Source organism: Hyperolius riggenbachi, chromosome 1, assembly GCF_040937935.1.
Source record: "Hyperolius riggenbachi isolate aHypRig1 chromosome 1, aHypRig1.pri, whole genome shotgun sequence".
In the NCBI taxonomy this organism is placed as follows: Eukaryota; Metazoa; Chordata; class Amphibia; order Anura; family Hyperoliidae; genus Hyperolius; species Hyperolius riggenbachi.
In genome coordinates this window covers 485,883,461-485,955,549 of record NC_090646.1, presented here as the reverse complement: position 1 = coordinate 485,955,549, position 72,089 = coordinate 485,883,461, and the positions used below count along the sequence as shown (strand labels likewise).

General features: G+C 45.7%; 1 protein-coding gene across 2 annotated transcripts; it reads left to right on the top strand.

The window, feature by feature from the left end:
• The first annotated feature begins 19,263 nt into the window (after positions 1 to 19,263).
• REM2 (RRAD and GEM like GTPase 2) lies at positions 19,264 to 46,744 on the top strand. 2 transcript variants are annotated; one of them, XM_068271549.1, is made up of 5 exons: positions 19,264 to 19,327; positions 28,066 to 28,392; positions 28,470 to 28,543; positions 28,937 to 29,144; positions 43,987 to 46,744. In XM_068271549.1, exons 2-5 carry the CDS (start codon positions 28,074 to 28,076, stop codon positions 44,262 to 44,264), a joined length of 879 nt encoding a protein of 292 aa, XP_068127650.1. In that variant the 5' UTR covers positions 19,264 to 19,327; positions 28,066 to 28,073; the 3' UTR covers positions 44,265 to 46,744. The 2 variants fall into 2 exon arrangements, with proteins under 2 accessions (XP_068127650.1, XP_068127651.1); XM_068271550.1 differs by lacking the exon at positions 19,264 to 19,327 and adding an exon at positions 20,230 to 20,312.
• Positions 46,745 to 72,089: the final 25,345 nt, after the last annotated feature.

The following is a 72,089-nucleotide window of genomic DNA, read 5'->3' as shown; positions in this document are numbered from 1 at the left end:
ATTCCCGCTAGTGCAGGAACATTAACACATAAATTTTTATGCATTACTGGTTCAATGCGTGAATTTTTATGCATTGAACCAGTAATGCATAAAAATGTATGTGTTAATGTTCCTGCACTAGCGGGAATGCGTAAAAATGTACGGAATGCGGCCCGCCGACCTCCGAGGTCGGCAAGCTGCCAGCGGGGGACTGGAGCAGCAGTGAGTGACTACGAGGGCACAGGATGGCTGCATGGGGCTGGTAGAAGCCCCAGGTAAGTGAAACTCATTTTTTTATTTTGCTTGGACCTTCCCTTTAAGGAATGCTCTATAAACTACATGAAAGGAACACAATAATGCAATGAGTAAAAATGTATTTCTCTCATCATACTCCTGCACAGCTCACCTGAGATTACCATTGAGTCCCTCCCCTATGGAAACAAATGCAAATTAAATCAATCAATCGATCCGCCCTTGGTCTCACCCTATATAGCCAGTCCCCTCCTTCCCATCATCAGTTCTTCATTTGTTTCCACTCACCCATGGACTAGTGCAGTGTTTTATTGTTTTAGACACCGTAGGGGAGCGTGCTATAGCACCTATGGTGGAGATAGGGCTTTTTTTCCCCATGAGAGAGCAGTCTATGCTTGTGTGGGCAGGACGGATGGAGGTGTTGGAACGCCTGGGGAGGCAGAAAAACACTACCTGTCGGCGCTGAAAGCTCTGGAGGAGAGCCGGGGGTGTCCTCTCTCATGGCCGCCTGTTCAAAAGTCTAGGTGCGGCGTCTTCCTGGCCGAGGCTGGAGGTCACATGGGCGCGTTCCATAATCCGGAAGGAAAGCGGAATGAGACGCGCGGAAGCTCCGCCCACTGCAGTACGAGTGGTGGTTCAGCCGGAAGGTTTTCTTTGACCTCGGGAGGCGGGGCTGAGAGCGGAGATCAGCTTTTAAGCTGCGGGGTACACGTGGACGCTGACACGCTGTCGGTGCGGACATGGAACAAGCGGAGGCCACCGCAGACAGCAGAGTACCAGCTGCGGATGAGACAACTCAGCAGACTCAGGTACAAGACAGTTCTGATCCCTGCACAGGTTACAATGAATGGTTTGGCAGGGTGGAACTGACAGAGATTGTTTGTGTTTTTTCTCTTACAGAAGCATGCAAAGTCAGCTCAGAAAACAAACAAGTGCTCTAAATGTGGAGATGTTTTACCACCTACTTGTTCTAGATCCTCATGTGACAAGTGTAGGCATAAGGGGGATTCTAGCACAGATACTAATGTGGTAATGATAGATTTAATGAGGTCAATGAAGAGAGAATTGACAACCACATTTGCAGCCTTCAGAGCTGCTTTCCCCACGCAGCCACAGCCTCAGGTGCAGGTACAGCCCCAGGCCCTCCCCCCACCCCAGGCAGTAGTGGTCAGCACTGATTCAGTACCAATACAGGGTCGGACACAGGCTGAGGAGCAACCACTGGTACACGGTCCGCAGCAACCGTCACAGGTGTTGCCTACGGTTTTTGGGCTAGTTGAGCCTGACTCTCCCAATGAATCTTTTGAGGAGGGTTCGGGGGAATCGTTGGAGGATGGGGAGGCTAGAGATTCAGAGGGCCAGACAGCCTCCACATCTAAAATGGCCAGGTATCTGTTTAGTGTGGAGGATACAGCAGAGCTTTTAAAGGCTGTATACGAGTCCGAGAATATCCAGGACTCTACTCCAGCCACATCAGTTCAGGATGATATTTACAGGGGACTGGAGGAAACTGGTACCAGAACGTTTCCGGTGCACAAATCTATTAAAAGTGTGATATCAGCTCAGTGGAAACAGCCTGAAAAAAGATTATTCATACCAAAGTCGTTTAAGAGAAGGTTTCCCTTTAAGCAGGAGGATCAGGATGTATGGGGAAAGTGCCCTAAATTAGATGCACCATTAGCCCAGTACTCTAAATCAGCAGACTTATCCTTTGAGGACGCGGGCAGTTTAAAGGATGCAATGGATCGTAAGGCAGAAATTCTTCTGAAAAGGGCATGGCAGGCAGCGGCCTTTGGGTTTAAACCCGCCATTGCAGCCATCTGCCTGACGCGCAATTTGGAAAAGTGGATGCGGGGGTTAAAGGCACACTTAGTGGCAGGTACCCCACATGAAAAGATCTTGGAATCCCTACCAGTCATGTCCAGGACAGTAGCTTTTTTGGCTGACGGGGCCACTGAATCTTTAAGGTCCACAGCCAAATCAACTGCTCTCATAAACTCCGCTAGGCGCGCAGTGTGGTTGAACACGTGGGAGGGCGATGTATCCTCCAAACATCGGTTATGCGCTATGGAGTTTGAGGGGCAGTTATTGTTTGGCAAGGACTTAACTGACATACTTGAGAGGTCCTCAGATAAAGCCAAAAAGTTCCCAGACAAAAGGAAAAGAGGTACAAATAGGTCCTTTCAGGGGAAACGTTATTTTCCCAGACGAGATGGAGGCAGACAGAGCTCGCAGCAACCACAGCACCAAAGAACAAGGAGATGGACTTATAATGCAGGCAGGGGAAAGTCTACCTTCCTGTTCAATAAGCCACAGCCAGCCTCTGCAAAGCCTGACAAATGACAGAGACTTACAGGTGGGGGGAAGGCTTCTTTATTTTTTTCAAGCCTGGCAGAAGATAACAGGTAACAGTTTTATTTTAGAGTTAATAAGGAATGGATACAAAATAGAATTCCGGGCCCAGCCCCCCAGAAATTTTGTAATTACAGGAACTCCCAGGGACCCAGAAAGGGCGGTAGCTATTCAATCCTCTGTGATAAAGTTGTTACAACAGAGAGTAATTCAGAGGGTTCCGGTTCAGGAATTTTGCAAGGGGTTTTATTCCCGAGTATTTGTAATTCAAAAACCGTCAGGGAAGTACAGAATGATCCTCAACTTGAAACCCCTGAACCCTTACATTCTGGAGAAAAGATTTCGGATGGAGAGCGTCGCATCGATCCGCAATTTGATTTGGCCAGAAGCGTTCATGGCCACCTTGGATTTGGAGGACGCTTACCTCCACATCCCTATCCATCCGCAATTTCAGAAGTTTCTGAGATTCGCGGTAATTATAGGGGACGCGGTATGCCATTATCAATATCGCGCCCTACCATTCGGAATATCCTCCGCTCCGAGAATATTTACGAAGGTGGTAGCGGAAGCCGTCGGTCATCTCCATCTTCAGATTGTAAGGGTCCTGCCATACCTAGACGACTTTTTAGTTCTGGCAAATACAGAACAAGCGTTAAAAGAAAGTTTACAGCTCTGCATCCAAACCCTGGAGACGCTAGGATGGATAGTCAGCAGAGAGAAGTCATGCTTACAACCCACTCAAACAGCTCTATTCCTGGGGTTAATATGGGACTCAAGACAGGAAAAGATTCTGCTACCAGAGTCAAATGTAGACAAGTTGATGACAATGGTGAGAGACTACGAATTAGCCCCGACAGTTTCCTTACGACAGACAATGACCCTGTTAGGTCACATGACGGCAGTAATCCCGGCGGTAGAATGGGCGCAAGCTCATATGCGGGAATTACAGTCATGGCTACTACAGACATGGGACAAACAGAAGGCCTCCTTGGACAATCACTTTGTCCCCCCACAGCCAGTATTACAATCACTCCATTGGTGGTTGGATGCAGACCGGCTAGCCAGGGGTCGTCCCTGGATGCAAAGAGATCCAGTAAAAGTTTATACGGATGCCAGCGCATGGGGTTGGGGAGCCCACTGTCAGGGGCATCAGGTGCAGGGGCAGTGGTCTCCGCAGCTCAGTCAGAAGTCATCAAATTTCAGAGAGCTGATGGCTGTCAAATTGGCACTACAGTCGTTTCAACCTCAGTTACACAACAGAGAAGTAACGTTGTTTTCAGACAATATGGTCACAGTTTCCTATATCAGAAAGCAGGGGGGAACCAGAGTACAGAGTCTCAGAGAGTTAACCATGGAGATCTTAGTCTGGGCAGAGGAACAGGTGACGTCACTGACGGCAACTCACATACAGGGGACCCAGAACCGTTGGGCAGATGCGCTCAGCAGGTCAACCCTGACGGAGGCAGAGTGGCAACTGAATCAGGAAGTGTTCGATCAGATAGTAGCCCAGTGGGGCAGACCAATATTGGATCTGTTTGCCACTCCACAGAACGCAAAGACAACAGATTTCTGTTCCCTACATCCTTCCTCTTCAACAGACCGGTTGGACGCACTAACAGTAGAATGGCCGACAGGCCTATTGTACGCCTTTCCTCCGTTCAACCTGATCCCAAGAGCCCTCAACAAGTTGAGACACTCACGTTCAGAGGTGATATTCATAGCACCCTGGTGGCCGAGAATGGCCTGGTTCCCGTTTCTACAGACCCTAAGGATAAGGGGCCCTTGGCACTTAGGAGCCAGGCCAGACTTATTGATGCAGAACAGTCAGCTACATCCAGACCCGGGGTTTTTCCAGCTCACAGCCTGGATCCTGAAAGGCAGACTTTGAGTGGTTTAGGATTTTCACAGAGGGTTATTAACACTCTGTTAAGATGTAGAAAAGAAAACACACGAAGAATTTATTCCAAGGTATGGAAGGTTTTTTGTTCTTGGAAGGAGAAAAATAGTGTCAGATCAAATGACACGAGGTTTATTTTAGAATTTTTACAGGATGGCGTGGACATGGGGTTGGCAGTCAGCACCCTCAGAGTCCAGGTGTCAGCATTATCAGTTTTTTTGGACAGGCAGTTGTCCACTGAGTTGCATATAAAGAACTTTCTAAAGGCGGTGGCCAGATCACAACCTATACCAGTAAAAGTGGTACCTCCCTGGAGCCTATCACTGGTTCTTGATTTCCTGATGTCAGATGTTTTTCAACCAGCAGATACAATCCCTATTAAGCTGCTAACATTAAAGGTAGCCTTCTTAGTCGCCATTACAACAGCAAGGAGAGTGGGAGACATACAGTCCTTATCGATAAAAGATCCTTATATGATAATCCACCCAGACAGAATAGTCTTCCGGCCAGACCCAACATACCTACCAAAGGTAGTCACAGGGTTCCATAGAGCTCAGGAAATTATTTTACCATCTTTTTCCACAGATCCTAAGAATGATAAAGAAAGGAGGTTGGCAAATCTAGACGTAAGACAGGCGATTATTACCTACTTACAGAGGACACGGCAGTGGAGAAGGTCCAGCCATCTGTTTGTTTTATTTTCAGGTAGCCGTAAGGGGTTACAGGCTTCAAGAAGTTCCATAGCCAGATGGATCAGGGAAGTTATAGCTTTAGCTTATAAGGAGTCAGGTAGCGATATACCCACAAACATAAGAGCACACTCTACGAGGTCCTTGGCAGCCTCCTGGGCAGAAAGATCAGGAGCAACATTAGACCAGATATGCAAGGCAGCTACATGGTCGGGACATTCGACATTTGTGAAGCACTATCGTGTGGAGTTGCTATCCAGCCAGGATCAGGCATTTGGACGCAAGGTGCTTCAGGCAGTCATCCCACCCTAAGGTAAAGAGTTCTCGCTGGTCTCAGGTGAGCTGTCCTGGAGTATGATGAGAGAAAGGCCGTCCTACTTACCGGTAGTAGTGTTTCGGCGAATACTCCAGGACAGCTGCCTTAGTACCCAGCCCTAATTTTGCGTATGTCAGAGAAATAAATAATTAAAGACAGAATGGGTTGAGCTAGATACTCTTCTATTGAACTGATGATGGGAAGGAGGGGACTGGCTATATAGGGTGAGACCAAGGGCGGATCGATTGATTGATTTAATTTGCATTTGTTTCCATAGGGGAGGGACTCAATGGTAATCTCAGGTGAGCTGTCCTGGAGTATTTGCCGAAACACTACTACCGGTAAGTAGGACGGCCTATCGGATCCACTTTAAGTGACCTAAAAAAAGGGCTTCACTTATCTGGGGCTTCTACCAGCCCGCTGCAGCCATCCTGTGCCCACGCAGCCACTCACCGATGCTCCGGTCTCCTACCGCGGGTTAGTTTTTTTTTCCGACTTGGAGTCAGTGGGCCACTGCGCCTGCACAGCCCTTGCCACGCCTATCCTTACACGTGTTCCTGTCCGCGATGGCGTCCTGCGTCGGATGCGATTGCGGACGGGAATGCGTGCAAGGATACGCATGGCCAGGGCTGCGCAGGCGCAGTGACTAATCCTCGGCAGAGGACCGGAGCATTGGTGAGTGGCTGCGTGGGCACAGGAACGGCTGCAGGAGGCTGGTAGAAGCCCCAGGTAAGTGAAACCCTTTTTTTTTTTTTTGGGGGGGGTCACTTAAGTATGCCTTTAAAGTGAATGTTTACCAATTTAAAAATAAAAAAAGTCAGATACTCACCTAAGGAGAGGGAAGGCTCGGTCCTAATGAGCCTTCCCTCTCCTCTCCCGGTGCCCGGTCCCACGCAGGATCCCCCGTAGCAGTATTCGACCAGTTCGGTCAAATACTGCCACTTCCGCAGCCGAAGGGAGCACTCGGGCTCCCGAAGACGGGCCGCTCCATACTACGCATGCGCGAGCGCCCTCTATGACGCACTCGCGCGTGCGTAGTATGGAGCGGCCCGTCTTCGGAAGCACGAGTGCTCCCGAAGACCTCCGAAGTCCCTGCGGCGGCGGACGCGAACGGGGGAGCCAGCGCAGCACCGAGGGCACCGGGAGAGGAGAGGGAAGGCTCATTAGGACCGAGCCTTCCCTCTCCTTAGGTGAGTATCTGACTTTTTTATTTTTAAATTGGTAAACATTGGATTTAACCAGTTCCTGTCTGAGCCACCTCTGCATGCTCCCGTACATGCACTACTCCTGTACATGCATGTGTGTCTCCAATTCCCACACCCCTGCAATTCCCACACCCCTGCAAAAGTAGAGAGTGCTTGGCAGTCCTGTAGGGAAGTTTTAACCCTTACCTAGTTTATTAGCCCCATTAATCACTTATGCCACTTCTGCTTGTCCTTACGATCCAATGCACACCTTTAATGACTGCAGCCTGATGGATACGTTCACTATGGCAATAGTTCAGAGCTCAATGCTGTACACATGCATCGTTCTACCCTTGCCTAGTGATGCATCTGTACCGTCCCCCCCACTCAACTCTTACCCTAGCAATCGGATACGATTACTACACATGTGGCGGCTGGAGATAGCAGCTTTTAAAGGGAACCTAAACTGAGATGGATATGGATGTTTCCTTTTAAACAATACCAGTTGCCTGGCAGTCCTGCTGATCTCTTGGCTGCAATAGTGGCTAAATCACAGACCTGAAACAAGCAGTGGCGGCGCCAGGGGGTGCAAGGGGGTGCTCAAGCACCCCCTAGAATTGTCCAAGCACCCCCAAAGCACCCCCTGACGTGAACTGACTTCAGGCGTCTAAGAGACGCCGAGTCAGTTCACAGCGGCAGCCTGGAGCAGCAGGCAGGGCTAAGGTAAGATGGCCGCCCGAAGCCCTGCTCTGCAGACTTGGAGTCTGCAGTGCAGGGCTTCGGGCGGCCATTTTACTCGTAGCCCTGCTCGCCGGGTAATGCAGGCAGGAAGTCACTGAAGGAAGAGGATCATGGGAGCTGCGCGCCACAGGGAAGTCGGGAGAGGAGGAGGAGGTCGGAACAGGAGGTCTTCTGACTAGGTGAGTAAATGGGTTTTTCTTTTTCAGGTGGTGCTGCTGATTGTGGTCAGAACTGCTGAGCATTGTGCATATTTGGGTCAGAACTGCTGAGCATTGTGCATGTTGGGGTCAGAACTGCTGAGCATTGTGCATATTGTGGTCAGAACTGCTGAGCATTGTGCATATTGGGGTCAGTTCTGCTGTGCATTGTGCATATTGTGGTGGTCAGATCTGCTGAGGATTGTACATATTGGGGTCATATCTGATAAGGATTGTGCATATTGGGGTCATATCTGATAACGGTTGTGCATATTGGGGTCATATCTGATAACGGTTGTGCATATTGGGGTCATATCTGATAATGGTTGTGCATATTGGGGTCATATCTGATAACAGTTGTGCATATTGGGGTCATATCTGATAACGGTTGTGCATATTGGGGTCATATCTGATAACGGTTGTGCATATTGGGGTCAGATCTGATAACGGTTGTGCATATTGGGGTCAGATCTGATAACGGTTGTGCATATTGGGGTCAGATCTGATATTGATTGTGCATATTCCGGTCATATCTGATACTGATTGTGCATATTGGGGTCATATCTGATAACGATTGTGCATATTGGGGTCATATCTGATAACGGTTGTGCATATTGGGGTCATATCTGATAACGATTGTGCATATTGGGGTCATTGAACGTGTTTTTTGTTCAAATCTGCTCACATTACGTGTATTTTCTGGGGAAACGGTCACCAAAACTTGGGCCCTCTGTCTTTGCGTTGCACTTTTAAAGGGAACCCGAGGTGAGAATATATCTCCTTTTAAGCAATACCAGCTGCCTGGCTGCCGTGTTGGTCCTCTGCCTCTAATTTTTTCAACCATAGACCCTGAACAAGCATGCAGCAGGTCAGGGGTTTCTGACATTATTGTCAGAACTGACAAGATTAGCTGCATGCTTGTTTCTGGTGTAATTCAGTTCACTACTGCAGCCAAATAGATCAGCAGGGCTGCCAGGCAACTAGAATTGTTTAAAAGGAAATAAATATGGCAGCCACCATATCACCCTCACCCTGGGTTCACGTTAAATTACAGTTAGCCCCGCCCTTATCCGGTCATGACCACGCCCATTTTTTGCCGCGGCGCAGGTCGTCAGCTCCCCTGGAAATTGGTCCAGCACCTGCACAGCACCCCCTAAAAAAAATTCCTGGAGCCGCCACTGGAAACAAGCATGCAGCTAATCTAGTCTGACTCCAGTCAGTGCACCTAATCTGCATGCTTGTTCAGGGGCTGTGGCTAAAAGTATTAGAGACACAGGATCAGCAGGAGTCAGGAAACTGGTATTATTTTAAAAGGAAAAACCCATATCCTTCTCAGTTTAGGTTCCCTTTAAAACATTAAGATTTAGAACTATATAGAACTATAAAATTTTGAATATGTGATAGTAGGATTAAATAAATATTACACCATTTTTAGCTGATTATGAATGTACATTGTTGGGCAAAGTTTTTATAACACTTAAAGAGACTCTAACAAAATTTTCAGCCCTATTTCTTCTATCCTAAAAGTTCATATACCTGTTCTAATGTGGTCTGGATTACTGCAGCCTTTTCTAGTTGCACTGTCTCTGTAATATATCTAATCATCTTTTCTTTGTCAAGCTTTGTCGACCCAGGGAGGAAGGAGCTGCCTCTGCTGTGATAGGGAGAAGTTATGCACGCCCCCTGCAGGCTCTGTGTGCTTTGTTTACTCTTTACAGACAGAGCTCTCTGAGGAGGAAGGGAGCTGCCTGTCACATGCTGAGAACTGTGAGAAATTCAGACTGGAGTGCAGATAATTCACTATGTAATAAAAACTTGTAGTATACTGTAACATTATATATATATGCTTTTTAGTGTAAGAATTTGAAAGTACAGATTCTCTTTAAGCTAAGTACACACCTGAGATAAAAGTCTTTGGAAAATGAAAGATCACAGACCACCTTCCATGTAGTATTAGAGCATACCTACACAGTCTATTCTATTAAGCTGAGTACACCCATCAGATACAAACCAAAACTGTCGCATAAGTTTATCAGGGAGGTTTGAAAGACCTGTACACATGCAAAAGATCAGTTCCTGCAAAATGCATTCATAGTCTATGGTATCTGGAGATCTCATACACACCTTGTTTAACGGACAGTCATCTGCATATCTCTGCAGATCAGATGATCCATCCGTCCTCCTGCGGTCTGATGTTCAGCCATGATCAGCCCCGGTAACTGGTTCAGTCTCGATCTTTAGTAGCCCCGGACTGATGCGACTGACTGACCCGGGGCTGATCACGGCTGAATGGCAGGACGCCAAGGGACTAAGACATATTTATGGGGCTGGAGGAAGCCTGGGGTAAGTATTGATTCTTGCTATTTTTAGATCTCTGGTTTACTTTAAAGAGACTATAAAGTCTAAAATAAACATTGCAAGTATAGTGTTCTCCTAAAAAGTTATAATGACTTTACTAGAGGGTTTTTTTTCCCCTCAAGCTCCATGTGCTCTGACTTCCGGCACAGAGCCCTACCCCATTAAGGAGGCCACTAATTGTCCAATTTCTAGCGAAAAATCGTTCGAGTGATCAGAAATTCTGATTGGATTGGTTGTAAATAATCTCTGTTGATGGGCACAATCGATTACAAACAATTATAAAAATAGTCCAATTGGATTTTTGTCAAACCAAAATTTGGATTTTCTTGTTGGTTGTGATAGATAAGAAGCAAAGATTGGTTTGTTGATGGTGTAGTGAATGATTTTTCTTCCGATCAGAATTTTCTGATCGCTCAAACAATATTTCACTAGAAATTGGATCATCAGTGGCCACCTTAAGGGCTCTTTCACACTAGAGGCCTTTTTCGGTGTTTTACCGCCATGGCCATAGTTAGCATTTTACCTTTCACACTTAACGCCGCGTTTTTGAACGTTGCGTTTTGAAGCTCCCTGGCGCTTTTTCAGGGCCGACCGCGGCGTTTTGCGTTTCAATGATAGTCAATGTAAAATGCAAACTACAGCTTTTAAAACGTTTCACCGCTGAAAAAAATCCCCAGAATTCAATTAAAAAAAGATGTTTTCAGAGCTGTAAAACGCTTTGAAAACGCTATGGAAAAGCTATGTATTGGCACTGAAAAGCATAAAAATGCCTTCAAAAAGCACCAAAACGGTGACAGCAAAAGGCGGTGTTTTAGCCTTTTCTACTGCAGCCTCTAGTGTGAAAGAGCCTTAAGAGATGTGCTGTGGCATTTCCATGTCATTCTTTGTCTTGAGTACAGTGAACACCATGGCGTTTGGCTGTAAGGGAGTGAGGCTACGTGCCATAAGAGGCAGTCACACACACAGGACTTGGAGGATGGAGAAAAAAACTCTGGTTAAGTCATTATAACTTTTTCGGAGAACACTATACATGTAATGTTTTTCTTTATAGTCTCTTATAGTTGTTGTACTAGTTGTTATATTAAGCCTAGTCTCAGTTTCAGCTGTAAGGCTCGACTACCGCAATGTTCTCTATACAGGCCTTCCAAAGACCTGCACCGCCTGCAATTAGTACAGAATGCTGCTACAAGGCTGATGACTAGCCAACCCTGCCATTGCCACATAACACCAACCCTTCGATCACTCCACTGGCTCCCAATAAAATGGAGAATTCTGTTTAAAGGGCCCCTGAATAGTGGCAAAAAAAATAAAACTGGACTTACGTGGGTCTTCCTCCAGCCCACTATAGCCTGCGAGGTCCTCCGGGATCTTCCTGGCTCCTTCCAGGGTCTTGCTGGCAGCTCCGGTAATGCAGTGATTTCATTTTTCGTGTGCGCCCCCACCGCGTCATCACACTGGTCACCGTAAGAGTCATGCTCATGCGCGGTTCAGTCTTTGGAGAAGGCGCAGGACTTTTACGGCAACGGTGTGATGACGCAACGGGCACATGGCAGGGGAGCGCAGGCTCAACTTTACCCCAAAGTCGCTGCATTACTGGAGCCGCCAGCGAGACCACAGAAGGGGCCAAGAGGATGCCAGGGACCTCGCGGGCTACGGTGGGCTGGAGTAAGCCCCAGGTAAGTCCAGTTCTCTTTTTTTGTTTTACCTCTGCTCAGGGTCCCTTTAAGATTGGCTTATTGACATTCGAATCCTCGCACAATCTGGGCCCTGGATGCCTGAAGGGCTTGTTACAACTGCATCACCCCCCACAATCTTAGAACAAAAGGATCTTATAATGTGGTCACTCAAAGAGTCCACCTCAAGACCTTTGGAGAAGGAGCCTTCTGTCATGTTGCCCCTACACTTTTGAACTCCCTGCCATTCGCAATCAGGAAATCTTTATCCCTGGAAGCATTTAAAGAGTAACTTTCGGGCTTAAATTTAAAAATCATTTCTTTTTTTGTATCTGGTAAACAAGTAATAAGGGTGCTAACCAGGCAATCCAAACGTTAAAAAAATCGCTCTTATTTTTCTTCTCCGTAAAACATAATTCCCCAGTTTCTCTGGCTCTTATTTGGTACACCTGCCACACAAAGGAAGTTGCAGGGCATGCTGGGTTTTATTTTTTCTTCTTTACTTTCCCCTCAGACTTAACTAATGCAGCCTGATTGGCTGAAACCTCTTTCCCTCCTGTTTTCCCCTCTCACACCTCTTCTCCTCTCTCGAAGGCCAATATTTCTCAATGCACTTTCTACTGCAGACCTGGGTGGGAGTGGCTGGAGACTGGAAGGGGGGTGGGTAATGATATACAGACAGAGTAAGGGAGGAAATGATGTCAGGATTGGCTTTGAGACAGACAAAATAGATTTTCTCTCTTTTTTTTTTTTTTACAATAGAAGAATCACTAAAATCAAAATGTGGACAGTATAATACATATATTATGTAAGTAGAGCAAGTATTTATCTACTTCTATATGTGTTTTTTTTTTACCTAAGATAGTATGGCTGACAGCTCCACTTAAAATCCAAACTGAAAACCCACCTGTTTAGTCTGGCATTTATAAACACGCTTTCTTTGTAACACAGTCCAGCCTGTAACCCTGTATCGATCGGAGACATATCTATGCGCTTTGAGTCCAATGGGAGAAAAGCGCTTTATAAATGTTATTGTATTGTAAAGAGAAGACTTTGAGATCTGGGTTAGACAGTTTGAGTTGCAATAAGAAAGCCATTACTAAAATGTCAGAATAAGAAAAAGAGGCTTGCCTGGCCATGAAACCCCACCAATTGACTCCTGAAGACTGGAAAAAAGGTGTTATGGACTGATAAATCAAAATTTGATATATTTAGTTCATCACACAAGATTTTTGTACACCATCGAGAAGGAAGGATAAAAGGATGGTCCTCAGTGTGTGACACCAACTGCCAAACATGGAGGCAGAAGTGTGGTGGTCTGGTGCTGTTTTGCTGGATCCAGGGTTGGTGACCTGTATAGCATGAGAAGCACCCTAAACCAAAGTGGTCACCACAGCATTCTGCAGCACCATGCCCCCTGGTATTTACCTAGTTGGTCAAAGTCAAAGGCATTTATGGGAAATCTGGGGAACCCAGTGAGGCAAAAAAAAGGGTGTGGTTAAATGTACATGAAACTAGCAGCACTATAGCTTAACGTGAACCAGAGACAAAGCACCCTTGTGTATTTTACCATATATATATCAGTGGGAACATTAGAGAAAACACCTAAACTTCTCTCTGTTTCATTCTTCACTGCTCAGCCTGCTTGTTACCAGCCCTGATAAAATCCCCGACTGAGTATTCGGTCTGGCTTTGCTGATGAATCATTATAGCTGAGTCTGTCTTCTCTGATATATTTTCAAGCCCAAGCCTGTCCCCTTCTGGCTCTACTATAATGACTCAGCTATAATGATTCCTGAGCAAAGCCAGACTGAATGCTCAGTCGGGGATTTTATCAGGGCTGATAACAAGCAAGCTGAGCAGTGAAGAATGAAAGAGGGCAGGGTGGTTTCTCTAATGTTCCCACTGATATGTATGGTAAAATACATGAGGGTGCTTCGTCTCTGGTTCACTTTAAAGAGAGAGGGCCTGTCTAGTTATACAAACAGCAATATAAGATATCTTAATAAGAGCCTGGGCTCACTATCACACTGCTCTGCAACACATACGTTTTACACAAATTCTTACCACCTACCTTGCTTTCTGTTGCAGAGCTAACCTCATTTAAATATACAAAATGGGACAGCTCTGCCTTGCACACAAAATACATGGAGCAGTGCTTTGTCAGAACGCAGTGCTGCGCAGTGCACTAGTGTTCCCATCAGACTGTGCTGTACATGTTGCTGAAATCTGTTCAGCAACATGACACTGTGCCTAGCAATTCCTCCCCAAAAATAATCAGTCAAAGGTCCCTAACAAGAAAAAAATAAACTAAAACCACAATCAGGCAGTGTTTTTGCCACACAAAATTCATAAGTAGACAGAGTGCCCCCACATAGAAAAATTAGCATTTCACTTAAAGGAATACTATCGATACCCAAGTGTTCTAAAATGACAGTGAGCAAATAACGTCTTAAGTAGCTGTGTAAACATTTTCCTACTTTTCATGTTAAATATCAGAGGCAAAAGCTGCAATGTATTAAGGGTAGGATTTAGCTACATTGGGACAAATCAATTTCAGAAGGGGTGTCTGCTTCAATGCACAACCAGAGTTGCATATCAGACCACAGAAAGCAAATATCAAACATATCAAACTCTGAAAGCAAAAACAGTATGAAAAGCTGTGACAATTAGTTACATTTCCTCTGCTCTCTTCAGACAGGTCAGTCAGAAACACAGGACACAGGAGCTGCAGCTGTTGGGAGCTCTCTCTCTCTGTCACACACAGAGCTACACATAGAGTTAACTGATCAAGTGTGAGGGGAATTTCCCCTTTCCTCATGGCTCAGTCAGCCTTCAGTTTTGTCAGTAAAGTTTGAAAGTATTTTGATAACAGTAAACAAAGAAGTTGCTACTAAAATATATACACCAGTACATTAGCAGCACTTCCCAAACAATTCCTGTGTCAATTGAAAAAAATATGTGAATCGATAGTATTCCTTTAAATAGGCAGAGTCCCTTCACCTGGCTTCTGTCATGTCCTTGGCTTGCTGGTTTCTGCACTGTGCTGGCAGTTATGCTGTGCTGATGGTGATGCTGAGCTAGTGGTGGTGCTGGGCTAGCTGGCAGTGATGCTGGGCTTGTGGTAGCCTGGCATGCAGGGGTCCCGGTGTGTACCCAATGGCAGTGCCCCAAAATGTTGGGAGACGCCGGAGCAGTGTCCCCACTGTTGCCTTGGCTGTGGCAATATGCAGGTAAGACAAGGTGTACAGCATGCAGGAGTCCCCTGACCTAGCTACTGTCTTGTCCACGGCTGGCTGGTCTCTGTGCTGGTGGTGATGCGGTGGCCTGGCTGGCAGTGATGCTGAGCTGGCAGTAATGCTGGGCTGGTGGTGATGCTAGGCTGGCTGGCTGTAATGCTGAGGCCTGGCTGGTGGTGTTGTGGCCTGACTGGCAGTGATGCTGAGGCCTGGCTGGCGGTGTTGATGTGGCCTGACTGGCAGTGATGCTGAGATGGCAGTAATGATGGGATGGTGGTGATGCTAGGCTGGCTGTGATGCTGAGGCCCGCTGGCGGTGATGATGTGGCTTGACTGGCGGTAATGCTGGGCTGGTGGTGATGCTAGGCTGGCTGTAATGCTGAGGCCTGGCTGGCGGTGTTGATGTGGCCTGACTGGCAGTGATGCTGAGGCCTGGCTGGCGGTGTTGATGTGGCCTGACTGGCAGTGATGCTGAGCTGGCTGGCTGTGATGCTGAGGCCTGGCTGGCGGTGTTGATGTGGCCTGACTGGCAGTGATGCTGAGCTGGCTGGCTGGCTGTGATGCTGAGGCCTGGCTGGCGGTGTTGATGTGGCCTGACTGGCAGTGATGCTGAGCTGGCTGGCTGGCTGTGATGCTGAGGCCTTGCTGGCAGTGTTGATGTGGCCTGACTGGCAGTGATGCTGAGGCCTGACTGGCAGTGATGCTGAGCTGGCTTGCTTGCTGGCTGTGATGCTGAGGCCTGGCTGGCAGTGTTGATGTGGCCTGACTGGCAGTGATGCTGAGCTGGCTTGCTGGCTGTGATGCTGAGGCCTGGCTGGCGGTGTTGATGTGGCCTGATTGGCAGTGATGCTGAGCTGGCTGGCTGGCTGTGATGCTGAGGCCTGGCTGGCGGTGTTGATGTGGCCAGACTGGCAGTGATGCTGAGGCCTTGCTGGCGGTGTTGATGTAGCCTGATTGGCAGTGATGCTGAGCTGGCTGTGATTCTGACTCCTGGCTGGCGGTGTTGATGTAGCCTGATTGGCAGTGATACTGAGCTGGCTGGCTGGCAGTGATGCTGAGGCCTGGCTGGCAGTGTTGATGTGGCCTGGTTGGCAGTGATGCTTGGCTGGCTGGCTGTGATTCTGACTCCTGGCTGGCGGTGTTGATGTGGCCTGACTGGCAGTAATGCTGAGGCCTGGCTAGCGGTGTTGATGTAGCCTGATTGGCAGTGATGCTGAGCTGGCTGGCTGTGATGCTGAGGCCTGGCTTCGGGTGTTGATGTGGCCTGACTGGCAGTGATGCTGAGCTGGCTGGCGGTGTTGATGTAGCCTGATTGGCAGTGATGCTGAGCTGGCTGGCTGTGATGCTGAGGCCTGGCTGGCGGTGTTGATGTGGCCTGACTGGCAGTGATGCTGAGCTGGCTGGCTGGCTGTGATGGTGAGGCCTGGCTGGCGGTATTGATGTGGCCTGACTGGCAGTGATGCTGAGGCCTGGCTGGCGGTGTTGATGTGGCCTGACTGGCAGTGATGCTGAGCTGGCTGGCTGTGATGCTGAGGCCTGGCTGGCGGTGTTGATGTAGCCTGATTGGCAGTGATGCTGAGCTGGCTGTGATTCTGACTCCTGGCTGGCGGTGTTGATGTAGCCTGATTGGCAGTAATACTGAGCTGGCTGGCTGGCAGTGATGCTGAGGCCTGGCTGGCAGTGTTGATGTGGCCTGGTTGGCAGTGATGCTTGGCTGGCTGTGATTCTGACTCCTGGCTGGCGGTGTTGATGTGGCCTGACTGGCAGTAATGCTGAGGCCTGGCTGGCGGTGTTGATGTAGCCTGATTGGCAGTGATGCTGAGCTGGCTGGCTGGCTGGCTGTGATGCTGAGGCCTGGCTGGCGGTGTTAATGTGGCATGACTGGCAGTGATGCTGAGCTGGCTGGCTGTGATGCTGAGGCCTGGCTGGCGGTGTTGAAGTGGCCTGACTGGCAGTGATGCTGAGATGGCAGTAATGATGGGATGGTGGTGATGCTAGGCTGGCTGTGATGCTGAGGCCTGGCTGGCGGTGATGATGTGGCCTGACTGGCGGTGATGATGTGGCCTGACTGGCGGTGATGATGTGGCCTGACTGGCGGTGATGATGTGGCCTGACTGGCAGTAATGCTGAGGCCTGGCTGGCGGTGTTGATGTGGCCTGATTGGCGGTGTTGATGTGGCCTGATTGGCGGTGATGCTGAGGCCTGGCTGGCGGTGATGCTGAGGCCTGGCTGGCGGTGATGCTGAGGCCTGGCTGGCGGTGATGCTGAGGCCTGGCTGGCGGTGATGCTGAGGCCTGGCTGACGGTGATGCTGAGGCCTGGCTGGCGGTGATGCTGAGGCCTGGCTGGCGGTGATGCTGAGGCCTGGCTGGCGGTGATGCTGAGGCCTGGCTGGCGGTGATGCTGAGGCCTGGCTGGCGGTGATGCTGAGGCCTGGCTGGCGGTGATGCTGAGGCCTGGCTGGCGGTGATGCTGAGGCCTGGCTGGCGGTGATGCTGAGGCCTGGCTGGCGGTGATGCTGAGGCCTGGCTGGCGGTGATGCTGAGGCCTGGCTGGCGGTGATGCTGAGGCCTGGCTGGCGGTGATGCTGAGGCCTGGCTGGCGGTGATGCTGAGGCCTGGCTGGCGGTGATGCTGAGGCCTGGCTGGCGGTGATGCTGAGGCCTGGCTGGCGGTGATGCTGAGGCCTGGCTGGCGGTGATGCTGAGGCCTGGCTGGCGGTGATGCTGAGGCCTGGCTGGCGGTGATGCTGAGGCCTGGCTGGCGGTGATGATGCGGCCTGGCTGGCGGTGATGATGCGGCCTGGCTGGCGGTGATGATGCGGCCTGGCTGGCGGTGATGCTGAGCTGGCTGGCTGTGATGGTGTTGCTTGACTGGCAGTGATGCTGAGCTGGCTGGCTGTGATGCTGAGGCCTGCCTGGCGGTGATGCTGAGCTGGCTGGCTGTGATGCTGAGGCCTGCCTGGGCGGTGATGCTGAGCTGGCTGGCTGTGATGCTGAGGCCTGCCTGGGCGGTGATGCTGAGCTGGCTGGCTGTGATGCTGAGGCCTGCCTGGCGGTGATGGTGTGGCTTGACTGGCAGTGATGCTGAGCTGGCTGGCTGGCTGTGATGCTGAGGCTTGACTGGAAGTGATGCTGAGTTGGCGGTAATGCTGGGCTGGGTGTGATGCTAGGCTGGCTGTTTGTGATGCTGAGGCCTGGCTGGCAGTAATGCTGGACTGATGGTGATGCTGTAGCCTGGCTGGCGATGATGCGGTGGCCTGACTGGCAGTGATGCTGGGCTGATGGTGATGCTGTGGCCTGTCAGTAATGTTGGGCAGATGGTGATGCGGTGGCCTGACTGGCAGTGATGCTGTGACCTAGCTCACGGTGGCCTGACTAGTCTGCACGGAAGATCAAGCGCACGGCATGCAGGGTGCAGAGATACACAGATACTTTCCAGTCCGGCCAGGGATCACATGGGGTCTGGCAGTCAGTCAGTGAGGGAGGAGTGAGCCTCACTCCTCCCTAGCTTGGCCTGGAAAGAATTGCACTGGCTACGGATCTATTGACAACATACTCTGAATGTGAAAGTCCACGCTGATGGAACACAAGGGAATGCAGGTGGAAGTCAGGTGAGTTAACCTGCATTTCCCGCTCTCACCTCTTGCACTCTGCACTCTGCAACGCTAGTGTTCTCGATCATCCCTCTCAGTTAAATTACCAAAGGTGGCTACTTTGATGAGGCAAACATTTTAGAGTACATTTTGGTTTATACATAGATCCATGATTCTTGATCTAACTTCAATTGTTTGTGTTCTTTGCTTTCATTTCAAATTTCAAGGAGACACTGAACTGCTTGAATTTCAATTAAAAAATAAATAAATAAAAAAACACCATAAAAAATTGAGTTTTCTAAATGTATTAAAAGGTAGTGTACGTTTTAAAAAGCAGTTCATTGTCCAATCCATTGACATTCCTTTGCTTTCTTCTGTGACAAGCCGAATACCTCTGCTCTGGTTTGGAGAAGCTAGAGCCATAAAGCATATGATTTCTGTATTAACACTCGCATTAAAGTGTGTGGGAAGGCAGCAATTACTTGCAATGTGTGCATTTACAGGACTGCAGGCAGCAGTGCTCAGGTTAATAAAGAAAAGGCCAACCTTTGTGACAGAGCAGCTGGGTCTCCCACTCACAGCCATGGAGCCACCTGCACCCCATGCCACATCTGGTCACTTGGCAGGCGGGGGACCAGGAGCATCATGTGATCTGTGGAAGGGAATCCCGGTGACATCAATGCCTGATTTGCATATATATTATCAGGAGAGGGAGGGTCTCCCCAGCCCATGGTGTGTGTCTAGTGGGGAATATTTAAAGGAACGGGGAGGGACAGAACAGATGGAGCGGAGCATCTGTCACAGAGAGGACCCAAGCAGAAGACAGGGGAGCCACAGGGAGAAGACTAGAGGAGACAGGTAGGTGGCACAGGAGGGTGACGCCAGGGAGCTTGCTGCTTGGCTATAGTCCTGCGATCTCCAGCACAGCGAGTGATCATTAAACCTGCTTATGCTAGGCATGCATAGTTTGACGCTGACAGCATGCTGATTGGAGTAATTCAATGATCAAGAATACTTTTTGTGCAGATGATGTAAGGCTTAATACTGAAGAAACAGGGTGTTGGGGTGAAGCCAGGAAGGGGTTAATAGGCGACATGCTCCTTCTATAATGCGTCCCCGGGAAGCAGATTTGGGTGACACAGGCAGACATTAGCCTTGGGCATAATGGCTGATCACTGATCAGCTTTGCTGGCTTTTGTGGCATGGGGCATTTTCCAGCAACTAGAATGACTGGCAGGGCTGATGATGATGGACAGCTACAGGAATGCTCGATCGATTAGGAGCGGTATATCCCCGAGGCGGGGAACTCATTGATCAAGTGATGGAGGGAAGGGGGAGCTGCTTATAGCCTGCGGTGATGAGGCAGAGAAGAAGTTAATGGTTGCAATTATAGCATGATTTGCTCAAAGCCTGCGCAGTTCATCAATGATTTTGGCATATAAGTTGGGAGCGCGTATTGCTAAGCAGCCTTCACATGGGCTGCCGACCACCCACATCAGATCGATTTAGTAAATGCTTTTGGCAAGTGCTCGTTCATCCACCAGTTAGCGGATTCCCCGGAGGACACCGACCCTGCAATTAGATTGGGCGGCTTTACAGACGCCAGCACGGCTGCAGAGCTCCACATCCAACTCTTGCTAACTTTTGGATGCTTCGTAGCCTATGAGAAGGAGTCCTGCGTGTGCTCGTTACATCGCTGCACAGAGCATGAGCACCTTCGGGAACAACGTGTGGATGGCAGGGCTGATTGCTGCAGAGATCATCGCTGTCACATGCGCACGACACGTTGCCTTGGCATGTGCCCAACTCTAGAATAATGACAGAGAAGAAAAAAACTTCCATGGTTGGTGAAAAAGATGGACCCTTGCACCTCACAAGCAGATACTACTGCCAACACTACTAGTTCCAGTTAAGGTGCCCATTAACGGTAGAATTTTTTCATCAGATGCGATCTTTTGATGTGATCGAATTGTACAGAAACCGTCAAACTTTGTGGCAAAAATCGATGTAAAACGATTCTATGGTTGATTAGAACAGAAGATTTAATTGATCCGAATGTAGGATTTCACGATTGAAACGTAAGAGATAAAATGCCCTATTCAATCCGTTAATGGGAACAATCGATAGTTACCTTTCGATCGCAAAAATCTCATCAACGATTCATGGCGAAAATCTATGTCAAACGATTCTATGGTCAATTATAACAGAAGATTTAATCAATTTAAATGTTGGATTTTATGATTGAATCAGAAGAGAACATGCATTAATCGATCCCTTTATGGGAACAATCGATAGTTATCTTTTCAATTACTTTTGATCGTAAAAACCTTGTCGAAAGATCGTAGCTGTTGAAAAAATTGTAGTGTTGAAGGGTGGCAAGTACAATGTGAATTTATGGATAGATATATAGATCTGCATTAATATCATTTATCTTCTCATAACTGAATTCACTCCCTCCACAGATACCTAGGTACGTATTAATTCTCAGAAGTAGTATACCATTACAGCCTACATTATAATATAAACTATAGCTGCCTGTACCTGTCTTCTGCTTCACTGAAGGCAAGATTTCCCAGGGACAGCTTAACCAGTGACATGCATCAAAATCAATGGAGCTTACATAATAGTGCCTATAGAATGTTTCTTTAACCCAGAGGGTGCTTTACATTAAATAGCCTTTAACTCATAGATCTAGCCTGGAGCATATATAATCTGTGTTTGTCCTGGATACTGATCGGAGATCATCCTGGATTAAAAGCAGGCAGAAGTGTGATTATATAATTCTCTGGAATTGGAGAAAAGTAATTGTGGGGAAGGTGTCGCCCTATAATATCACAGCGGGGCTTGTTTTTGCCAGAACCGAAAATAATAATTGCTTGTAGAATTATTCAGCATTTTTATCACTTAAATTTTGTGAAAAAAGTGATTTTACAAAGACAGGATGAAAGTGTTAGGAATGCATTGCTCTCCGTTCTGCGTACCCCCCGGTTCCCAGCATCTGACAGCTCGCAATCAAACACAAAGGCAGCACATACTGCAACATGGGTGTCGCAGCTAATATGAGACATACCCTGTAACCTGCGTACATCAGTTGTCTATGCAGAATTCACACACACTCAGGTCAGTGGGCAAAACCAGCCTTACCGTGCAAGCAAATGTGTGCAAAATGAAATCAGTTTTCAAAGGAAATCAGGTTAGGAAATGTCTAGCAGCCACTGATGATTAGCGGGATGGTAATTGCCAGCATTCCGCAGGAATCTGAAGTGTACTCTTGTGGCCATCAACCTGCAGCAATAATACTCCATGTATTATTCTCTCAAAATATAGGATGAAAAAGTACATAAGGGGAGTCCAATAGATCAGATAGGCACCCTACTATTTATCACCTAAGCTTCCTTAGTTCATGGCATTTGGAATATTTCATAAGATCATAACACAGAAATACATTTGCAGTTTATATTAAGTTGCAGATGACTCATACTGATGCTTTACATTGTGGGGGTGCAGGATTGTGATCCGAGTGATGCTGGCAAGGGGCTTTTCTCCTTTAAATAAAGCATCAAATAGGATTATATTAGTACATAGTCTTCTTTCTGTTTAGTTGAACAACATGCTCACTGAGGCTTATGTGAGATCTTTTATGAAGCACTAGTTCATCTAAGCTGGTACTAAGATACACATGTTTAAGTAAGTCAATAGGAGGCACTGCCCCTCTGCAGTAAGCAAAGTACAATCTGAAGCATTATGGCGGCTCTAGGCCAGGGGTGTCAAACACAAATACAGAGTGGGGTGAAATTGAACACTAGGACCGAGTCGCGGGCCAACCTAAATGTCTAGGGGGCAACCTCCCTTCCTTATAAAGTTACCTGGTGTCTAATGGCCCCCCTTCCTACCCTATACAGTTCCCTGGTGTCTAGTGCCTCCCCCATATGGATGGACTAGACAACTCCAATGTAGCTCCCCTGGTGGTCCAGAGTGGGCTAAACATAATGCAAAGAGGGGAAACCACTTGTGTGTCAAATTTTATGGCTCTGCAGGCCAGATTTGGCCCACGGGACGGTGTTTAATAGGTATACTCTAGGCCACTGGTTTCCAACCCATGTGCCACAACACATTTATGTGTCGTGGCAGCCCCGGGTATGTGCTGCCATGCTTGTTGTGTCCCCCATGTCCAGCACTGTCTCCCTCCCTGATTCTCCGTTTTGCCTCCTACTCTGCTCCGACTGTAGTAAGAGCAGGGCTACAAGAAAATGGCCACCGGAGTCCGCCTTTGTGGACTTCGGCAGCCATTTTTGTAGCCCTGCTCTAACTATGAGTAGAGGGGGGAGGCAGAGTGGAGCAGCAAGGGGGGAGTCAGAGTGGCGGAACTACTACTGGCACAGAGGAGGGTCAGGGTAGGGGGGGCTAAAGGCAGATGGAGAGTGAAGGAAGTTTACACCCTTTACATATAGGGTTTAACTTTCTATGATCAGAGGGTGGAGGCAGAGCAGCGAGGAGGTAGACAAGGTGGGAAAGTACTAGAAAAAAGGCGAAAGGGGGGGGGGGGTGCTAAAGGCCGATGGTGAGTGAAGGAACTATACACCCTTTACATATTAAAGGGTTTAACTTCCTTAAAGAGAACCCGAGGTGTGTTTAAAGAATGTTATCTGCATACAGAGGCTGGATCTGCCTATACAGCCCAGCCTCTGTTGCTATCCCAAACCCCACTAAGGTCATCCTGCACTCTGCAATCCCTCATAAATCACAGCCGTATTGTGAGGCTGTGTTTACATCTGTAGTGTCAGTCTCAGCTGCTCCCCCGCCTCCTGCATAGCTCCGGTCCCTGCCCCCTTCCCTTCCCTCCAATCAGCAGGGAGGGAAGGGATGCAGGCGGGGACTGGAGTTCTACAGGAGGCGGGGAGAGCAGCAGACTGACACTATAGAGATAAACACAGCCAGCTCTGATAAGCTGTTTGTCAGCAGCGTGGCTGTGATTTATGAGGGATTGCAGAGTGCAGGGGGACCTTAGGGGGGTTTGGGATAGCAACAGAGGCTGGGCTGTATAGGCAGATCGATCCTCTGTATGCAGATAATATTCTTCAAACCCACCTCGGGTTCTCTTTAAGCAGGCATTTTAGACTATCTGACTGACTGATCTGAAAACGCTGAGAAGCATCGCTGCACTAGGCAGCATCAATCACTGTTCCAGCAGCAGCATATTGCCCCTGCAGCCACCTTATTGTGCCAGCAGCACCTTATTAGCCCTGCAGTCCCACCCACCCACCCATTGTGCCAGTAGCAGAATATTTTCCATGTGGCCCCTCATTGCGCCAACACCATAAGCATATTAATTTTCTCTGCAGCCCCCATTGTGCCAGCAGCATCAGCATATTGTCCCTGAAGGCCTCCCCCCTTCCCCCTCATTGTGTCAGCAGCAGTCACACTGTCTCTGGAGCCCTCTTTTATGATTATTTTATTATTATGCATATTTTCCTTTTATATATATATATGTGACGTGTCACAGAGATCTGAATGTTTGGGGCGATGTGTCATGATCTGGCAGAGGTTGGGAACCACTGTTCTAGGCAATATAGCTATAAGAAAATATTGAGGCACTGTCCAAAGTGAATCACTGTGCAAACCTGTTGGTGCACACAGCTCACCTGACAAACCAGCAAACTTCCATTATCGCACATGCAGGCCTCATAGCTCTGGCTCATATGTGGGGCGTTGCTATCACTAAATGCAAAGGGCCCCTGATCTATTCTGGGGTGCCCCAGATGTCCCCCAGGCATAGTCAGTTGTGATGCCTCAATGGTGGGCATGCTGGAAGCTGGGGTGCACAGTCACGTATCTAGGCAAGACAGCGCCCATGGCAAATGCTAAAATTGCGCCCCCCCCTCCCCCCCACACACACACCTACAATCAACAGCATCCTGTCTAACCTTTCTGGATGGTGTAATGGTTAAGGGCTCTGCCTCTGACACAGGAGACCTGGGTTCGAATCTCGGCTCTGCCTGTTCAGTAAGCCAGCACCTATTTAGTAGGAGACCTTTGGCAAGTCTCCCTAACACTGCTACTGCCTATAGAGCGCGTCCTAATGGCTGCAGCTCTGGCGCTTTGAGTCCGCCAGGAGAAAAGCGCGATATAAATGTTATTTGTCTTGTCTAACCCCTTCACGCTATCAGAACACACAAATACCAGAATGCAACAGTCACTATATAAATTGGGCTATCCTGCTGATCCTAAACCATAGACCCTGAACAAGCATGTCGATCAAATGTCTATGACAAATCTGACAAGGTTAGCTGCATGCATGTTTCAGGTGTGTGATTTAGACCCTACTGACCAGAAAGATCAGCAGGTCTGCCAGGCCACTGGTATTGTTTAAAAGGAAATAATTATGGCAGCCACCACTCTCATATGAATTATTATTATTATTGATTTATAAAGCGCCAACATATTGGTGCTATACAAAGTAAGAAACAAACATGGGGTACATAATAATACAGACAATGGTGTACACCAATATACAAGATACATAATTATTGACAAAGATACATAATTAGTGACAAAATACAAACAAATGATACAAAATACAGAATACAAAATATAGAATTGGTAATGACAGTGATAAAAGTAACATGATGAATAAAATGTATAATGATTTCCAAGACACAAAAGGGGGAGAGAGCCCTGCGCTTGCGAGCTTACAATCTAAAGGGAATGGGGGGAACAAGAGAAGTGGTAGTATATGATGAAATATATAAAGGCAGCGTGTTTTAGGATACCTAGTAGGAGTGCAATTTGGACTTAGGACAAAGGGAAGTGGCCTAAGGTAGTGCATATGCTTGTCGGAACAGATGAGTTTTTAGAGAGCATTTAAAGGTAACAAAGGTGCAAAAGCGCGTGCAAAATCTTGTAGACTTGAATGTGAGGAGGTGATTCTAGAGGAGGACAACAGAAGATCATGTGCAGATCTAAGATTGCGATTGGGTTTGTAGCTGGAAGTGTAGTTCACACTGTACCGGAACAGAACATATGCGAAATGGTTTTAAAACATGAACAAAACTTATGAAAACGTATCGAACGGAACGGAGAACAGATCCGTTTTGTCGGACCCGTCCCGGATCAGGTGCAATGTGAACCTGGCCTAACTGGCCAGCACTCTTCCTCCTGTTAGTAATGAATAGCTGGGGGCTACTTGGCTACTCTCCAAGAGGATTCTGGAATGTGGTGCAAGGGGTTTGTGGGAGGCGGTGAGGCTGACCTTCCTCACATCTTCCCACAACTTCACACTTGATTATAACGTCTGAATATCTTCATGCTTAGAGTATTTTGTTGTAGAATTCTCCCCAGGCAGGTACAGATGACCTGTGAGAGGACGCTGTGATGTCACACTTGGCTGAGAACCATATGTTCTAATGATTCAGGAGACCCCTTGTTAGAGATCATGGATGTATAGAATATTAGCAGCTTCACCACTAATTATACCATTAGACAGGCTGCAGGAAGGTTCCTGTGACCTAATTATACATTGAGATCACAAAACTCTCCGGTAAGGTAGGCCACATACATCTCCAGGTCTAAGAATTCCACTGGTCTACATACTATTATTATCTCGAGTTATATTAAGCCGGAAGCAATTTGGATTTTGGGACACTGTCCTTATGCTATTTCAGGAAACATGTACAGAGCAGAATATGGAAACTGCTTTTGTTATCCCTTTTTTATACCAGTTAGCTGCCTACCATACTGATGATATTTTAGCTTCAGTCTTGTGTGAGTCACACACCTGCAACAAACATACAGTTAGTCAGTGAGTCGTGTCAGAGCACCTGAGGGGATCATCCAGGCACCTTCCAACTTCCTTTTAAATCACTTCCAGCCCACTCTTTATTTATTCTAGTTTCTGCATTTCTGAATCTGGAGTCACCACACATGACAGTAGGGGACACATTCCCTTTAAGGCCCAACTCCAAGAAAACTTGGGGGTAGCACAGTAAGGAGTTACAACCTCTCCTGGAGTTTTATTTTTGTCATGAGTCTCCAATTGTAAAAAAAAATTGCATCACTTCCTTTCCGGACAGGAATTTGGGAAATATATCTAAGAGTCACCTACTGTATACAGTAAAAAGTGTTTGTTTGTTTTTTGTTTGTTTTTTAGCACAGTGGGGAAGCACTAGAATTCATGGCTACTTTTTATTGCTGATAATCCAATATATCAGCACACCGTTTTTCAAAAAGTCACGCTCTTTATTGAGCCATAAAGTCCACAAGAATAGCCAGCTGTCCCTATTTCCTGTCTCCAGGATGACAAGTTTTCATGTTAAAGGGAACCTGCAGTAAGAGGGATATGGAAGCTGCCATCTTCAACAATGCCAGTTGCCTGAATTCTGTGCTGATATTCTGCCTCTAATACTTTAAGGCTGGGTTCACAGTGGCCAGTTGCCAAACAAACACGTTTTAATGAATGTGAATGGAGACTGGACATGGAGTTTAATACAAAAGCCTGCATGCAGTGAGTTGGAATAATGTGATCTGTTACAATGCAGTACTGTGAACAGTCCCATAGAATTGTATGGGTAGTGAGCGGACATGCAGAATTATTCTGCAACGCAACTGAGGACTGAGCCAGAATGAGCATGCAGATACAACTATTTGACTCCACTGGCTGCATGCTTGTTGCAGGTGTATGATGCAACAGCTAAAGCTAAAAGCTCAGCATTACAGCCAGGTAACTGGCATTGTTTTATAAGGGAAGAGGGCATCCTTCATATTCCACTCACTCCAGGTTCCCTGTAATAACACAGTTCTATGGAGGTCCCAAGGACAGGAAGCAAGGGAAATGCACCCCAATGAGGACACATCCCGAAAAACAACCCTCCTCCCTCCCAAAAGCTGCACACTACCCAAAACTGACAATTCTCAAGGAATTGGGATTTAATAATAACAACTAGAGAATACTACAAGTAGAGAGTAATGCATACAATGCACAATCCGCTGCCATCCTGTTTCAACAGCAATTAGTGATAGCCATCACCGTATCCATGTTCCTGTCCTCATCAATGATGTTCAGAGTAACAGCTCTCAGCCACAAGACCCAACAATGGGTTTCATCCACTACCAGCTGTCATTCAATTCCTTTGTAAACAGTAGACTTCAGGCAAATGGGATCAAAATTAGTCTTTGGGTGCAGCTATGAGCATGAAGGCAACTTTAGGTGCTCCGAAGTCTGTCTTAGTTCTCACTGAAGACATTTTTTGCTGTTCCCAGTAAAGCGAAAAATATCTTTTAGATGAGGTCCAAATAGGACCCCCCCCCCCCCTCCCCAAAAAAAGACCCCAAACAAACAATAGTTCTGGATTTTTGTCTGTGCTGTTTAAAAATATAATTCCTGCAGTCTGTGTTCCATATTCTTACTCTGCATGTTGCTAGTGATGCTGCAATAGAAAGGGAAAATCCTACCAACCAGCAGTACAGAAAGAAATACAATACATACAGATGTGAAAAGAGGAAAAATAGTTTCCGTAGTTTTGTACTTTAATTCTAATATGAGTCTACAAGACTGTAAAGGTGTCACATATACTTCCCAATGATTTTCTTCTGTTTTCCAGTCACTGCAATGACGCTAAACAAGATTGAGAAGCTGGGGGGCCTTCGGCAACATCGGGGGAGCCTCCCCCTTCCTGCAGACTCCCACAGACGTGGCAGCATGCCCTTGCCTTACAAACACCAGCTGAGGCGTACACAAGCTGTAGACGAGCTTGACTGGCCAAGTGTCCACTCTGGGTCATCTGACTCTGTGAGGTCCTCGGACAGCAACTCAGAGCCTGGAGTCTATAAAGTCATGCTGCTTGGTGACGGTGGGGTGGGAAAGACAACTCTTGCTGGAATTTTTGGAGGTCAGAAGGATACTTTCCCTCATGAGGCCGAGCATCCAGGTGATTTCCAGCTCTAGGGTATGGCTTAGGTCTACATATGTACAATATAAAATTAACCAGGTTTTTGTCACACACAGAGGATATACACGAGATTGATATGATGGTGGATGGAGAGAAGACAACATTAATGGTTTATGATATTTGGGACCAGGTAAACATTTCCAACAATATTATCTTACATAGTTTGCCCATCAAAGCATTTAAATGTTGTTTAGTCATTCTTGAGATTCATACACCTCTGCTACACAACATGGCTAATCTGGTGACACCACTGTTTTTGTTGCAGCTATGTGGTGTCACCTGCCTGCTGATTGGACAGTAAATAAACATGGTCATACTCTCAGGTTCTCTTGTCATCTTCTCCTGTTACCTGCTTCCTCACAGACACCTGCTAAACTGACAGCGGCATGCAATACAGCACAGACCTTTCCATACCAGTGTAGAAAGATAGAATAGATTTCTGGCAGTTGTGCTACAGATATAACTATGGACATCACATGTTAGTTATCATTATAACAGTAACAGTGGTCTTTGTCCTTCCCAGTCAGGTTCACACAGCTGGATGCAGGACAGCTGTCTACAGATGGGAGATGCCTTCCTCCTCATCTTCTCAGTGACAGACAGGAGCAGCTTTCAGCATCTACCTGGTCTTCTTCTGAAAGTCCGCACTGCTCGTCCTCACCGACACATTCCAGTCATCCTTGTTGCAAATAAAGGGGATTTGGCTCGTTCCAGAGAGGTCAGCATGGAAGGTATTGACCGAGTTAAATATTCTAACTCATCCATAAGGAAATAAGTAAAGGGGTATAAGAAAGGGAGTGGGAAAAAAAACACTACATCCAGAGTTTATATTATAACTGCAGCCCTGTGGTAAATTAGTTATCCTTTCAAGAGGACGTGCCACGGTGGTTTTGGTACCATTGTTCAGTGCATCACTTCCATTGCGCTGTTAAAGCACCAGTTTTTTATATATGGCAGTGGTTCTGCTGCCCCGCCCTGAAGCCAAAATGACCTGGACTGTGTGGTCACACTTCTAAGAAGCCAATGGAGGAGGTGAGGGATCGGGCACCAGGACTAAAACCAATGAAAAGAATAAACAACAATGAATGGCATTTTGGGTTAGTTAGGCATATGTTATGAGGTTTAAGGTGGGAGAAGGAAGCTTTATAGAGTAGTATAGTTATAGAGCACTGGGCCCTGGTATGAAATTTGGACCCCCTTCCCCATCAATTTTAACTCCACATCTCCTAACAACATAACTCATCCTCCAACATTTCCTCCTCCACCCTCTATTCCTGAAACATAATCCTCAATATTTCACATTAAAAGCACGTGAAAAATATCACAAAGCCATAAAATATATTTACCCTCTTAGGGCTCTTCCTGGGCTTTGCGGTTGGCAGCAATACACTATTTTCTTGATTCTAAGATAATACGGAGATAGCTACCATGCGCTCCCACATGTAAGAAGTAGTCAGGTGTTCCCCAGATAAAATAATTAAGTAGCCAGGTGTCCCTTAAATATAAAAATGAAATAGTCATGTGCCCACCGGTAAAATAATTAATTAGCCAAGTGACCCCTATGAAAGGAATCAAGTAGACAGATGCCTTCAGATAAAATAAGTAAGTAGACAACTGCAGTCCTCCCTCCCCTTCCTTATCCCTGCATGCTTACAGTGCTACCTACTGTGCATGTTCTGGCCCTGCATAGTAGGTGCTATGTGGGCAAAGAGGTGAAAGAAGTGCAGTTTGGGCTTTCTGCCATTTTTTAAGTGGAAAGATCATTTTTTAACATTAAATTCCAAAAACACGTAAGCACCATTGATAATCGAGCTGCAAGTCCATGTAGGGTACCAGATTTGTATGTCTTCCGATAACCAGATGATCCAACAACAGACAGTCCCCTATTTACAGACGAATTGAATTACAAACATCTCATACATACTTAAATACATACATACATACATAATATACTTAATACATAAAAGCTGTTACATAAAACGTGCTGTACAGTTTTTGTTATTACATATTTTTGTGTATGTCTACATCCAGAGTTGTTGGAAAGGGGATAATTTATCCACACGTACCAGTATATATAATACGTGACTAGGCTTAGTAACAAGGCTTACAATCTCCTAGAACAGTGCCTGTTTGTAAGTAGGGGACTACCTGTACATACTGTACATAGTATCATATCAGAATAATCCTTTATTTGGCCTTTCAGGACCATGGACAGTGATTAATGCCTATTGTACAGATATGTGTCTGATGACCCTTCATGCCCTCTCTATAGTCCCAGCAACATTGTCCATCCCTGGAGGATCTCCCTCAGAACTGCTCTGACTTGCTCCACACACACAGATGATGGATTTCTGATATTTAGCTATAAAAAGTTAGATCTGAATTAAGAAAATATTGCAAAATATAACATTGTTATAACATACATGGCTGAAAAATGCCCACGTTGGGAATTTTAGGCCAATTCTTTACTGCCTGTTTTCAGTGTGCAGGAAAGGATATGGAATACCTGTATGTGGATGTGCATATCGGGGGAAGTTCTCAATAGTTGTTTCTATGCAGTTGGTCATCATGTTTGGTTACCAGGAAGTAGAGCCCTAGATAAGGCTGCAGCATTGTTTCCTACTTCTTGCCACTTGGCCTCTTCAGTACAGTAAAGTTAGGGTGGTGGTCTAAAGAGATGGCAGGCGGCAGACCCTTGGATAGCCACCAGGCCCTAGTTACCAAATAATGGTGCCTAGTGGATGATCCAGCTCTGATCTTAATTACATCATAGGGGGAAAACACCTTGCATTATTATTATTATTATTTCTCTTTTCTATCTGTGTATGACCTCCTAGTTCAGAACATATATCTCTCCATCACATCATGTAGCTAAAACTGCTCAATTCATTAAAGCCCAACACCAGCCACAACTCTTTTACTGTAACAAAGAAATGAACAGCGCTACTTAAAAACAGATGAATGCTTACCTGCAAAAAAGTGCAGACCCCACTCATGGGATACAAATACACAATGAGCACACATACAACCTGTCTACCACTTGGAGGATGTTAGTTTCCACTAACAGCTTGCAATGCAATTTGTTAGGTACTCGTCCCTCCCACTGTCGAAGAAGTCTTTCCTCCATGGGAGGGGACCTAACACTAACTAAAACCTACCTATGCATATGCATAGCCTGGGCGCACTACCAGTAAAATTAAGAATTGCGCAGAAAAAGTGGGATCAGCGCATCACCAGGCCGCCTCTGAATGGCCTCAGCTCAGAGATGCGCTGAGCACCCCCAGGAACTACAAACGCACCTTGAACCCAAACAGAGGCTCTGCATATACACCAAAGAAAAACTAACAAGTGGGAGCAGCTGACCAGAATTAAATCAAACATAGCAAAGAAATGAACAGCGCTACTTAAAAACAGATGAATGCTTACCTGCAAAAAAGTGCAGACCCCACTCATGGGATACAAATACACAATGAGCACACATACAACCTGTCTACCACTTGGAGGATGTTAGTTTCCACTTCTTTTACTGTAAGTTCAATGAGAATTCAAAAGAAACTTTATCTACCATCAGGAGGATATACACATTTATTATTGTATAAGGGCTTGTTCAAACATAGGTTAGACAGGGCCGGCACTTCCATAGGGTAAACTGGGCAATTGCCCCAGGGCCCCAAGTGCAAATGGACTTCTCCCCAGGTCTCCCGCCAACCCAGCATTGCGACTCACCTGTTCTGGCTGGTGCGCTCCTCCATTAGTCTGTGTGATCCTGTCTTTATCCTCGCAGGGACGCCCTCCTCTGTCATTATGTGATAATATGCTGGGTCACGGTGAAGAGGCGATCCCTGCTAGGAAGATGATGGGAGTCTAATGGACAGGTGGGTTGCAGTGCTGCTGAAAAGTCTGCAGGGGCCTCTGAGACAAAAAAAGTGAGGGAGAGAGATCTGGGGGTAAGGGCGGAGGTAGCTGACTCAGGGGCCTTGCCCAGGGTGAATTTGCCCAAGGGACTTTAATGCTGCAGGTTAATTTTTTGCTGAGGTCCTATTGTGAATAGAAACGGTTCTACATAGGCATTAAAGGTAACCTTAACTGTAAATAAAAAATGAGTTTTACTTACCTGGGGCATCTACCAGCCCCCTGCAGCCATCCTGTACCATCGCAGTCACTCATGGCTCCTCTGGTCCCCCGCTGCCAGCTAGTTTCGTTTTTTGCCGACTGGGAGTCGGCCGGCCGCCATGCACACGTTTTTACGCATCCCTGCTGGTGCAGGAAGCTATTGCAGACATCAACAAGTACATTTTTTACGCGTTACAGTTGTAATGTGTAAAATTTTGTACTTGTTGATGTCTGCAATAGCTTCCTGCACCAGCAGGGATGCGTAAAAACGTACGCATGGTCCGAAACGAAACTAGCTGGCAGCGGAGGACCAGAGGAGCCATGAGTGACTGCGAGGGCACAGGATGGCTGCAGGGGGCTGGTAGATGCCCCAGGTAAGTAAAACTCATTTTTTGTTTACAGTTAAGGTTCCCTTTAAGATAAGGCAAGATGCCCGCATTGTGAAGATTCAAAATAGAGGAAAATCTAAAGGAGTGAATGGAGTAATGAAAAAGTCTGCAAAAAGTTACACGGGCATTTTGATGCATTTTACAAGCATAGGTGTGAACAAGACTTTTTACATCTGGCAGGTTTTTAGTACCTGTGTGTGAGCAGGCTGAAAAGGCCTTGTTCAGAGCTTGCTTACACAGAGGCATAGAAAGCCAGGTGTTGAAGGGTTACGCTTTTACAATGTTGCCTGCATTGTGAAGAATGTTTAATGCTTCCTCTTGCTTCTGCAGACCTTTCCACTGCTCTGGAATCATTCACAATGCTGCCATTTTATTATTCTCTCACCTTCTTTCCAATGCTTGGCAAATAAAAGTACTATGAAAAAGTTAAAAGTCTGATACCAAAGTTTAGTTAATCTTCAAATACTTGTTTAGAGTGACTGCTTGAAACAGATACTTAGCGAAAGAGAGAGAAACCACAGAATCCTATTGAGACTTGCCTTGGCGTTGTCTGCTCTCCCACTACCGAGCGTGGACACCTCCACAGCTAGGTTGTGCTACTCTTCTGTGACGAGTGTGGTCATGCAGTGGCTACGCAAGCATGGCCATGCATTTGCAGCAGCACGCAGCCGCCCAGGCTCGTGTGTCTGCTGCATGGGCATGCTGATGCCAGAAGAGGAACGCGGTCCCAGTAAGAGCTAAGATTGGCGACTCTCTGATGTCGGCAATCTTTGGGGGGGGGGGGGGCGTTCTCCTTAGGGGGAAGAGACGGGACAAAGTCTTTCAGCACCCAAGGCTGAGACACCAAAGTGCGCCCCTCCATCCCTCCCACCCTAGCCATTACACAACGTTTGATATTAGACTAAGAGGTGCCCCAGGGCCCCCAACACCTTAATCTCTAGTTATTTGGCTTGCAGTCACTGCCATGTATTCCCTTTTCTTATTTCTCTCTGCTTCATACACAGTAGGGGAATGATAGCTGAGTGAGTTGTGTGTCCCCTCCTACACTGCGCCCTGAGGCTGGAGCCTCTCTTGCCTCTGCCTCAGCCCGGCTAGGGGGGACTGCAGAATGCCAAGGGAAGCCTAAATATGGTCCTGAGGCTTCCCTCTCTTTATCTAAATATCACTCTTTGTACCCAAGCTTCGGCTCGGGTACACTTTAAGATAGACACACCCACACACTGGATTAATATCACCAGAAACAATCTTTAGTGATCGGAACAGGGAGCAGACCGCTTCAAATCCCCCTCACGCAGGGCCGGATTACCGACCAGGCAACAAAAGCAGTCGCTTGGGGCCCCATTCAGAGTCAAAGGGGCCCCATCAGCACATAAACCAGCCCTTGCCATCCTGTCAGCGGTGGCTGGATGGTATAATGGTTAAAGGGACTCTGAGCAGTGCAGTAACTATGGAAAGATGCATATCATTTTAAAGCTCTCTTTCTCCTCTTTCCAATGATATATAAACGGCTGCTCTATGCCTTTTAGTTTTCGATATTTTCGCGATCGAAATTGCGCCCACAGGACGACTTTTCTCCAAAGTCAGCGGTGGCTGGATGGTATAATGGTTAAAGGGACTCTGAGCAGTGCAGTAACTATGGAAAGATGCATATCATTTTAAAGCTCTCTTTCTCCCTTTTCCAATGATATATAAACGGCTGCTCTATGCCTTTTAGTTTTTGATATTCTCGCGATCGAAATCGCGGCCACAGGACGACTTTTCTCCAAAGTCAGCGGTGGCTGGATGGTATAATGGTTAAAGGGACTCTGAGCAGTGCAGTAACTATGGAAAAATGCATATCATTTTAAAGCTCTCTTTCTCCTCTTTCCAATGATATATAAACGGCTGCTCTATGCCTTTTAGTTTTCGATATTTTCGCGATCGAAATCTCGGCCACAGGACGACTTTTCTCCAAAGTCAGCGGTGGCTGGATGGTATAATGGTTAAAGGGACTCTGAGCAGTGCAGTAACTATGGAAAGATGCATATCATTTTAAAGCTCTCTTTCTCCCTTTTCCAATGATATATAAACGGCTGCTCTATGCCTTTTAGTTTTTGATATTCTCGCGATCGAAATCGCGGCCACAGGACGACTTTTCTCCAAAGTCAGCGGTGGCTGGATGGTATAATGGTTAAAGGGACTCTGAGCAGTGCAGTAACTATGGAAAAATGCATATCATTTTAAAGCTCTCTTTCTCCTCTTTCCAATGATATATAAACGGCTGCTCTATGCCTTTTAGTTTTTGATATTTTCGTGATCGAAATCACGGCCACAGGATGACTTTTCTCCAAAGTTGGCAGCTCGATTCAGCACAATGCAATGAAATATAAGGAACCCAGGGGGATATAATTACAAACATCGTGCTGGTAGGTGTGAGGATGTAATGAATTAGTTGTGGGTATGCTTAAAGGCATATCCACAGGCACTGCTTGGAGTCCCTTTAAGGGCTCTGCCGCTGACACAGGAGACCAGGGTTCGAATCTCAGCTCTGCCTGTTCAGTAAGCCAGCACCTATTCAGTAGGAGACCGTAGGGAAGTCTCTCTAACACTGCTACTGCCTATAGGGCGCGTCCTAGTGGCTGCAGCTCTGGCGCTTTGAGTCCACCAGGAGAAAAGCGCGATATAAATGTTATTTGTCTTGTCTTGTCAAATGATGCCGTGCGCTGCTGATTGTCTTCAGAGCCAGGCTCTCCTCCTAGGTCTCCCTCCTGCTACTGTGCGCTCTGCCGCTGCCCACTCCACCCTCCCTTCCCACAGAGAACCACAGCTGCAGCAAAAATGATAGCAGCAGATGGCAAACGCTCACTCACCTATCCATGATCTAAGCGATAGAGATCCCGTCATCTGAAACCCATCTGTCTCTTCTACAGTGCAGCCGCTCGCTCTGAACTTCCTGATTCTCAGATCAGACAGGAAGTAGGAAGTAGTAATAGTAGTAGTAACAGAGCGGCAGCACTCTAGAGGAGACAGATGGGCTCCGGATGACGGGACCTCTATTGCTTGGATCGCAATAGGTGAATGTGATTCATCTGGTGCTGTCATTCTCCCCCACTGCGGCTGCCTTCTCTGCTGGACTATCGTATTCACTGGGATGTAGGCTGCATGGTGGCTGTCTAGTTTGGGAGGAAATCGGTTGTTCGGTGGTGGGGGTGGTTATGTAATTCTGTCTGGGGAACGGCTTCCGGTTTGGCGGTGTCCAGAGCTTTCTGCTATTGCCAGGCTGGAGATCCAGGGGGAAAGTGCTGCTGCTGTAATACCTGGCATCCTCTTCACAGGGGTGCCCCAGCCCCTGAGTGCAAATGTCCCAGCCATTCATCTCTCACTCTGCATTTTGCCGCTGCTATTCCCTGCATTGTGCACCCACAGAGGAAAGCGTGCTGTTGCCCATAGCAACCAGTAGCTTGGCTGCCCCGGTGTGTGCGGCATGTTGCTGTGCAGCTGCATCTTCTGATTCTATTACGACATGATGGGGGGGCCCAAATCAGTTACTTTGCTTAGGGCCCCATTTAGCCTTAATCCGGCTCTGCCCTCACATATTGGTGGTGCCAGGCAATCACTCCTCAGGGCAGCAGGAACATATACAAATACCTACAATACACCCTATGCAGATAAAATCCAGAAATCCCTATTGGTAGATCCAAAAGACTGGCTGGCAGCTGATACGTTTCAAACACACAGATCCTTATGCTAGGTACACACCATACAATTTTCTGGCAGATTTACCTGCCAGATCGATTATTTCCACATGTTCGATCTGAATTTCGATTGATTTTCCGATTGTTTCTTTAATCATTTTTTTCGATTGATTTTTGTTCAGTTCTATGAAAATCGATAAAAAAAACCGTTTGAAAAAATGATTAAAAGAACGATCAGAAAATCATTGAAATTCAGATTGGACATGTTGGAAATAGTCAATCTGGCTGGTAAATCTGCCAGAGAATTGTATGGTGTGTACCTAGCATTAGTCAGATCACGAGAGACTTGTCAGGAAGTGACATACATACAAAAGACTCCCCCCATTCAGTGCTGAACCTGTTACCTGAAGGGTAATTAGCTAGACCAGCTCCTTAAATAGTATAAAGAGCTAGACTGGGCTAAACCGTGCACATATTAAAAACAAGTACAAATTTAGTGTAAAAGGTTAATATCCCATCTACAATTCAAACTGGGCAGTTTGAATTGTAGATGGGATATTAACCTTTTACACTAAATTTGTACTTGTTTTTAATATGTGCACGGTTTAGCCCAGTCTAGCTCTTTATACTATTCAAGTGCCCAGTAGTACTCTAGTACCTAATCAAAAGATCCATTTTGCTTCACATACAAGTAATCTATGGTAATTATCCCCTCCTCTCACTGATTCAGGAGGCGGAGGAGGACGGTGTAGGAGCTATGAACCTGGAGGGGGCTGGAGGAAGCCCCAGGTTATGTATATTTTCTTTTTAATCCCCCATCTCAGGTATTCTTTGAGGCTAGGTGCACACGTAACAAACGCTAGCATTGCAGGAAACGCTGCATTTTTGCCACTAATGGACGTCTATGGGCTGCAGGAAAAAATGCATATCAAAAATGCATATGCGTTTTTGATGCTCTCATTTTCAAAAACGCTGGTTTTGTTACATAATCTTCAAAAATGCGCATAATGAAAGTCAATGGAAACGCAATGGTATGCGGTTTACATGCGTTTTTCTATGGGTTTTCGGTAAAAAAAAAAATGTTATGATGTATTTCTCCTTCCTGTTGTCTTCCTAGTGTTTTGTATAAAACGCAAAAGAAAAACACATGAAAAACTCATGCAAAATGCATATGTGTTTTGTATATACGGACCGCAAAGGCATTAAAACACATGCAAACCGCTTCAAAAAGCACCCGTGGTAAAAAACGCTAACAAAAATGCAGCAAAAACAAACAAAAAACACACTCAACATACCCTCAAGGCAAGCAAAATGGATAATTTGATGTAGTATTCAAGGAGCTGGTTTAGATAATTGCCCAGATCTCTGGTTCAGCCCTGGATGGGAGGAGTTTCCTGTTTATATGTCATTTCCTGTCTTGTCGCTAGTGAGCTATGGCTAAGGACCTGTGTGTCTGAAACGCATCAGCTGCCAGCCTTTCTTTTGGAAATACCAATAAAGATTTTTGGATTTTATCTACATATGGTGTGTTGCGGGCATTTGTACATTTTCTAATCTTTAGTGATCATTTCAGGTGACTGCTGGTGAGCAGGCTGTTTTGTCCTATGGAGATCTGAGCTGGTGACATTCTGCTGTAGCTTGCAATGTGAACTTCATCAGTGGTTGGCGAAGTATTACATAACTCAGCAGATCGCTGAAAAGGAGGCCAGTGACATCAGGGGACATCTGTACTTACGTTAGATTCTCCCACTTGCCGACCAGGGGATGTTACACTGATCAGTGCTGCGTGGGCTCTACAGCCCGCAGCACCGATCAGCAGTGCAGCAGGGCGATCAGACTACCCCCCTTTTTTCCCCACTAGGGGGATGTCCTGCTGGGGGGGTCTGATCGCCGCCGGCTGCAGTTGCTTAGCGGGGGGGGCTCTTCAAAGCCCCCCTCCGCAGCGCTTTCAGCCCTCTCGACAGCTCCCTCCCTCTCCCTTCCCCTGTGTGCTGCGCAGGACGGATTTCCGTCCTGCGCATTGAAGGATAGGCTTCAGCCTATCATATGCCGGCGATCCCCGGCCAATCAGAGGCCGGGGATCGCCGATCTGCCTTACGGCGCTGCTGCGCAGCAGCGCCGTATGATGTAAACAGCGGGGATTTCTTCCCCGCCTGTTTACATTTTGCCGGCGAGCCGCCATCGGCGGCTCTCCGGCTGTTCACGGAGACACCCTCCGTGAACTGACATGGAAAGGCCGCTCGATCGAGCGGCCGTTTCCATGGTAACCCGCAGACGACCAGTTTACGCCAATCGGCGTTAGCTGGTCATCGTCAAGAGGTTAAGATGTAATGGGGCCCTTGGCAAAAGAAGTCAACTTTGCACCCCCTTGTGGTCCTGTTAGTAAGCTGAGAAAGTCAGAGAAGATGGCAGGTAGGCCCCTTGCCACCCAATAGGCCCTAGGCACCTGCTCTGATGCTCACCCACCCAGTTTGATCATGAGTGATCACTTTGGGAGACAAAAAATTCTAGAATATGTGTGTGGCTTTAGAATTACAACACCATCACAATGTTGTGGGTATCCCATGGCATTAAAGAAAAAAATATAGCACTGCTTCACATTCCACATGTAGCATTAGACAGTAGTATCTGTCCTAATCTGTTTAAAGTGGACCGAAACCCAGAACGTCCTCTCTGCTCTAAAAGATAAGCAACAGCATAATGGCCTTTCAAGAAAAACATTTCCTTGTTACAGCTGATACAACTCCTGCAATAAATCTGCAGTGTGTCTACTTCCCAGTTTGCTGGGAACACCGAAAGTAAACAAACTGTGTTTACATGTTAGCACAGAGTCGGCAAACACCTAGGCACAGATCAGACAGCTGAGAGCTTAAAGAACAAGTGACACCCATGCTAACCTAGAAATAAAAACCACATGTATAAGTAGATAAATACTACCTCTACTTACATAACAGATGTATTGTGCTATCCATGTAATGATTCCTGTGAATTTTACAAAGGAAAAGCAGAAATCCTATTCTAGGCAGTGGCCATCTTGCCAAGCTAATGCTGACATCATATCCTCCCTGACTCTAGTTTCCCCCCTCCCTTCTCTTGCTCATTGTGTATTCATTAGCTGCCCTCCTCCCAGAGTCTTTTTTTAATTTTTTTATTTACACATCCAATCACTGAGTCACCTCAGCCTTGCTTCACATTCCACCTCAGCTAGGCAGGGAAATAAATGGAAGAGGAGGAATATATTATAGATAAAAAGAACTCCCAGCATTCAAAATAATTCTCAGCATTCAAAAGAATTCACAGCATTCAACTTTTTGGCACTGTTTGGCACTAGGGCCAGTGCTCCTATAGTATGTAATAACTCCAAACCATAACAGCAGAAAAAAGTTTTGAATGCAGGATTAGCATCTTTATCACTTAATACACTCAGACCAGTTGCTGTTGAAATGTGATTTTTTATGGTGACAATACCGCTTTAAACAACACTTGTGATTATTTGCAGATAAGGGAGAATTAGACAGGCTGTTCTTTCTAAATATATACATGGTGTATTTATCTGTGTTTTACTTGTCTGTTGTGCAAGAGTTAAAGAGGAACTGTCGCGAAAATCTTAAAATTTAAAACACATACAAATACCGTATATTCCGGCGTATAAGACGACTGGGCGTATAAGACGACACCCCCCAACTTTTCCAGTTAAAATATAGAGTTTGGGATATACTCGCCGTATAAGACTACCCCTCTTCCAACACACACCAAATTAAAATAAAAAAATCATGTACTGGTGCTGTGTATGAACAGATACTGGTGCTGTACTGTATGTGTTACCCAGTATATAACAGTATATAGTCAATTGACTTGTTACATTGGTCAACTCTCCTTAAGTAGACTGGTCAGCTCTCCTTGTCTACCTGTTTATCAGAGTGGTATAGAAGAATAGATTGCGCTCCCTGAGCAGGGAGATCTGAGAGGTGGTAACAGGATAGGGCGTATCACCCCGTATCAATGACACCCGGCGTATAAGACAACCCCCAACTTTTCAGAAGATTTTCAAGGGTTAAAAAGTAGTCTTATACACAGGAATATACAGTAAGTACATTTCTTCCGGAGTAAAAAAAAATGAGCCATGCATTACTTTTCTCCTATGTTGCTGTCACTCACAGTAGGTAGTAGAAATCCAACATTACCGACAGATTTTGGGCTAGTCCATCTCTCCATAGGGGATTCTCAGCATGGCCTTTATTCTTTATAAAGACATTCCCTAAAAAATATTTATACAAAGATGCTAGCCAGCCTCCCTGCTTACCGCACACTTTTTTTTGGCAGATGGACGGAGAAACTGTCATCCACTGAGTGCTTTTAAAAATAAGAAAAACCCTGAGAACCCCCCCATAAGAAAATGGGCTAGTCCAAAATGTGTCTGTAATGTCAGATTTCTACTACTTTACTGTAAGTGACAGCAACATAGGAGAAAAGTAATTTATGGCTCATTTTACTCTGAAAGAAATGTACTTCTTATTTGTATATGTTTACATGTATTTTAATTTTTAAGATTTTCACGACAGAGGTAGTGAGGAATCCTGATAATCAGGATCTACTTGCACAGCAACACTTCATACCAGAACCAGCACAGCTCCTTATCTGTACTATTATAAAGGTGCCTTTATCATCACATTGCATTGAGAAAGCCAAGTTAGTCCTCCAGTGTAATGGAATCCACACTACTCAATGCCCAATCATCTAACCAGAATCCAATCTGTGTTGTGGAAATAAAATTTGGATGGCCACATACGGTATATCTCTTGCTGTTTACCATTCATCCTCGTATCTTCAGCTAAAATTACAATTGAAAATCTGGCTGTAATTTAAGGACAAGTGTACCCGCCCAAAAAAAGTTTGATGCTCACCTAAGAGGAGAGAAGGCTCTGGAGAGCCTTCCCGGTCCTCTCTCTGTCCCCTCGTTCCACCAATGGACCCCCTGCTCCAGCTTCCAGCTTTAATGCTGAAGAGGACTTTGGTTCTGCTCAGAAGGTCACGGAAGTTCTCCGTCGCAGAGCATTTCCGTAGACTAACTGCTCCGTACTAAGGGATTAGAGCTGCCCCTCTTCATAGGAGAGTATCTATTTTTTTGTTTTAGGAGGTTACAGTTGTCCTTAAATGTTCTGGTTTAAACATATTCATTGGAATGATTATATAGTTTCTTACACTGACATTAAAACAAATAGATTTAAAGCAAATGATTGAAAACTGCCCATGATTGAATTGATATTTTTTTTACAGCCAAGTACGCTACTGACAGGATGGGATTATTGAATAATAGGGGTGTGTGGCTACTTTGCAATGAATCTTAAGTGACCAAATCTTAACCAAACTGATAAAAAACATTCTACGTTTTCCCATTTATGATTGCCATTTTTTCTTTGCTGTGAAATGGCGATATATGAAATAAGTTTGAGGCTTCAGTCCTAAATTGTTCCCGCCCCTACCTGCCCCACTCAGCTGTTCCCATTGACCAACTATCATCCTCTCTAATCATGATATTGGTGACATGACTAGCTTGAGGCATGTAATTTGGGCGCAATGTTAAATGCTGCAAATAACAGTGCCCAGTATGTAATTTGGGTGCTCACAATAGCTGGAGCCTGAATTGCGTTAAGAATGGATGGGTAGTGTTAGGCGTAGGGTTTACAGTAGGGTTAGATTAGGAATTAGCTATGCGTAGATTTAATGTAGGAAAAAGCCTTAGTAGAATACCGTATTGACAGTATTGCTGATACTCTGCTAGCAGCTTTACCTGTTGCCCAAATTACCTGGTGCCCTCTTTCTTCGAACATGACTAATAGGCATCGCTCGTCTGTTAGAATAGGGCCTCATGTGTAGCAAGTATTAGAGCTTTTTACTCAAAGAAACCAGTCATATTTTTTCTTTCATTTTCAGATCAGCTCTGTAATATAACAGTTGGAAACAGAGCAAACATTTCAGGGGAATCAATAGTCATTCTTACATAAACAGAGGCAATTGCAGAGCACATATTTCATGAGAGAATAAAAAACACTAATCAGCACTGTTTGTAGACCTATCATATTGGTATATACATTAAAATCTAGAAGAGTAATATGAACGTTGCCATAGTTATCTCTGTGATGATTGCCTGGTTATCATGCTGGTCAGAAACTACTAGAAATAGAACCAGCATAACTCCCAGGCAAGAAAAATTGAACTCTGCAAAATGTCAGCCTTTATATTTCTTTTAACACTAGCAAAATGACTCCCTAGTTGCGTACATTGAATGGGGCAGCGTAGATGTTCCTTGAAAACCGTCACATGACTTAACAAATCACAGTCATATCGATCAGTGAATTAAATGCTTAAAGAGACTCTGTAACAAAATTTTCAGCCTTAGTTCTTCTATCCTATAAGTTCCTTTGCCTTTTCTAATGTGCTCTGGCTCACTGCAGCTTTTCCTAATTGCACAGTGGCTGTGTTATCTCTGTTATATGATCTAATCTGTTTTCTTCTGTCGGCACAGTCGGGCTAAGGCTGGAATGTGTGGAATGTGCAGGACTGCTTGTGATTGGTAAAAGCTATACACACCCCCTCCAGGCCCCCTGCAGGCTCTGTATGACTCACACACACTGCTTATGTGAGCCTATCACAAACTGGTTAGTTTGTAAACACTGCCTAAAACTGGCAATTACAAGCCAGGTTTGCAGCAGAGAGTGGCAGAAACAGCACAGAGGGGCCCAGGAGAACATAATGAATAGAATGGTATGCTTTTTGCTGTAAGAATTTTAGAATACAGATTCTCTTTAAGCCCCATCTACATGATACGATTCTTTGTGCGATTCGATTACGATTCTATTTACGATCCGAATAAATACAACATGTCCGATCGGAATTCGATTCAATTCGATTTGCCATAGCAAAACAATGGCAAATCGAATTGAATTGAATCGAATCCCGATCGGACATGTCGGATTTAATCGGATCGTAAATAGAATCGTAATCGAATCACACAAAGAATCGTATTGTGTAAATGGGGCTTTAGATTAGATTCAGGTCGTTTTACACCACAGGCAATACAATATGAAAGTCTGATCATTTTGGTGCAAATTTTATAAGCTCAGTAGTGCCACCTGCTGGACAATAAGTTGAGCTGTAAGATGTATTCAGCAGTAGGAAATGATGTGGATGGTTTGTTCCTGATATTCCTCTCATGATAAACAAATATCTCACTTCCACATATTGCGTTGCTACTTATAGAAACAGGAAAGCATAGCTAAATGCAGCGTCTCACTAAATCTGTCACCATGGTCATTAGGAAGTCAGTATTAACTGTGCCCTATGCCTGCCTGGCTGTGCAGCTCTTGTGTACACTGTATATCTCTTTCCTCTTTCAGAGGGACGCTCCCTGGCAGGCATGCTAAGCTGTAAGTACACAGAGACATCTGCTGCCCTTCACCATAACACGCAGGAGCTGCTTGAGGGGGTTGTCAGACAGATCCGTCTACGAAAAGATGAAGTACAACATCCTCCTCAGACAGCCACCCTCCTACCACCGGGACGCAGAGAAAGTATCACCAAAAGAGCAAGGCGACTCCTAACAGGGCTTATGGGAAAACACAAAGGCTTCTTCAAGCAAAGGTCAAAATCTTGCCACGACCTCTCTGTGCTGTGACTTGCGAACTCTTCTGTCCATGTGCCATAAAGGGTTCGGACTGGCCACATGAACTCTTGTCAGCCACATAGCTGAGGGAACTTTGGTGACCTTCATACATGGAACTCTACCAACAGAACATGGGCTTCTGAAACAACAGCACAAACAAAGCAGATAGAAAACACATGATATGACATTCATGAAAAACCATACCATGCATTTACTGGACTGTCAGAGAATGGCCTCTGAATTACAACTTGTTCTGAAGGAAACCCCAGTAGCCCATAGGCAGAAAAAGGGATCAACTATTTGATCTAGATAGCCCCTGATAGCTTCCTATATTTAGATGCTATAGTTACATGCTGGCAGGTCTTGGCATGTATGCAAACCCAACCAGATAAAATATATTCCAACATTGAAAGCAGAACTAACTCCGTCTATAAATAGCTGTCCAGCATGAAGAAAAGTCATTGGAATTGCAATGCGTAAAGTCTTACATTTTATGGTTTGAGACTTTTTACTCCTCGTTTTTCTTTTTCGCGTCTTTATAAGTTTTATAAGTGTAGTCTTCTGACACCACAGAAATTGCTGAGGGCTGCACTGGTACTGCAAAATGCACTTTTCCAAATTTCTCTATGGACTATATCTTCAAAAGGATGTTATTTTAAATTGTAAGGCAAAGCATTGTTGCTTCTCTGTGCTGGGCTGTTTTCTTCATTAGACTTCATTAGACACAAGAAGTCCTTGACGTCCGCTCCACTTTCACTCCATTTTTCTTTGTATCTGTCTGGACACCACCTGCTCCTCCCCTCCTCCTCTCCCCCCCCCCCCCCCCCACACACACACACACAATTATATTGTAAACAATTCAAGACATTTCCAGTGTAGGCAAAAAATAAGGCATCATATGAAAGAGAAAGAAATGTAGGTTGCTCTTTGGGTTTATTTCCTATTCACATAGCACCAATGCAAAACACAAAACTGTTCCCGCTGGCCTCTGTATCATACAGTCTAATATTCCCAACACACAACTGGTACATACTCTAAAGACATTTTGGTCAAAGGGAAGCCCTGAAACATAATCTTTGATAAACATGGAGACTGCTACCAGTTAGGGATGGCCCTGCCTAGGAGAGCTCATTGAGAAGCATGTGATCAGTTTGGCCAGCTGATAGATTTGTAAGGCACTCCACTGGCTGCAATTCAAATGTTCCTGAATATAGCAATTTGAAATACAGCCAGTGGAGTGCCGTCTTTTTTTTGTTTTTGTTTTTGTTTGGAGGTTACCTCAAAACAGTGTGAGCGGTCCAGTTTGAGACTTGGCACCGGCAAAATATCAGGTTGAGTACACCTGAAATAGCTGTAGTCGTGGCAACTACACACGATAAGGACTGATAGATTTGTAAGGTTCTGATTTGCTGTGATGACTTCCTGGTTTAACACATGATCATGACCAGCAAATCAGAGCCTTACAAATCTATCAGCTGACCAAACTGATCACATGCTTCTCCATGAGTTCTAGACAGGGCCATCCCTACTGCCAGTTATGTGGCTGCCATGCTGATCTTCTGACTTCAGAACTTTCACATGGAACAAGTATGCAGCCAGTAAGTCAGAGCACCTGATCAGCATACTTGCTGTGGTGTCAATTAAGTTCAACAACCAGGCCAGTAGCATTTCCAAAATAGAATAAGCAATGGTACCGTGCATTCTGAGGTTTCCTTGAAAACAAATGTATCAAAACCAGTGTTTTGAGAACTGAGCAGAACTAGTGCAAGAATGGAACAGATATCCAGAACAAGGAGGTTCTGGAGATTCTGATTGGTTGCTCTGAGCAACTGTGCTGCTACTTCACCTGTTTTGCACCTGATTTGCCCCAATGCTCCTTGTTTTGGTTTTGGTAAGTCTGCCTTATTATGTATCTCCTGGAGCCATCTGCGTTGATGTGGTCTATTCTCTGACTAGTTTGGTTGCTGTTCCTCTGATGGACCTGTCTTGACTAGATGGATAGTTACCAATGCACACACTAGATCCAGAAATGGTAGAGCAACATACAGCTCATGTGGCCAGTTCTGGGCTCTTTCATATTCCATGGGCTTCAAACAGATGCCTTTCCGACAACCACCAGCTCATACTTAATTGTTATGTTTCTGCACTCTGCCCACATTTCACTCATTGCGCCAGACATAACGCAAAACACTATAGAAAGTGGACTGGCAGAGGCTGGATATGGTGATGAGATTCTGTGACAAATCTGGCACCCATGCAGTTCTGCAGAGCAGTATACAGTTAGGAATGTAGAGCAGAAGCTGACAGCCCTGTCATTTATCTTGTATACTGACATTCTGCTGCAGGATCTAACAGACTACAGTGTCATTCAGACTACAGAGTACTGTGAACAGGGGGATGCAGGGAATCTCTACCCAGGGGTGCTGCTGGATGCCTTAACATTTGTTCTGGAATGTCTGCTGAATGATGGAAATGTAATGTTAAAGCAAAAAATAAACACATTTCATATCAGCACGTGTGTGGAAAAATGTATGTTACATAAGTACTGTGTCAGAGGTGCTGTATAATGTGACAGGGCATAACCAGCGGAAAATACAATGAGTACGATTAATTATATTCAAGGCTTTTCCTCACCCACATCTCTGTCACTCTGTCTTCATAGTACCTTTCCTCTGAGTATACCTTACTCCTACCCCCTCCCTAAAGCAATTTCCCTGTCTTCCGACCTTAAAAGGAGAAATCCATCCGAACAGACTTTGTTGCCATGGAGACCACAAACCATCTATATTCCACTGTTCCCCCTGTATCTGGGGGAGACGTTGCCATGGAGACTGATACACGGCACCCCTTACCACAGGGAAGGCTATTGTGATAAGAGTGAGAGGAACACAAATAACCAAATTACTCTGCAAGCATTCATCTCAAGGCCTTGCGTTGCTGGCTAATGCACACTGTCATCTGGTGTGGCAGCTAAAGTCCTGCAGCTCTTTCAGGAATGAAACAGAATCAAGAGAGATAAATATGTAGAAGAAAATAAATATATTGGCTTTCTATGAGCCGAGGTGAGGCAGCAGCCTCAGGAGGAATCAGAGGTGCTAGGGGGTTCAGGGGTGGGGGAGGGGTGAAGGGGGTGGATTGGGGGTGTATACATACATTTTCAGCATTTACTAATCTCAACATGGTCGATATTTAATAATTCTAAATCAATATCTTCCCTGATCAGATCACGATTTTAGTTTTGGATAAGACAGAAGCCTTAAAGTACCCCTGAACTGTTTTAAAAATGTGAAATAAAACCCAAGATGATCTTTTACTGACTGTGATGGCACTGCTAGTTGTCTTCGGGGCCCCCCATGCCCTCGATCCTTCCTGTTCCAGCTCCTCCACAGCCTCCGGAAGGTCCTCTGAGCGGTGCAGAGCAATGAATGAACTGTGCAGGCTTGAGTTCGGTACTGCACCTGCCCTGCACAGTGAGAGAAAGTGCTGGTGAACGAGCGATTTAGCTGTACTGGAGTGATTTGGAACTGTGCAACACTATGGGGAACAGTTTCTTTGACTGAAATCTCAGTTGAAGAAGAGCACTGGGGACCCCAACTACAACATTTAGTAAAAGGTAATCTAGCCCACCATGGGCTATAGTTTACAGTTATACTGTAAGACACTTCAGGGGTAATGTAAGGATTGAGCTGCAAGGCCTCATAAAGACACAACTGCACTCGTTACAGCTGAGACAGGTGCTAAACACCCAATGGAGGATGTTTGCTTCCAAAATAATTTGCATGCAGCCAGGAGCAGCTTGGTTTAGATGTGCTGTCATTCCTCTCTACTATGTACAAGTTCTATCTTTCTATTGTACACTTTAAGGATTACCTGGAGCTCACTCATACTATCCTGAGTTAGGGCTGGTTCACACTTGTTTTAAAAACATATCCAGTTTCTAGAAAGTGTCTGCAACACCTCAACCAAATACAGTAACTGTGTGTGCTAGGGCTCAAAACAAGAGCAATTATATGGTAGAGGAAGAAAGCCCTTAAAAAATAGCACCTCCCACAGCAAAATTTGAAAAGTATAACAACAATCTTTATTCAACATTAGGTATAATAATAATCACAATACTGATGATTCAATAAAGAATAAAACCATTTAAAATCCAAGCAAATATTCCAACATGATCCCTGCTGCATATGAAACAATCACTCTAAATGCAATATATTGTATAATGACACAATGCTGCTGTCAGATATAAAACCCCACAGTAGGCTCAATATTGAGCCCAACAGGTGGAGAACCCGGGTTCAGTATACAACCTAGTGTGATGCAAGGCTAACAAACACCTGTGCAATGAAACCTAAAAAAGTAAACACGTGATATTTATTCATGTTGGAATATTTGCTTGTTTTTTAAATGGTTTTGTTCTTTATTGAATCATCAGTATTGTGATTTTTATTATACCTAATGTTGAATAAAGATTGTTGTTATACTTTTTCAAATTTTGCTGTGGGAGGTGCTATTTTTTAAGGGTTTTCTTCCTCTACCATATAATTTTTAAAAACATATCCATGCGTTTTTAAAGCTCTGCAGAAACACAGGAAGCGGATCCTATGTTAAAAATGGGACCCGCTTCCACTCGTGCAGAAACACGGATCCATGTTGCACGGAAAGAAAATTTAACGGACAGTTAAATTTGACACTTTTTCCCGGAGTGTACAGGAAAACGTGCCCAATGCAAGCCTATGAGAACGGGCACTGTCCGCTCTCACTAGGTTAGTCGCCGCATCCGCATCGCCCGTTTCAGCCAGATCCCGTTGCCATTGTGACGTCATACACATAGCTCCCGCCGTCCATCACCGCCGCTCGGTCCATTCTGAAGAGCCTGGAGGCCAACAGAAGCATGGGGATTCTCCATTGGGCTGCAATAGATGAATGTGAATCCTCAGCAACAGAGAGATTTCACATAAGTTCATGCTGAGCCAATGAAAATTCTCACTGTTGCTAGGCAGAATTGGCCTGTTGCAGCCTATGGAGAGCCAAGCTTCTGCTGGCCTCCAAGCTGTGGAAGGGGCCGAGCTGCGGGACGAGCGGTGTCAGCAATACAGGTGAGTGGCGATGCGTACAGGCCGTCGTAGTAACGATGCGGACACTGAGCAGATGTGGAACGGTGTGTTTGCACAAAGCGGATGCAGAATGGACGGAACGTGTTCTGTTTCTTTTCTGTATCCGCAAAAGTGTGGACCGAGCCTAAATGTGTGTAGTGGAGAGGGAGGGGGAAGACATACTGTAGTTTTAAAGCTTGCCTGAAGCTGCAAATAGTCTAGAAGCAAACCATCTGAAGCTGGGAAGTAGGATTGGTTATGTTTTTGGAGTTTTAGTAGTAATACATTTAGGATCAAGTGCCCCCTATCAATTGTAGGTAGCAGGTGGTGTGTTGGCATTCTGTGCCTCAGTACCAGACTTCCCAACTGTAGGAATTTCAGCTATTTTGGTGGTGTCTCACAGCTTACATTTTTCCCTTAGGGAAATTTGACCCTTGAGGGATTGCCACAGATTTATATTGATCTTCTGATACTGACATTTACTGTAGTATATTAGAAGAAAGCTACTGGGTCTCTACCTGGATAATATGAAGCAAATCCTGTTAGGGACCCATTTGCTTTCTTCTACTGGTTTGAAGCACACCTTTGATGGATCTGGGTGTTGGCTTTTTTACTCCCTGGTATTGCATATTGATTAGGGTGCAGCACTGAGATCTTTTTGTTTGTTGTTATATACCATAGTATCAGCAGGGAAGTACTGTATCTTCAATCCAAGAAGCCTCTCCAGAGAATTAGGCCTTTATCCATAGTCCACACTTCCCTTGCTGGACAACCTGTAACTCTGAGTGTTTCCAGTCCTACCCCATAGAGCCATATTAACTCATGCCATGCACTGATGGGGACCAACCAGTCTGAAACAGTCTGCAGTGTTCTCCCCAGAAATTTTTTTCCAGCCGGGTGGCATGAAAAAGTAGCCGGGTGGGGCCTGACAGGGGGAATGCAGGGACAGTGCAACTCTACTTACATTATAGGAGGAGGATGAGGAGGTGAGCCGATAACAGCCGGGCGCTCACCAAAATTAGCTGGGTGGAGCAGCCGGCTAAAAGAGCCTGGGGAGAACACTAGTCTGTATGTATTATTGTGGCTCTGTACAATTAACAAGCTGACATATCATTGCATTCCAGAGGTTCTGGAGGCGTGTATAGCTTTCAGGTCACATTCACAGTGGCATGTTGAGGAGCTGCGTTATAAAGTCTTATAATGCAGCTTACCACACTGCAATGATAATCCTATGGGACGTTCACAGTGCTATGTTAATGTCATGTTGGAAAATGTTGCGTTATGGTAACTCACTGCTTGCAGTGCGTTACCTCTAAACACAGACACGTTGCGACTTTTAACGTTGCATTAAACCGCAACGTCCCACTGTGAATATGCCCTTAGGGACATCAAAGGAATGATTTGCATATTCAGCAGTGATACATTGTGGGACACCTCATATACTCACTCCAACCTGAATAATCGCAAATACCTTCTCATTTAAGATGGCAAATTTCTGTTTTGCATAATATTTTAGTAATTGGGCTTCTCTGTTAGTAAAAGTACACTTCAGGTCAGTGATCAAGGGGTGAGCCCACAATAATATTATTTGCAGTTATCTGCTACCCATTGGAACAATCTTCTGTCCTGTCATTGCTTACCCAGAATCATAACACATCTAATGATACATTAGTATGGGGCAAAGAGCTCCCTTTGTTAAAATATTACCCCCAGAGTTAAGTAAAACATTGAAAATGGCCCTGCAAATTCTGTCAAGCAGATGCAATTTGCATGTGTTTTGCATTTTAATTAGTTGACATTTCTGTAGTCGTTATAAGCTGGTGCTTCCTGGTCTGAGCACACACATTCTTTGTCGCTCTATTGCATAGCCATAGCCAAAAGTTTGCCATCCGGTAAAGCTATATCCTTTGGGGGAGTGGGGCTATCATGGGGGTTCTGGTCACACTAGGGGGGTACTATCGGCATTTCTCTTCACCCTCCAGATTATACATTTTCACCTATGCCAAGGGAAGACACAGGAACCGACTAGGACTCTCACTCCCGTCAAAAGCGTATGCCTAAGACAAGAACCCATATGAGCAACAATCTCTCTTCTATATGCAAATAAGGAGGGAAACCCTGCACAAGACATCCTAAAGCTTCGTACACAAATTAGTCGAAACTGGGTCAAAGCAGTCGATAATGACCGCCTCTGCTAAGAATCTAGCATGTGTGCAGCTTCGCCTAATGCCGTGGCCAGCAATTAGCCGAGAATCGATGGATCGATTCTACTGAACGCCGGTCAAGTGTTCTCTCCGCTCACTCACCCCTACCTTTCCCTGCTTAGCAACAGAACACGTAGCTAGCCTGCAGGCTAACAAGACATCTGTACAGTGGTGGCCCTGCAATGTCGCCCGTGTGATTGGGTACCAGGGGCGTAAAAATAGCTTCTGCAAGGGATGCAGTCACAGGGAGGTCCTTACTGGGAGAAGCCAAGGGGGGCTGCGGCTCTGGGGCCCTTCAGGGCCATTTTTATGGGCAAGAGGGGGTGCAGCACAGGAACGGGGACCAGCGGGCACACACAGCGGTGGGGAGGGGGACCCAACTCCCTCACCTCAGGCTTCCCCTTCAGCGCTCACCCTCCAGCAGATGATCTCTGAGGAAGCCAGGTTTCTCTAGTGACACACGTGTCAGGCCTAGAGTGTGGTTACGGCGAGCTGGAGCGGGGCAGCGTGCAGGTATTATGACGGCGTGTACATATTATTTCATGTAGTGCTCAGATCCTAATAGGGTATTATTGACTGGGAGCGCATTTGTATGCACATATGTATTTTGCAGGATTCTACATACTGCTGATTTTGCCCAGATTGCACCATAACTCTTGTATTGCACTTTGCACTTTTCTAGAGGCTAGTTTATTGATTGTTTTCATCGACTAATTGTAAAGTGATTGTGATAGATAGCTATTTAGGTCATTTTAGGCCACGACCTGGATTGGTGGTTTTTGTATATACTATGGATTAATTGCACTAAGCACCTTGTGAAACTTACGCTTTTTTGATTCAGTATATTGCTTTTATGGATCTTATTCATTTTCCATTGCCTGCATTGCTTAATTGTATACCAGTAACTATTTATGCATATTGTATTATATACCCTGCTACTTATATTGTACTAGCTGATGGCCCGGCGTTGCCCTGGTATGTATTTGGCTGGTGTTGGCCCCGCCCACTTTTTTTTAACTCTAACACACAATTACTCAATGACCTAGTTTGTGAGCTTTGCGGTCTTTGGCATCAATAATTTGCATTGAAATGGAAAAAAAAAACTGGCTGTGGCTCCACCCCCTTTTCTGAATTTGAACCCCAGTCATCCAATGACCAACTGTAACAGGTTTGAGGCTTGTGCCATTAACAGTGCACGAATGACAGCACTTAAATATTCCCCTTGAAAATCAATTTTGTACGCTCCACCCACTTTTCTGAATATTAATCCCAGTCACCCAGTGACCAGCTGTGCCAAGTTTGAGAACCCTGCCATTAACAGTGTAAGAATGGCTGCAGTTTACATTATCCCATTCAAATTTGTATTTGTTTCTGTCCACTGATGACCCGGAGTTTCCTGGGTATGTATTTGGCTGTTGTTGGCTGCACCCACATTTTCTACCTTTAACACACAATTACTCAATGACCAAGTTTGTGAGCTTTGTGGTCTTTGGCATCAATAATTTGCATTGAAATAAAACAAGTTGTATTGGCTGTTTGTGGCTTTACTCCCTTTTCCGGATATTAATCCCAGTGACCAACAGTGCAAAGTTTGAGAACCCTGCCATTAACAGTGTAAGAATGGCTGCAGTTTACATTTTCCCTGTGAAATTTGTATTTGTCTCCGCCCACTTTTTGGTTATGGGGATAAAAAGTATCCTATACGTTATTCCAGGTAATGTACTATGTGTGTGCCAAATTTCATTCAAATCTGTTCAGCCATTTATATTAGTGACATTGCTCCAGCCATACATCTGTTTTTCGCAGCTACCTTTCCCCATTAATGGTTTTAGTCCCCCTTTTTTTGGTTTCCCTATTTCCCTGTATAAGCTAGGCAGGAAGTAGAGTGAGTGTCACTGTGTTGTTTTTTTTTAATATCCGGCCTGGCCTGCCTTTCCAATTACCATTTTCTTTTTTTTTGGAAAGGGGGGAGGAGGAGGTCAGGGATTTGTAGTTATGCCCTGTTGGGCACCAATCCCCATTGGGCAACATTCATCGTACAGTATGTTTGTATGGACTTCTGCACGAGATAAAATCTTGTACACATGTTTACGGACAGCCAATGGCAAAGATTACAGACTTTTCCACATAAATCTTCTATTTCATCTCACACTCAGGAATCAGACTATAAAATGCTGAGCAGATGGTAATATACAGGTTAAGTAGGAGGTTTCCCAGCACTCCCTGCACCTGTTTGGGATGTCAGATGGAGAGAGGTTTCCTCATCCACATATCCTGGAGTTGTAGGAAACTGGAGGGTAGTGACGCAATATATCCAAATATTGTTCAAATATTCATGCTTGTCTATTTGTCCAGTATATTACAAGGCATTACTGTTCACTTTCTGCTCACTATAGCCAGTCCCTTCATAGGGGCCACTGTAACAAAATAAATCAATATTATTTGCTTCACTTGATAGTGGTTGTAATGTTCAGGATGATTACAGTATGTCTCTAATGAGGTGGAAGTGTATCAGATACGGCTTTTCTATTCTCATTGGCAGACTCTCTTCATTTTTGGCTGTTGAGTCTGTACTGTGGAATCTGTTTTATTTTGCATTTAATAAATTACTATTTCAACTACGCACCGCCTTCATCTGTTATTAATAGCTGGAGCAGCTACTATTTTATCTGTTTGCTTAAAGAGTCCCTGTAGAAAGACCGATGGGGAGGCTGTCACAGTCATTTCCTTTTAATGGTAAATAAATGATTTTATTAGAACAAGCATAAGGTGCAGTATACATAAATGTGACATGAGATTTTAAAGTGTGCTTCACCTATTAACAACTAAAAATAACTGCACTGAACATAAACTATGGAGGGTGGAGTATACATATTATGAACACAGAAGCATTTGATAAAGGCCTGCGTGCCGAAACGTCGTGCTATCTAGTGGCTGTGCTACTAATAAATCAAGCTATAATTGCATAAATCCAGGTTGAGACCCAGTCGTTTGTTCTTTTCACATTGGATTTTGATACCTGTTGCTGGGAATGGGTGTTGGCTGGTTGACTCCATGGTTGAGAAAAGATTTGTGGTCTGAGCGATTGGGCAAATCGTTTTTTTCTGCACAGACCATTACCCCCATACAGAAGGGCACAAGTAGTGGCAAACTACAACCCTGAAGGGAAGGGACCCTTAAACACAGTATAAGTATAATATCAAAACACCTTTTAGGAGCACATTGTGGAAAATACACAAAAAATAATCATGTTTTAAAAGACCTAGTAAAGTGTGTGGAAGAGAAATTCATCCTATCTGGCTGCATAGGACTTTTACATCCACTGGTATTCTTGACGTTGATCCAAACTGACCATGTGGATTTGACTTCATTATCATGAGCTACAATCAGTTCTTCCATACTTAAAATCAAATCTAGTTCATTAGTATATTGATATACAATGGGTTGGATGAGGGGTCATCTGTTATCCAGTGGAGACGTATTGTTCTTTCAGTTGAAAGTCAATGGGCCTGATGCAATTGTCGGATTCACCGCCAGCGTTCAACGCTGGTGAGTCCGATAATTATGCGACAATAAAGTAGCCTGATTCAACTGCATTTAGCCCTAGGTAGGGTGTTAAAAAAACTTGCTTGGGCGATATCACCCAGCAAGTTCCTTACACCCTATCCTATTACACTTTGCATGCCTCCAGCAGGAAGCGATGCTTTACGGCAGACATGAGCGTTAGCTTAGACCAGCAAAAAGCAGGTGTAAACATGCCAACGTCGTTGCTGCTTAATCCGGGGGTCTCCGTTAATAAGGAGACTCCGGGAGCCCCCCGCTGGCCGCTGCTTGTCTCTGCAACCCCCCCCAACGTAGCTGCACAGATACTCTGAAGCAATTTCCCTCCTGCCGCTGAACACCCGCCGCAAGTTCCGCTGTATAATTACAGTGTATGAGTCACTGTAATTACTCTCTTTACAGCAGAGTCCCGGCAAAGCATCTTTGAAACTACCACCGGGGCTCCCCATTAGTACACAGTCTGGACCAATGAAAATGGCTCAGACTGTGAAACAATGAGGAGCCCCGGCGGCTGATTCAAAGATGCTTTGCCGGAACTCTGCTATAGAGAGAGTAATTACAGTGACTCATACACTGTAATTGCACGGCGGAACTTGTGGCGGGTGTTAACCGGTGGTAGGGAAATTGCTTCAGAGTATCTGTGCAGCTACGTGGGGAGTTGCAGAGACGAGCGGTGGCCGGCGGGGAGCTCTGGGGGTCACCTTGTTAAAGGAGACCCCCAGATGCTGCGGCAGAAGATGGCGGCAGATTGTGGGCATGTGTGTGGAGCGAGGCCGTGGTGCTGATAGACAGCACCACAGGGTAAAACCTCGCTCCCCATCACTCGTATCATGGGAGCATCGCTCAGGCTTTCGCCGGAGTAATGCTCCCTAACGATCGGCCATCGCACGAGTGAAACTGGCAATAGAATTTGCTGGTAATCCTCGTGCGATGGCAAGGTGATAAGTAGCTCGCATCTGCAAGCTACTTATCACCTTGAATAGCATCAGGCCCAATGTCTACAGGGAGTGCAGAATTATTAGGCAAGTTGTATTTTTGAGCAATAATTTTATTATTGAACAACAACCATGTTCTCAATGAACCCAAAAAACTCATTAATATCAAAGCTGAATATTTTTGAAAGTAGTTTTTAGTTTGTTTTTAGTTTTAGCTATTTTAGGGGGATATCTGTGTGTGCAGGTGACTATTACTGTGCATAATTATTGGGCAACTTAACAAAAAACAAATATATACCCATTTCAATTATTTATTTTTACCAGTGAAACCAATATAACATCTCAACATTCACAAATATACATTTCTGACATTCAAAAACAAAACAAAAAGAAATCAGTGACCAATATAGCCACCTTTCTTTGCAAGGACACTCAAAAGCCTGCCATCCATGGATTCTGTCAGTGTTTTGATCTGTTCACCATCAACATTGCGTGCAGCAGCAACCACAGCCTCCCAGACACTGTTCAGAGAGGTGTACTGTTTTCCCTCCTTGTAAATCTCACATTTTATGATGGACCACAGGTTCTCAATGTGGTTCAGATCAGATGAACAAGGAGGCCATGTCATTAGTTTTTCTTCTTTTATACCCCTTCTTGCCAGCCACGCTGTGGAGTACTTGGACGCGTGTGATGGAGCATTGTCCTGCATGAAAATCGTGTTTTTCTTGAAGGATGCAGACTTCTTCCTGTACCACTGCTTGAAGAAGGTGTCTTCCAGAAACTGGCAGTAGGACTGGGAGTTGAGCTTGACTCCATCCTCAACCCGAAAAGGCCCCACAAGCTCATCTTTGATGATACCAGCCCAAACCAGTACTCCACCTGCACCTTGCTGGCGTCTGAGTTGGACTGGAGCTCTCTGCCCTTTACCAATCCAGCCATGGGCCCATCCATCTGGCCCATCAAGACTCACTCTCATTTCATCAGTCCATAAAACCTTAGAAAAATCAGTCTTGAGATATTTCTTGGCCCAGTCTTGAGGTTTCAGCTTGTGTGTCTTGTTCAGTGGTGGTCGTCTTTCAGCCTTTCTTACCTTGGCCATGTCTCGGAGTATTGCACACCTTGTGCTTTTGGGCACTCCAATGATGTTGCAGCTCTGAAATATGGCCAAACTGGTGGCAAGTGGCATCTTGGCAGCTGCACGCTTGACTTTTCTCAGTTCATGGGCAGTTATTTTGCGCCTTGGTTTTTCCACACACTTCTTGCGACCCTGTTGACTATTTTGAATGAAACGCTTGATTGTTCGATGATCACGCTTCAGAAGCTTTGCAATTTTAAGAGTGCTACATCCCTCTGCAAGATATCTCACTATTTTTGACTGTTCTGAGCCTGTCAAGTCCTTCTTTTGACCCATTTTGACAAAGGAAAGGAAGTTGCCTAATAATTATGCACACCAGATATAGGGTGTTGATGTTATTAGACCACACCCCTTCTCATTACAGAGATGCACATCACCTAATATGCTTAATTGGTAGTAGGCTTTCGAGCCTATACAGCTTGGAGTAAGACAACATGCATAAAGAGGATGATGTAGTCAAAATACTCATTTGGCTAATAATTCTGCACTCCCTGTAAATATGCATTTTCTTCAACTTAGACATAGGATGGGGCAAACAGACAATAGTGCTTCCTCCGGGCAGTTATAAAAAGACCCTGACCAATCTCCATTATACAGTCTATGAGAGCAACGCCTGGTATAGTAAACCCTGATATTTTAAATCTTCTGTTATAGTAAACATGTTTTTTGGCCCGACATAACACTGACTCTGGATATAGTAAAAAGTGGGCGGTGCATGCATCATATGTCAATGTGAAACCCATGGCCAGCTGCTCTCTTCAGGCTGGTTGCAGGTGAGTTGATGCCTGATAGCATTTGTTAGACTAGAAGAATGGCATTGCGCTGGATATACAGTACTGTACAAATAAGCAGCCTGGCGAAAATGAGGAATAATGTGAACATAAATAAAAAAGGATGCAGTGTTACCACTTCCACGTTGCAATCACTGATAAAAGTATTATCACAGCCCTCCCATGGGATTGTACGCACTCCCGGGTGTCTCTTCCCTTGTTAGCAATGACGCTCCTGGTAGCGTGAGGAGCGCAGTACAGGCTGCTTTCACTTGAAGTGCAGATAAGAGTGGGCTGTCTTGCTGCAAAACTAAGGAGAGTGGTGGAGAGAGCTAAGTCCCGCCCACAGAGGTATCAGAGCCACTCATTGGAGTAGATGAGTGGCAGTCTCTCTTCCGTGACAGGTACAATTTTTAAGGAGCCCTGGACACTGTACCAGCAATTTGTCCAGCCTGGCTATGCAGCCTTAAAGAAAACCTGAACTGAAAATTAAAAGTCAAAATAAGCATACACAAGTCATACTTACCTTCCATGTAGTCTACTCCTCAGTGTCTTTCTCCTCTCCCGTGTCCTGTTTGTTCACTGTGACAGCAACTGATATATTTCAGATCTGACAAAATATTGTCAGAACTGGAAGGGATAATTGTCAGAAGAAAATGGTGAGCTTCTGAGAGTAACTGATGGCAAGGTAACTATGGTAACTATGTAATGTTCATTTGAAGTTACCTCATGTGTTTATTTTAAATATTTTTACTCAGTACAGGTTCTCTTTAAGTTATACTTAAAGAGAAACTCCGACCAAAAATTTAACTTTATCCCAATCAGTAGCTGATACCCCCTTTTACATGAGAAATCTATTCCTTTTCACAAACAGACCATCAGGGGGCGCTGTATGACTGATATTGTGTTGAAACCTTTCCCACAAGTAACCCCTCCGACAAGAAAAGTTCGAACTTTTGTCAGTTTCCTGTCTGTGAACCTTGTTGCAATGTGGGAAATAACTGTTTACAGCTGTTTCCAACTGCCAAAAACCATACAGCAGCTACATCACCTGCCAACAGAGTTCCTCTTTAAAGGAGTTATCAGGCTTTTTACAGCAAAATAAGTGCTACTTACCCGGGGCTTCGTACAGCCCCAATCTCCCAGCATGTCCCTCGACGCAGCTCTGCAGTCAGCCGTTCGCCGCCGCTTAGGAAATGGAACAACCTACCTTTGGATCTGTTGGGAAGAGTTAACCTTATTAAAATGATCATTGCTCCAAAAATCCTATATATTCTTTGATGGCTCCGTGCTGGATCCCTCAGTCATATTTTACGAAGATTAACTCTATGATACAAACCTTCCTCTGGGCTGGGAAATCCCCCAGACTGGCTTTAGATACTCTCCGCCTTCCAGTTTGTAAAGGAGGTTTGGCTCTTCCCCACTTCCAACTGTATTCCTTAGCTTCCCAACTTCCCTATATCTTTAGATGGGTGCATAATATTAGAAATGACTCTGCTCTGGATGCGGAGGCTGACTGCGCTTCTTCCTATGAAGCTCTTTGCAATCTTATTTACCGTAGCAGTCCCCTTTTTAAAGAAGGTTCTGACATTCTATCCTTCTCCCTCAAAATAATCCACAAGGCCCAACAGATTTCAGGAGATAGCAGACAAATCTGTTCCCCTAGTTCACCGCTAACTTAAAGGAGTTCTCAACTTTGCAAGATACTGGATTTTGGGTCTCTAGGGGCATCAAATATATTAATCAGCTCTTTCATAATGACATCTTTAAAACGTGGTCCCAATTAGCCTCAGAGTACAATCTTCCCCGTTGTGCTCGCTTTCGTTATCTCCAATTATGTCATGCTGCCCAATGTCAATTTGGAGGTCTTAAAGCTCAACCTTCCCCTGGTAGAGTTGAAAAATGGCTCCTGCTTCATGATCCTTCTAAACTCATCTCCAGGTTTTACTCAAATTTTATTGAAATCAAGTACTCACACAGGGATGATAAAATTAGGGCCAATGGTTGGATTGGGGTGAAGAAATTTCCTCGGATGACTGGGCTGATTTTGAAGAAAATTATGTCAGGACAGTTATCCCTTCTAGGGATAAGTTAATCCAACTGCGTTGGTTCCACCAAACCTACTTCACACCGGTCAGACTGAGTACATTTTCCCCAAGTGTTTCTGACGCCTGTTGGAGATGTGGTTATGCTCCTGGTTCCTTTAACCACTTGAGGACCTAGGGCTTTCTACCCCTTAAGGACCGGCCACTTTTTTTCCATTCAGACCACTGCAGCTTTCACGGTTTATTGCTCGCTCATACAACCTACCACCTAAATGAATTTTGGCTCCTTTTCTTGTCACTAATAAAGCTTTCTTTTGGTGCTATTTGATTGCTCCTGCGATTTTTACTTTTTATTATATTCAGCAAAAAAGACATGAATTTTGGCAAAAAAATGATTTTTTTTAACTTTCTGTGCTGACAGTTTTCAAATAAAGTAAAATTTCTGTATACATGCAGCGCGAAAAATGTGGACAAACATGTTTTTGATAAAAAAAAACCCATTCAGCGTATATTTATTGGTTTGTCTAAAAGTTATGGCGTTTACAAACTATGGTGCAAAAAGTGAATTTTCCCATTTTCAAGCATCTATGACTTTTCTGACCCCCTGTCATGTTTCATGAGGGGCTAGAATTCCAGGATAGTATAAATACCCCCAAAATGACCCCATTTTGGAAAGAAGACATCCCAAAGTATTCACTGAGAGGCATAGTGAGTTCATAGAAGATATTATTTTTTGTCACAAGTAAGCGGAAAATGACACTTTGTGAGAAAAAAAAAAAAATTTCCATTTCTTCTAATTTGCCCCCAAAAAAAATGAAATCTGCCACAGACTCACCATGCCACTCTCTGAATACCTTGAAGGGTCTACTTTCCAAAATGGGGTCATTTGTGGGGTGTGTTTACTGTCCTGACATTTTGGGGGGTGCTAAATTGTAAGCACCCCTGTAAAGCCTAAAGGTGCTCATTGGACTTTGGACCCCTTAGCGCAGTTAGGGTGCAAAAAAGTGCCACACATGTGGTATTGCTGTACTCAGGATATGTAGTATAATGTGTTTTGGGGTGTATTTTTACACATACCCATGCTGGGTGGGAGAAATATCTCTGTAAATGACAATTTTTTAATTTTTTTTACACACAATTGTCCATTTACAGAGGTATTTCTCCCACCCAGCATGGGTATGTGTAAAAATACACCCCAAAACACATTGTACTACTTCTCCCGAGTACGGCAATACCACATGTGTGGCACTTTTGTGCACCCTAACTGCGCTAAGGGGCCCAAAGTCCAATGAGTACCTTTAGGATTTCACAGGTCATTTTGAGAAATTTCGTTTCCAGACTACTCCTCACGGTTTAGGGCCCCTAAAATGCCAGGGCAGTATAGGAACCCCACAAATGACCCCATTTTAGAAAGAAGACACCCCAAGGTATTCCGTTATGAGTATGGTGAGTTCATAGAAGATTTTTTTTTTGTCAAAAGTTAGCGGAAAATTGATTTTTATTGTTTTTTCCACTAACTTGTGACAAAAAATAAAATCTTCTATGAACTCACCATACTCCTAACGGAATACCTTGGGGTGTCTTCTTTCTAAAATGGGGTCATTTGTGGGGTTCCTATACTGTCCTGGCATTTTAGGGGCCCTAAACCGTGAGGAGTAGTCTGGAAACGAAATTCCGCAAAATGACCTGTGAAATCCTAAAGGTACTCATTGGACTTTGGGCCCTTTAGCGCAGTTAGGGTGCAAAAAAGTGCCACACATGTGGTATCGCCGTACTCGGGAGAAGTAGTACAATGTGTTTTGGGGTGTATTTTTACACATACCCATGCTGGGTGGGAGAAATAACTCTGTAAATGGACAATTGTGTGTAAAAAAATCAAAAGATTGTCATTTACAGAGGTATTTCTCCCACCCAGCATGGGTATGTGTAAAAATACACCCCGAAACACATTATACTACTCCTCCCGAGTACGGCGGTACCACATGTGTGGCACTTTTTTGCACCCTAACTGCGCTAAGGGGCCCAGAGTCCAATGAGTACCTTTAGGCTTTACAGGGGTGCTCACAATTTAGCACCCCGCCCACTTGCCAGGACAGTTAACAAACCCCACAAATGACCCCATTTTGGAAAGAATACACAACAAGGTATTCCATGAGGGTAATGGTAAGGTCATTGAAAATTTTATTTTTTGTCACAAGTAAACGGAAAATGACACTTTGTTAAAAAAAAAAAAAAAAAAAAATTCTGCTAACTTGTGACAAAAACTAAAATCTTTTATGAACTCACCGTGCACCTCACATAATACTTTAGGGTGTCCTCTTTCCAAAATGGGGTCATTTGTGGAGTCTGTCCTGGCATTTTAGGGTCTCTGCAATCATTACATGTATGGCCAGTATTAGGAGTTTCTGCTATACTCCTTATATTGGGTATACAAGTAATGCACTCTGGGCTGAAAGGAAAAATGAACGGCAAACATACCTTGCTCCACATCAATGGCAGATCTTCCTCCACATCAATGGCAGTGATAACCTCAGGAGAGAGACACCCCGTGCCACCCTGCACTCAGGGTGAGCCACCAACTTATGTGACTGGGCCTCAGAACTTTAGTATACAGCATTATGCCTGTAGGATACAGCAATATGCCTGCCAATAGAGATGACTCTGTGTGGCATTAAAGCATCATCATAGGCCCAAATCACATATAAACCGGGGGTGTCCACACTCAAGGGAAATTCAAACATGCCGTCTTATATCGCCAACCCAGGACAGATCAGCAATATCAAGCATGGAAACCGATCCTTCTTCCGACTTTTATGCTTACCCGTTTGGTTTTCAAGCTTACCTCTCCTCTCCCTGCGACAATGTGCGAAAGACCACTGAGTGTGTGCCTACTCCTGTGTCTGGAGTTCCCTAGGTTCTAATAGTGTACCTGCTCGTGGTACCTCTCAAAACACGGCCCTACGCATAGGCCAGGCTGGTCAGGACAGCGGGGACAATAAAAACTGGTGTCATTCCTTCTTCCAGTCCTGCTGCAGACACGACAACGTTTTCTTCGGATGCGTTGACCTGGGGCACACGGAATCTGATAGGCGTAATGCCTACCATGCAGTCGGCTAGTTGCATCTTGGGGGGGGGGGGGGGGGCCTGGCACCTCCTGGATACAGGATGTCCAGAATGATCTCTTCCTGAAATTGGAGGAAAGATCCAGTTCTCCCAGCCTTACTGTAGAGAACAAAGCTGTTGTAAACTGCCAATTGAATCAGATAAAAAGACACTTTCTTATACCAGCGTCTTGTTTTCCGGGTAATTAAATAGGGTGCTAACCTCTGGTCATTGAAGTCCACCCCTCCCATGTTGACATTATATTCGTGGACGACAAGGGGCTTTACAATGACCTTAGTTGCCCGTTGAATTTGGACTGTCGTGTCTGTGTGAATGGTGGACAGAAAGTAAACGTCCCTCTTGTCCCTTCATTTCACCGCGAGCAGGTCTTTAGTACGCAAGGCGGCCCTCTGCCCCCGTTCAAGTCTGGTGGTAATGAGCCGTTGGGGGAAGCCCTGGCGACTAGGCCGCGCAGTGCCACAGCATCGGATTCCTTCTAACTTTAAGTGCTGAAAGAGGGCCACACTTGTGTAATAATTGTCCACAAAAAGATGGTACCCCTTCCGGAACAAGGGTGACACCAAGTCCCACACAACCTTTCCACTGCTCCCCAGGTAGTCAGGGCATCCGACCGGCTCCAATTTTGAGTCTTTTCCCTCATAGACCCTAAAACGACATGTATAGCCTGTGGCCCTTTCACAGAGCTTATACAGTTTCACCCCATACCGGGCGCGCTTGCTTGGGATGTACTGATTGATGCCAAGGCGCCCGGTAAAGCGTAAGAGGGACTCGTCTACGCAGATGTTCTGTTCAGGGATATAAGCATCTGCAAATGTTGAGGACAGGTGGTCTATGAGGGGCCGAATTTTGTGGAGCCGGTCATAAGCAGGGTCTCCCCTTTCATGACAGGTTTCGTCGTCGTTGAAGTGCAGGAAGCGCAGGATGGACTCAAATCGTGTCCTGGACATGGCAGCAGGGTACAAGGGAACATGATGTACTGGGTTCGTAGACCAATACGCCCGCAATACATTCTGTTTCATTAGTCCCAAGTGAAGGATAAGGGCCAAAAAGATTTTAATGTCGGAAACTTGGACTGGTTTCCACCCGAAAGGCTGGGCATACATGCTCTCCGGGTGCTCGGTGATGAATTGTGTGGCTTTACGGTTGGTCTCAAGTTCAACCACAATTAAGTCCAAGAGAACCTGGGTGATGAACAGCTGCAAAAAGTCTAGGGCCGTTCCTAGATGAGCTGTCGCCACCTGGACTCCAGACTGGGCAGTGAAAGGGGGCACTACGGGTGCGGCGGAATCAGGGGATTGCCAATCTGGTTGTGCCAGCACCTCTGGGAGTCTATGGGTACTACGGGCCCGTCTTCTTCTTGGTGGCTGCGACAGGGGTACTACTGCACTTGCCACCGTACCAGTTTCAACTTCCATGCTGACGCTCACCACTTCGCCAGGGTCTACAGAAGTACTGGTACCAAGTCCAGGAGATGCTGCGCTGCTGGTGCCTGCCTCACCAAGAAAACTATCAACAGCGCTAGCACCACCCTGCTGCCCTTGAGGCGGATCCTGCGCCACCTGCGGTCTAACGACTTTGGGTCTGGTACGCCTGGCTCTAGCCGGGACCATAGCCTCGTCATCACTTTCAGTCAGGGAACCACTGCTTTCTACAGGTTCAAATTCGGACCCGGAAGATTCGACGGATGATTCTTCCCAAAAGAACTCATCCGACTGGTCCATGTACCTGTATACCTCGTCATCGGAAAGCCCCGTTCTTGCCATTGTGGATTGCTAAATTTATAGGGTTTTCCTCCGAGACTACCCAGAAAAAAAGAGCACCTACCTAGCAAAAAGGGAGTATTTGAGAGGTATTGGGGTTGGTGGGAAGTGGGGTCTCAGAGGCAATCAAACAATCACGGGACAATCAAATACAATTACAGCACAATCGACTCCAATCACAGCACAAGCAAATCTGATGCACTCGGAAGGTGGTGGTTGGGTGTGGTGGGGGGGAGGGTAGGGTTGGTGTGGTGGGGGAGGGTTGGGTGTGGTGGGGGGAAGAGTAGGGTTGGGTGTGGTGGGGGGAAGAGTAGGGTTGGGTGTGGTGGGGGGGAGGGTAGGGTTGGGTGTGGTGGGGGGAGGGTGGGCTTGGGTGCGGTGGGGGGAGGGTGGGCTTGGGTGTGGGGAGGGTGGGCTTGGGTGTGGTGGGAAGTGGGGTCTCAGAGGCAATCAAACAATCACGGGACAATCAAAGCCGATCACGGGACAATCAAATACAATCGCAGCACAATCGAATACAAGCGCAGCACAATCAAATCTGATGCACTCGGAAGGTGATGGGGGTGGTGGTGGGGTGGGGGTTGGTGGGAAGTGGGGTCTCAGAGGCAATCAAACAATCACGGGACAATCGAAGCCGATCACGGGACAATCAAATACAATCACAGCACAATCGAATACAAGCGCAGCACAATCAAATCTGATGCACTCGGAAGGTGATGGGGGGTGGGGGTGGTGGTGGGGTGGGGGTTGGTGGGAAGTGGGGTCTCAGAGGCAATCAAACAATCACGGGACAATCGAAGCAGATCACGGGACAATCAGTGTGTGGCGGCTGGGGTGGCAGGGATGGAGGGGCGCATTTTGGTGTCTCAGCCTTGGGTGCTGGAGGACCTTGTCCCGGCTCTGGTCTCAACCACAATTAAGTCCAAGAGAACCTGGGTGATGAACAGCTGCAAAAAGTCTAGGGCCGTTCCTAGATGAGCTGTCGCCACCTGGACTCCAGACTGGGCAGTGAAAGGGGGCACTACGGGTGCGGCGGAATCAGGGGATTGCCAATCTGGTTGTGCCAGCACCTCTGGGAGTCTATGGGTACTACGGGCCTGTCTTCTTCTTGGTGGCTGCGACGGGGGTACTACTGCACTTGCCACCGTACCAGTTTCAACTTCCATGCTGACGCTCACCACTTCGCCAGGGTCTACAGAAGTACTGGTACCAAGTCCAGGAGATGCTGCGCTGCTGGTGCCTGCCTCACCAAGAAAACTATCAACAGCGCTAGCACCACCCTGCTGCCCTTGAGGCGGATCCTGTGCCACCTGCGGTCTAACGACTTGGGGTCTGGTACGCCTGGCTCTAGCCGGGACCATAGCCTCGTCATCACTTTCGGTCAGGGAACCACTGCTTTCTACAGGTTCAAATTCGGACCCGGAAGATTCGACGGATGATTCTTCCCAAAAGAACTCATCCGACTGGTCCATGTACCTGTATACCTCGTCATCGGAAAGCCCCCTTCTTGCCATTGTGGATTGCTAAATTTATAGGGTTTTCCTCCAAGACTACCCAGAAAAAAAGAGGACCTACCTAGCAAAAAGGGAGTATTTGAGAGGTATTGGGGTTGGTGGGAAGTGGGGTCTCAGAGGCAATCAAACAATCACGGGACAATCAAATACAATTACAGCACAATCGACTCCAATCACAGCACAAGCAAATCTGATGCACTCGGAAGGTGGTGGTTGGGTGTGGTGGGGGGGAGGGTAGGGTTGGTGTGGTGGGGGAGGGTTGGGTGTGGTGGGGGGAAGAGTAGGGTTGGGTGTGGTGGGGGGGGAGGGTAGGGTTGGGTGTGGTGGGGGGAGGGTGGGCTTGGGTGTTGGGGGGAGGGTGGGCTTGGGTGTGGTGGGGGGAGGGTGGGCTTGGGTGTGGTGGGAAGTGGGGTCTCAGAGGCAATCAAACAATCACGGGACAATCGAAGCCGATCACGGGACAATCAAATACAATCGCAGCACAATCGAATACAAGCGCAGCACAATCAAATCTGATGCACTCGGAAGGTGATGGGGGGTGGTGGTGGGGTGGGGGTTGGTGGGAAGTGGGGTCTCAGAGGCAATCAAACAATCACGGGACAATCGAAGCCGATCACGGGACAATCAAATACAATCACAGCACAATCGAATACAAGCGCAGCACAATCAAATCTGATGCACTCGGAAGGTGATGGGGGGTGGGGGTGGTGGTGGGGTGGGGGTTGGTGGGAAGTGGGGTCTCAGAGGCAATCAAACAATCACGGGACAATCGAAGCAGATCACGGGACAATCAAATACAATCGCAGCACAATCGAATACAAGTGCAGCACAATCGAATACAAGCGCAGCACAGTCAAATACAATGCACTTGGACGGTGATTGGGGGGGGGGGGGGTGGGTCTGAGGGCGATTTGAGGGGGTGGGGGGTTGATCAGGAGCCCGCACGGGGCAGACTGAGTCCTGATCTGATGAGAGGCAGACACAGGGGGTTACTGATCGCAGATCAGTTAGTGATCGCTGGGGAGGACAGATGTAAACAAAGAGCAGGGAATGTAATCAGGAGGGGGGTATGAGGGCAATCGAGGGCCTGGGCAGGTGATCGGTTACCCCCGCGGGGCAGTTAGGGTCTGCTCTGATGGGTGGGGGTGCTGAGGGGTGATGGACAAGTGATAGACAGGTGATCAGAGGGGGATCAGGAGGTAAGGTAGCTGTATACAGATGTATACAGTATACAGGGGGGTAGTCTGGGATGGGGTCTGGGGGTGATCTAAAGGTAGAGGGGGGGGGGATCAGGGGTGACTAGGAGGCAGTTAGGGACCTAAACTAAGGGGCAGCGTCGCTAGTTAGTGGCAGGTGGGGGGGATGGGGGTTTTGCAGGGGTGCTAGGGTGCTGAGCAGGGGTCTGCTGGGGTGATCAGGGGGGGTATGAGGCCTGGGGTGGGTGATCAGGGGGGCTGTTAGGCAAAAACACGCTGTGCAGTGTATACTCACAAAGTGGTTCCTCCTCGCTAGTGGTCTCAGCAACAATGAGACCACGAGGCGAGGAGGAAGCACGTATAAGGCACTTTGTTTACCTAACAGTGCCTTATACTACCTGATTGGCTGATTTGGCGGATTCCTCCGCTCGCCGGCTCTGCTAAGTGGCCGGCGAGCAGAGGCAAAATGCCGGGCTTCCGACTCCCGGCGGAGGATCGCGTCACTGATGACGCGATCGCTCCGCCCATGCCCCTACAAGGACCGCCGCCATTTGTCAATACGGCGGTCCTTGCGGGGTCCACTTCCCGGCCGCCAATTGTATATACGGCGGTCGGGAAGTGGTTAAACATATGTGCTGTGATTGCCCCTCAGTTAAGGCCTTCTGGTCCAAAATTCTCACCTTCATACAAGAAAAACTAAGCCTCCCCTTTATTATTTCCTTTAAAACCTGCATTCTGGGTAGGATGTGGGATCTCCCTTTAAGTAAACACAAAAAACTTTTATTAAGATATCTTCTGTTCTTTGGCAAAAAAACATTTCTATTGAATGGAAGAATACTGCAGAACCTTCTGTTCAAACATGGATCCATCTAATAAATCAGGCCCTTCCTCTTTATAAACTTACCTGGGAAAGACGAGGCGCTATGTCTACATTTTCCAAGATTTGGGGTCCTTGGCTTGACTCTGCTGAATCAGTCTCCACTGATCTCGATATCACACCTAATGTCATTGACTTGCTGTAATTCTTTTGTAATCTGTCCCTGCCTCCAGAACTCTCTTATTGCTATACAACTGTTGTAATAATAATTTTGCTCTGCATCTCTACCTTTTGATATGCCTGGTGAGTCTCCCCTAACAGGATTTTTCTGTGTAAACGGATATTATCTTTCTGTGTTTGTTCCCGTCTCTGTATGCACATGCACTGTAGAATTTGGCTCCTGTATGGATACTCTCTCGATACGGTCATGGAATAAGTTCTGTACTGTTTTATACATGTTTATGTTTGTTGTTTAAACACAATAAAAAGAAAAGAAAAAAAAGTGCCCTCACCTTCCTCACGACGCCAACATGTCGGGGGGGGGGGGGGGGATATCAGGAGTGATTTTTTGAAGCAATTTAGGTGTTCTATACCACCTAGATAAAAGTTTAAACACATTTTCTTTACCTCTACTGGAGATAGATAACTTATTTCAGTTCTCCTCTGAAAATTCAACCCCTGATTCCATCTGCCACTTAAGGACATAGGATGGTTTGGAATCATATATGAGGTCGAGTACCAGCATATAGTAGATAGATAAAGCTTTCTGATCTGGAGACGACGTGAAAATTTGTGAAAGTGTGCTAATTGAAGATATTCAAATTGAGGCAGAGACACTAAAGCCTTTTTTTTCCATAAGCTCCTGTCTAGAGTGAATGGCTTCTGTTTTTAGCAGGGATCCCGAAAGCAAGTCATCCCCATAGGCTTTCCTAATAGTAAAGGAAGGGTTACAACCTGGGGTAAACAAAACATTGTTCCATATCGGCATCAGGGGTCCATAATAAGAAGAGACCCTGTGTTGGCGTAGGAAGTGATCCCACACTAGCAGTGTGGCTTTAGTGATATAAGAGCATTGTTTGCATAGTTGTTTCCTACTTCCTCTAGGAATCCATAGCAAGGACCTCAGTCCCTTCCCCGACAAGTCGTCTTCAATACAAACCCACTGTTTTTTTCCCCCATACCAATCTCTAATTCTAGTCAAATGAACCGCAATTTGATATAACTTTGGGTTTGAGACAGCCAAGCCTCCTGAATCTTTAAGCTTATAGAGAGTTTTCCTGGGTAATCTAGGTTTATTACAGCGACTTGCATCAGAGAGCCCTGACTTAAAGGACAACTGTAATGAGCAGGATATACAGGATCTTCTCAAAAAATTAGCATATTGTGATAAAGTTCATTATTTTCTGTAATGTACTGATAAACAGACTTTTATATATTTTAGATTCAAATACACACAACTGAAGTAGTTCAAGCCTGTTATTGTTTTAATATTGATGATTTTGGCATATAGCTCATAAAAACCCATAATTCCTATCTTAAAAAATTAGCATATTTCAGCCGACCAATAATAGAAAAGTGTTTTTTAAAAAAAAAAAGGTCAACCTTCAAATAATTATGTTTAGTTATGCACTCAATACTTGGTCGGGAATACTTTTGCAGAAATGACTGCTTCAATGTGGCGTGGCATGGAGGCAATCAGCCTGTAGCACTGCTCAGGTGTTATGGAGGCCCAGAATGCTTCGATAGCGGCTTTAAGCTCATCCAGAGTGTTGGGTCTTGCGTCTCTCAACTTTCTCTTCACAATATCCCACAGATTCTCTATGAGGTTCAGGTCAGGAGAGTTGGCAGGCCAATTGAGCACAGTAATACCATGGTCAGGAAACCATTTACCAGTGGTTTTGGCACTGTGAGCAGGTGCCAGGTCGTGCTGAAAAATGAAATCTTCATCTCCATGAAGCTTTTTAGCAGATGGAAGCATGAACCCACTTTTGAACCAGAAACAGCGGCAGAAGCGCCTGACCTGGGCTACAGAGAAGCAGCACTGGACTGTTGCTCAGTGGTCCAAAGTACTTTTTTCGTATGAAAGCAACTTTTACATGTCATTCGAAAATCAAGGTGCCAGAGTCTGGAGGAAGACTGGGGAGAGGGAAATGCCAAACTGCCTGAAGTCCAGTGTCAAGTACCCACAGTCAGTGATGGTCTGGGGTGCCATGTCAGCTGCTGGTGTTGGTCCAATGTGTTTTATCAAGGGCAGGGTCAATGCAGCTAGCTATCAGGAGATTTTGGAGCACTTCATGCTTCCATCTGCTGAAAAGCTTTATGGAGATGAAGATTTCATTTTTCAGCACGACCTGGCACCTGCTCACAGTGCCAAAACCACTGGTAAATGGTTTACTGACCATGGCATTACTGTGCTCAATTGGCCTGCTAACTCTCCTGACCTAAACCCCATAGAGAATCTGTGGGATATTGTGAAGAGAAAGTTGAGAGACACAAGACCCAACACTCTGGATGAGCTTAAGGCCGCTATCGAAGCATCCTGGGCCTCCATAACACCTGAGCAGTGCCACAGGCTGGTTGCCTCCATGCCACGCCGCATCGAAGCAGTCATTTCTGCAAAAGGATTTCCGACCAAGTATTGAGTGCATAACTGAACATAATTATTTGAAGGTTGCCTTTTTTTTGTTTTAAAAACACTTTTCTTTTATTGGTCGGATGAAATGTGCTAATTTTTTGAGATAGGAATTTGGGGTTTTTATGAGCTGTATGCCAAAATCATCAATATTAAAACAATAAAAGGCTTGAACTACTTCAGTTGTGTGTATTTGAATCTAAAATATATAAAAGTCTGTTTATCAGTACATTACAGAAAATAATGAACTTTATCACAATATGCTAATTTTTTGATAAGATCCTGTAGACGAGGCTGCCATATTTATTTCCTTTTAAACAATACCATTTGCTTGGCAGCCTTGCTGGTTTATTAGGCTGCAGTAGTATTTGAATAACACCAGAAACAAGCATGCAGCTAATCTTGTCAAATCTGACAATACTCCTGATCTGCATATGCTTGTCCGGGGTCTATGGCTAAAAGTGCTGTAATCAGCACAATGGAGGGGACAGGGAAGATGGTACTGGACCGGAAACGTGTAGCTTTATGATTGAACCAGGCCTTATGCTGGGTACACAAGGTGCGTTCCCGCACTATATTCCCGGCTGCTCGATTATTTCCAACATGTCCGATTCCCGTTTCGATGGAACGTTAGGACGGTTTGGCATACTTTGCATGAGAATAGACCTAACAATCTTCGAAATGCGCTCGGAAATGATCGAGCGGCCGGGAATCGAGCGGGGCATCGAGTGCGGGAACGCACCGTGTGTATCCAGCATAAGGCCGGGTTCACATTGCAAGAAGTTTTTAAGCACTAGTGATTTAATAAGGTCTTGCTAATGCATTGCTATGGGGAATTTTTATAAAATCACATCACTCAAGTGAGAACACACACAAAGCATTGCATTAGCAAGAGCTTCCACTCACAAGCGCTTAGAAAAACCTCCTGCAGTGTGAACCAGCCCTAAGCGCAAATTCTGCACTTTTATTTAATGTAATTGATAGCAGGTAGAATCACAAGAGATCAAAATTGCAATGACGCTCAGTTAATATCTATACAGCAGCAACTGAGT

Coding starts and splice junctions, on each gene's coding strand:
- REM2 (XM_068271549.1), top strand. CDS start 28,074: ATGACGCTAAACAAGATTGAGAAGCTGGGGGGCCTTCGGCAACATCGG. Junction 28,393..28,469: donor TCATGAGGCCGAGCATCCAG/GTGATTTCCAGC, acceptor TGTCACACACAG/AGGATATACACGAGATTGAT. Junction 28,544..28,936: donor TTTATGATATTTGGGACCAG/GTAAACATTTCC, acceptor TGTCCTTCCCAG/TCAGGTTCACACAGCTGGAT.